The 69,364-nt window shown below is 41.9% G+C and overlaps 1 protein-coding gene across 1 annotated transcript; it reads left to right on the forward strand.

Moving 5' to 3' along the window:
- The first annotated feature begins 1,301 nt into the window (after positions 1-1,301).
- PPP1R7 (protein phosphatase 1 regulatory subunit 7) lies at positions 1,302-43,311 on the forward strand. Its single transcript, XM_063442414.1, has 10 exons — positions 1,302-1,385; positions 3,107-3,205; positions 5,255-5,310; positions 8,660-8,725; positions 10,658-10,788; positions 13,083-13,245; positions 25,234-25,350; positions 30,475-30,579; positions 31,917-32,003; positions 41,079-43,311. The coding sequence occupies exons 1-10, from the start codon at positions 1,343-1,345 to the stop codon at positions 41,253-41,255; spliced, it is 1,044 nt and encodes a 347-aa protein (XP_063298484.1). The 5' UTR covers positions 1,302-1,342; the 3' UTR covers positions 41,256-43,311.
- The last annotated feature ends 26,053 nt before the right edge of the window (positions 43,312-69,364 follow it).

The following is a 69,364-nucleotide window of genomic DNA, read 5'->3' on the forward strand; positions in this document are numbered from 1 at the left end:
GAAGTATAGCAGAGAGGAAGGCTGCTGCACAGATAATGGCCATATATAAGTATAAGGCTTTAGATCAGGGAGAACCAATGCAGGAAGATGAGTGTTGAAAAGATTCACATCATAAGATAAGTCTGGTCTGGTTCATGGTAACCTGAGGTATATGCAAACCAAGGTTAAGTGATGCCTCAAGTAATTGTGAAATATCAGAGGCATCAAAGGGGGGAATGTGATGTAATTCCAGTAAAATACAAGTTTAGCAGGCTAAGATTGCCACAAGGCATATGTATGTATATGTGTTTGTAGTATCAGTTAGTTAATAACACGTAGCTAAGATACTGTCATCACTGTACTGACCAGGTGCAGGAATGTAAGAACTGGAATTACGCGTCCCTCTCCTTTGTATCAGATGAGCCACGTGGTTAGACCGGATGGATGAGTTTAGACTCTATTTATTAAATAGGTTAAGGGTATGTGTGGGTGTAGTTAATTGTGGGAGGAGCTACAGTGCTATATAAGGAATGTACTCTATGTATTCAGTACTCAGACTTTGCTGTATTTTGGTGACGCTAGTCCCTCTGAGTCCCGATCGGTGATCCAATAAAGAATCTCTTCCTTCCTGAAGAAACCTGTGTCCATCTCTCTGTGCTTGGCTTCCGTCAGTTTCTCCGGTATCACTAGAGAGTAATAATAGCAACCACAGCATATTCTTCGGCATGGAGTCTATGCCAAAAAAATATATTTTAAATAAGATTTTCTTCTAATCTATACATTTGATTAAACTTAATGCTTTTTTCAAAGCGCATGAGTGGTTTGGGATGGGGTCCAATTTAAAGAGTCCGTCTTTATCTATTTGAATTTTTTTGTATTTATTTTTTTTAAATCTTATTTTATTTAGAAATTCTTTATTTTTCACAGGACAACAACTTGAGACTAGTAAGTCTCCAGTGCAAGAGCAGGGTTCCAGATTTGCATGTGTCTATTTGAAATGAACATTCAACTCTGGTCATCATGATGCTAATTATTCTTCTATCTTATAACATTAAGTTAATACAATATATTTGTATGGAAACAATAAAAAAAAAAAAAACAATAAACCAATACATGAACTCATGCACTAACACAGTTACAAATATGTTCTGCTTTAAGCATAAATGCCTAAACTCTCATGCGTTTTCCACAGCGAGACTACAAATCCCGACATGCTTAAAAAATTTAGCGCTTGTGCAATCAAGACTTCAAAAAAAGCATCCCGCTGATTGGCTACTTTTCTTCGGCAAGCTAGACAGGCTCTCGCTGCTGATTGGTTGAGATATTTTTTTTTGCTTCCGGACTCTGTAGGATCAAGAAAACAATGGCGGATGAAGTAAGCGAGGTGGACGTGCAAGACATGGACGGTAAGTGTCAACACTGGCTCTTGAGGATGTGGACTGGCTGTGTATAAAAAGCTGACACTAAGGATTGTATATGGACTGTAGCTCCCAGTCTGGGGAAGATGGAGGCAGGTGGTGGGTTTCAGCAGGTGATGGTTACCTGTGGGGGGTGCAGGACACACTGGGCTGCTATGGAGTATTTATTATGATGCTCAGTCAGTAGGTAGGTGGGCTGTTTGAGGATATATATATATGTATATATAGTCTTTAATTAATAGGGGTGCTAAAGGATGTCCCTATATGACAGGTGATAACATTCAGGTGTGATTGTCATGTCATGAGTGGGTGGTGGGAAGGATGTTTGGATCGGGTACCAGGGTCAAAAAGCGTCATGGGAGATGTAGCTCAAACTGAGCCAAAGATGTATTCTATCCAGCCCTGTGTTCGACTCCTAGGATGTTACTGACAGAGGGCAAATATATACCAAGGGTGTATCTATGATGGAGCCTGGTGATGTTGCCAACTCCCAGTTATTGATTGAGCAAGGTTGACGAGCAGGAAAAAAAATAACCTGTTGTTCTCAGCAATTTATATGAAAGTCGTGCCACATGTATGGGGTTGTTTTGAAAGTTTAGTTGATCAGCTTTTACTGAACTGGATTTTTAATTAAAAAAAAAAAAAAAAAAAGTCAGAGATTTGGTCTGGTTGCCCGAGCTACATGGAACAAAACACCATGCCAAAAACGTATTTTTCATTAATATTGGGAATGGTATAGTCATAAACCTGTATCGAGCAGAATTCAAACTTGTGCAATGACCAATTGTGTGCACACTATCAAAATATTTTAACATGTTTAAAGTTAAATGTGACTATTCAAATACTGCAGAAACATACATAGCAATCCAGTTGCAAAAACTGGTTTATAGACTGTAAGCTCGTTTGAGCAGGGCCCTCTTCAACTTATCGTTCCTGTAAGTTTTCTTGTAATTGTCCTATTTATAGTTAAATTCCCACTCTAATAATATTGTAAAGCGCTACAGATTCTGTTGGCGCTATATAAACGGCAATAATAAGAGAAGGGGAAAAAAATAATAAATACACATGTGGGCATAAACATGTATGATACATTCCCAAATGTATAAGAAATTATAAATAAATAAATTTTCCTAGTAAACAAAATACTTGCACATCCCAGTGTTTTGGTACTAATGCCATGGTCAAGGTAACTTTTCAAGTTGAATGATAAGTGATACCCAAAAGAAAAAAAACAGCAACCTGTTTTCATGTGGAAGATTAGGGAGGGAGCAGACTGTCAATATGCATTCATGGGATCTGTTCACTAAATGCTGGCTTTACTAATTTCTCTTTTCAAAATGTCATTATTCATATTTGCACCCTGTTTTTACTTGACATGTTTTTTTTATTTTGTTTTTTTTATTTAATATTAGTTTTATGTTCTGTTTGTATTTGGCTATTTTGCATGTGTTAGACTGTGGCATTCCTGTTCTGTATAACATGTATATGCAGAGTGAATGTGAAGTCTTTTGGGATATACACATCCAAATTCAAATGCATGTTTTAATACTGATCATTCTAATTTTTACTTTTATTTTTTGTGGCATTTTTACCTTTTTGATTTTCAACTGATTTGACATTCAGAGGGAAGGTTTTTTGTTTTTTTTATATGGTGTTTTGTTTATGGCCCAGGGATAGGACTGTGTAATATATTAGATGATCTGTTGCAGTTGACAGGAGAAGGGAATCAGATGAGTCAGCTGATGAGGAAATAAAGGAGAAACAAGATATTCCTGATGGAGGAGAGAAGAATGGAGAGGAAATCTCGGGTAACGTTCTTACTTGTATTTTATGATGAATTAATGCATTTAGATAAATTTTATATTACGTTTATTATAATCCTATTATATTTGCTTTGGGGGAAAAACATCCATTGATACCCTTTTTTTTTGGGATCAGTTTGATAGATATGAAAAGTGCTTACACATTATCAGTACCAGAGGCGTTACCTAGGTTACTTGTCACCTGGAGTGGAAATGTAAATCCTATATACACACAGACTTGAACACAAACACGTGAACCAGTATACGTACACAGACTCGTATACTCACTTAATTTTCATTTTATTTCTTTTGAAGAGGTGGGGAGGGGGGAATCACAGTTAGGTCTATCTAGTTTCCCATTTCTTACCTTAACAAGGAGAGCTGGATTGGAGCTTAATTGCTAGGATCCAGTTTCTATGTGCTGGTTTCCCAGCTCCCTTCTGCCCTGTACAGATGCCAGGGCTGGGATGATGTTGTATCCCAGCTCCATCACCAGTATAAGGTAAACCTTCTGTGCTTCACCTCCACAGGCAATGGGCCAGTCGGCAGGTGGATGTTCTGGCGAAAGGGTGATGAATAGTACACCCCTTGCCGCTTGTTACCTCAGGTTTGCAGCCTCCCAATAAGTATGCTACTGGTCAGTACCTTCAGTTGTCATACCATGATAGTTGCGGTGTCATTGGTATTTTAATTTATGGAGCGTTTTTTGTTTTTTTGCTGCAAAATCCAATATATCTATGCATTTGATTACTGTGTGTATACATTTGTTTTTTTTTCCTTATTTTTCTTATTTTAGTTTTATTGTTTTCTTTTGCATAATTTACCAGAGGTGTTCTGCCACTTATTCTCATACGCACATATTTGTGGTTGCTGGCAAAATTTGGATTATAACTGTATTCTGAAGGCAGAACATGTCGTGTGTAAACACACTACAGATTAGATTTCAAATTAGACTTTTTTTTTTTTTCTTCTTCTTTTCTTACAATCTCTCAGTATGATTCCAAGTATTACCTGAGTTCACTATAATGTAGAAGTTGTAATTGTTAATTATTATCAACGTATTGACTATCCTGACCCTTTAGTATACTTAGCTAGTGTATCTAATTGAATAATATTTAATACATGGTTTGTATAGAAAGTATAATTTTTAGCACTACAACACCACTGTTTATAATATCAATCAAAGAAGAGTTTTCAGCTACCTTTCAAAACTTTGGAACTCTGGAAAAAAACATTAAAGGACCACTATAGACCCCCAGACCACTTCAGCTTAATGAAGTGGTCTGGGTGCCAGGTCCACCTAGGATTAACCCTTTCTGCTGTAAACATAGCAGTTTCAGAGAAACTATGTTTACATTAGGGATAATCCAGCCTCTAGTGGCTGTCTCATTGACAGCAGCTAGAGGCGCTTCTCACTGTGATTTTCACAGTGAGAAGACGCCAGCGTCCATAGGAAAGCATTGAGGATGCTTTCCTTTGGACTGACTGCGCGCGTGGCTGTTGCCGCGCATTCAGCCGATGAATGGGAGAGGAGGAGGAGCGTTCCCCGCGCTGAGGGAGCCCGGCGCTGGAAAAAAGATAAGATTTAACCCCTTCCTCTCCATCCAGCCCGGCGGGAGGGGGACCCTGAGGGCACTATGTTTTCCTGGCACTATAGTGGTCCTTTAAGACTTAATATTCTAGAAACTATTATTTTAAATTCAGTAACCACAAATATGTTCCGAACACAGCTAACTTGTTATATCCCAGCTTAGACCAATTCAGCAGCACTGAACCGCAGTAATCAAATGTATACGCTTTCTGACTGCATGGATCTTGAATGTGTAACGTTTCTTATTTCATTTTTATTTGTGTTCTAGACAAAGAACAAAAACAGTAGTTTTTCAGATTTACACATGAATATTAAAACAATGTAGTACTTTATCTGATTCCGTAGTCCTTCATGTCGTCGTATCAGAAACTACTTGTTTCCTTTTTAGATATTGTAGAATTTTTGCAAAGTGTGGACATGTCTGTTTATTGCATTACTTGATTGTAATTCATTGTTTGTTTTAGGAGATTTGGAAACCCCAGTGGACATTGAAACCATCAACTTGGATCCAGAAGCTGAGGTAACGATAAGGAAATTAAATAAATATGTCAAACACCAAGATTTAAGAATTCGAAGCTTGTAAAAATCTACAGCTTGTCAGCACCTACCTTATTTAATGTAGAACTTTGTATAAGCCTTCTGTCTGACTTTTTTAATTAATGAAGATATCCCCTTTTATCCAGCTTTATTCTCACAGTTTTGCTGGCACGTTAAGGATTTGTAATGATAAAGTACTTCAGTATGCCTGCTGGAAGATGTCTAGTTGCAAAATAATTTAAATATTTAGCCCTTTCTTCTCCTTACATTTCTAACATGAAACTGACTGCCTAAAGGGCGAAAAATAGCCTTTTATAATGCATAAAAACAATAATAAACATGCAGTAGGAGTTCCTACATCTGCTGCAAAGTCTGTCTTCAGTTTCTACAATTGAGTTCTCAGCAAACCAGGAAGCGAGTCAGCCAATTATCATGCTCACTTAATGTTATGAACGCTTTCCTTTCTGGGCACATCAAGGTATTTTTCAGTATTTAGGCTTCTATATTATTACTAGTAGGAATGACATCCTTTACAGCAGTATTGTTGAAATATAGAGGTGCGGGAAGATTGGACAGACCTTGTGGTAATAGTATAGATATTACAATAGAAAAAGGTCATAGGCTTATGTAAGCATCTAATAACTGAATCTGTATACTCCCAGCTATGTGGCTTTGTCATCTCTACAAACACCTTCTAATTAAGTCCAAAAAAACTGTGCTGTAATGTGAACTTTGAAATATAGGCAGTAGACGTAAATGTCATAAAGTTTAGAAAATATCAGGTGAAAGCCCCTGTTACATAGTTACATAGTTACATAGCTGAAAAGAGACTTGCGTCCATCAAGTTCAGCCTTCCTCACATATGTTTTTTGCTGTTGATCCAAAAGAAGGCAAAAAAAACCCAGTTTGAAGCACTTCCAATTTTGCAACAAGCTAGGAAAAAAATTCCTTCTTGACCCCAGAATGGCAGTCAGATTTATCCTTGGATCAAGCAGTTATTACCCTACATTGAAAGATTATATCCTTGAATATTCTGTTTTTGCAAGTATGCATCTAGTAGCTGTTTGAACATCTGTATGGACTCTGATAAAACCACTTCTTCAGGCAGAGAATTCCACATCCTGATTGTTCTTACAGTAAAAAAACCTTTCCTTTGCCTTAGACGAAATCTTCTTTCTTCCAGTCTAAACGCATGGCCTCGTGTCCTATGTAAAGTCTGGTTTGTGAATAGATTTCCACACAATGGTTTGTATTGGCCTCGAATGTATTTGTATAATGTTATCATATCCCCTCTCAGGCGACGTTTTTCTAAACTAAATAGGTTTAAATTTGTTAACTTTTCTTCATAGCTGATATGTTCCATTCCTTTTATTAATTTTGTAGCACGCCTCTGCACTTTTTCTAGTGCCATAATATCCTTCTTTAGAACAGGTGCCCAAAATTGCACAGCATATTCAATGTGTGGTCTTACCAGTGATTTATAAAGAGGCAAAATGATCTTCTCGTCCCGAGAATGAATGCCCTTTTTCATGCATGACAATACCCTGCTGGCCTTGGCCACTGCTGATTGACATTGCACATTGTTGCATAGTTTGTTGTCTATAACAATTCCCAAGTCCTTTTTGTGTGTTGTTATCCCTAATTCGCTTCCATCAAGGGTATACGTTGCTTGTGTATTCTTTACGCCGAAGTGCATAACTTTGCATTTTTCAACATTAAATTTAATCTGCCATTTGAGTGCCCAGTCCTCCAGTCTATCTAAATCCCTCTGCAGCAAAGTAATATCTTGCTCACATTGTATTATTTTACAAAGTTTTGTGTCATCTGCAAACACTGAAACATGACTTTCAATGCTGTCTTCAAGATCATTTATAAACATGTTAAATAGAAGGGGTCCCAGAACAGACCCCTGAGGGACACCACTTGCCACCTCTGTCCAGCTTGAAAATTTACCATTAACGACAACTCTTTGTACTCTGTTTTTAAGCCAATGTTCTACCCAAGAACAAGCATTTTCATCTAGACCGATTTCCTTGAGTTTGAACACTAATCTTCTGTGTGGAACTGTATCAAATGCCTTGGCAAAGTCCAAATAGATCACATCCACTGCAACACCCTGATCTATACTTCTACTTACTTCTTCGTAGAATGCAATCAAGTTAGTTTGACACGACCTGTGCTTCATAAAACCGTGCTGATTTTTGCTGATAACCATGTTCTTCTCAAGGAATTCTTGAATATAATCCCTTAATAACCTTTCAAATATTTTACCAGCCACAGAAGTTAAGCTCGCAGGTCTATAATTTCCAGGCAAGGATTTTGAACCCTTTTTGAATATAGGAACCACATCTGCCTTCCTCCAATCCTCCGGAACAATTCCTGAAAGAAAAGAATCTTGGAAGATTAAAAACAGAGGTTCACTTATTTCTACACTTAGTTCCTTAAGTACACGTGGATGGATACCGTCAGGCCCTGGAGCTTTGTTTATATTAACTTTCTTTAGTTGCTGCAGCACCTTGTCTTGAGTTAACCAATTACAATTATTCTGCAAGTTTTTAGTAGCAATCATTTGCACATCTATTTCCATGGGTTCTTCCTTAATATATATAGAGGAGAAATATTTATTTAAAATTCCTGCCTTTTCCTTGTAATGTTGGTTAGATAATAACTACAAGACCTGTGAGGAGAATGTGTGTAAGAAGGAAGAGTAGTGATTAGGATAGGATAAAAATTAGCCAGAGGAGGGAGAATAGAAATTTAAGCAGGGCAAACTAAATGTAAAAAAAGCCACCCTAATCTGCACATTTTACACATTGGTTGCATGTTTCAAAAAGGGTGATCTAAGCAGCAAAACTACTACTGCTCAGTTTGGTGTGTTCTGCTGCCAAGGGTAACATACACAGGTTTTCTTCTAAAATCATTTGGGAGTGGCTTGACAAAAAAAGGATGGGAGGGATCCTCCACAGCTCCGTGAGACTGGCTTTCCTCTAGCTGACTTCATAACGCAAAATTTAGGCTGAGTTCACTGGGGGAATTTATATTAATATAAAATAAATGCACTGTCTTGTAATGCATTAAAATGTTAGCATGGACAATCAACTCCAAGCTATATTTACCATTTAATCATGTAGTTATTTTACATTTATTTATTTTTCTAATTTTCCTTACTTTTTACTTTGCCCCTCGGTTATGTGATTTTTTTTTTTGGTTTTTAAGTGTCCTCTGACTGTGCTAGACTATGCATTACCCCATTTTTTCACTAGTTATCTAATTTTGTCTTTTTTTTTTTTTCCTGTTATAATATTCTGTTTTCCTGTAATTTCTCTTGTTAGGATATTGACTTGAACCATTTACGGATAGGGAAGATTCAAGGCTTTGAGGTGCTGAGGAAGGTTAAGGTGAGTTAAAATTGAAATTTAAAAATATTTTATTTTTAACCTTATGGTGTTCCTTAATATGTTTACACTACTGCCACCATTCAAAAAAAATAATTGAAAACAAATCACTCTACATGTAATGCAGTGCCCAGGACATGCACCTTTATACAGCCAAGCATGGCAAGCACAATAGAAACCTTTATACTTTATCAGTCCTTTTATTATAGTGTTATAAACATTGATAAAGAGCTGAGGCCCAAAGCATTTGGATTGTGCTCTCTGCACTCCTCTTAATAAATGTGTTACCCTAGTGGGCCCTGAAATATCATTTTGTGCATCTGGACTACATTTATTTGTGTAAATGGACACCAGACACCAATGGATACTTTGTGTTTCCACTCTCCTAATAACAGCTCTGGAATGAATATTATTATTATTATTATTATAATTATTATTTTTACTATTTGATCACAGCAGTGACCTTCTCTTTCCTTATTTTGCACAATTTTTGTGATGAATTTTTGTCGAGTGCAATGACTCCTAGAAAATAATTTGAGACATGGGACACATGCGCAGCCATCACCACTCTTCACCAATTAGATTTTTCTTCATTGAGAAGTATTAAATGCATCGCTTCTCTTTGAGAATCTTTGGATGCATTTGGTGACTTCATCCTGTGAGTGATGACGTTGAACGTGAAAACCTTTGAAAATCTTCAGTGAGGAAATTATTCTAGCCTCTATCAATCTGAAAAAGACTGGCAGCATTTTCTCTTCACAGAAGTGGCATGGTTTTGCCTTGTCCGATAACAAAGGGTGGCGTTTTCACATCAAAATAAATTTGTTAAGCTGAAGTGGTTTTGGTCCTTAGAGTGTGTCTATAATACCCATGTCTCTAGTGTTACAGAAAATGTAACTGATTTATATCAGTTGATGCAATACCAGACAGGTCTAAAAACAAACAAAAAAACACTGTACTAGACTTACAGATGGCTAGAACAGCATTACTGTACAGATTAATCTATACAATATATACTTATGCAGGACCAGAATATACAACAGCACTTGAATGCAATGTTCTCCCTTTTTACATATGGTATACACTGACTGAGGAACAGCATGTGGCAACATTTATCAAATAGTGATGTGAGAAGTCAGAGAATACGATTTTTTTTTTTTTTTTTTTTTTGTACACTATTTGTACAACATTTCATTGTGTGTGCTATTCTACTTTGCAGTATTCCTATACAATTAAAAACATTAAATTATATATTGAAAAGACTTGTGTTATGTGTGTTTGGTCAGATGAACAGTAGATGGCGCCATGTGCAACATTATCACCAGGTGCCACATTCAGTATATAGGTAGCTTATACCCTGTATTTATGAATGAGTGTTGAAGAGCGTTGTGAAGAAATGCTATGACACATATCTACATCCTGTTCATACATTCCTTAGTAGAAAACCGATTTTTGTTCAGGTCAGGGGTTAGAAAACCTACAAGACATTGTAGAGTAGACTGCTAATATAGATCATGTGAATTTTAACAAATCAGTGCTATATTATGCATTGAGATGCAATAGAAAATTAAAGCTCCTTGCACCACTCAATACAAGGACCAGAAGTGGTTATGGTGCTTGGCCCAGCCTTCTAATGTCAGCATGATATGTAAGGAATATGAACTATAATGGCAATATCTCATGTTATATTCTGATCCATTTAAGAATGATTCTGAAATTTCACACATTATACAAACCACTCTGGAGTAGAATAGCACAAGATTCTGGGACTAGAACTGCCATCTTCCCTTTTAACCGAAATGTACTTTGTTCCCTTCTTTTCCTTTTTCTTTTCCTTTTGACTTGTCTGTGTGTGTTTTTTGTTTTTTTCCTTACAAATCTGCATCCACAGCCTTACCTCTAAGCTTCCCTCTCTCATTGATTTTACCCCTGTAGACCCTGTGCCTGCGTCAAAACCTAATAAAGTTGATTGAAAATTTGGAACTGTTGACAACATTGACAGAATTGGACCTATATGACAATCAGATCCGTAAAATCCAAAATCTGGATACCCTGAGCCAGCTTGAGTGAGTAAGCTCAGCAATAAAGATGTTACTTGCTCTTTAGGCTTCTAAATTGTCTGTCAGTATTTTTAGGGAAATAACCATTTACCGTATATACTCGAGTATAAGACGAGTTTTTCAGCACATTTTTTGTGCTGAAAAACCCCAACTCGTCTTATACTCGAGTCCCTGTCTGTATTATGGCAATTTACATTGCCATAATACAGACAGGGGGCTGGCAGCGAGCGCTTACCTCTCCTGCAGCTCCTGTCAGCTCCCTTCTCCTCCGTGCCGGTCCGGTCAGCACCTCTGTCAGCTCCCAGTGTAAGTCTTGCGAGAGCCGCGGGGTCATAGTGCGGCTCTCGCGAGACTTACACTGGGAGCTGACAGAGGTGCTGACCGGACCGGTGCGGAGGAGAAGGGAGCTGACAGGAGCTGCAGGAGAGGTAAGTGCTCCCTGCCAGCCCCTCTCTTCCCCCCACTGAACTACCAATGCCATTGGACCACCAGGGAGTGAGAGCCCCCTCCCTAGCCAGCTAGGAAGCAGGGAGGGGGGACGAAAAAATTAATATATATTAATAATAATAAAATAAAAAAATAATAATAAAAAATTAATGAAACAAAAAACAATATTAAAATAATTAAAAAATAACCCCCACCAAGGCTCTGAATCACACACACACTGCATTCTCATACACACACTGCATTCATTATATACACACACTGTAAATAAATATTCAATTAATATAATTTTTTTAGGATCGAATTTTATTTAGAAATTTACCAGTAGCTGCTGCATTTCCCACCCTAGTCTTATTCTCGAGTCAATAAGTTTTCCCAGTTTTTTGGGGTAAAATTAGGGGCCTCGGCTTATATTCGGGTCGGCTTATACTCGAGTACTTTATCTTATAAACTGTCCTGTATAAAGTACCCCAATGTTTAATATGCATCAGCAAAATATATCCCTAATATTAGATTGCTACTGCCAGAATCGAAGGAATTGATATTAATAAAATATTTTCTAAATATGTTTGCACGTTTTTGCAAGAACCACTTTTTCAGAAACTGTAGTGCTCTCCATGAAGAGAATTTATTTTCAGCTATTGTTACATTTATGAATAATCTTAATAATTAAAAATAAAAAATACATGTGAAGTCATAGAAAAATATAATTATGGACCAAATAATTCACTTTGCCTCATCATTTAAATGGATCAAGAAATAAATGCAAGTGTATTTAACAGCGCTTAAACACCTTTCAGCAAATTCACATGGTAATAGGAATAGACTGTAAGTTATTATTTATAGAAAAGGGGAATTCTACAACACCACGTATAATATCTATTCAATTATATTTTATTTCTAGAGGGACTATATTGCTTCTAAGAACTATATATGTAACAAAAAAAAAAAAAAAAAGCTCCTCTCAAACTATGGGTGTCTGGACCCTTCAATGATGCAACACACTGTCTATATTTCAAAAATCCCAATAAACCAATAGTGAGGAGAATGTTGATGTACACATGGATATTTTCCATGAAAAAAATGTTTAACCGACAAAAATATTTTTCCAAAATGTGCATTAATACCTGCAACTGATGTACACCATTGCTATCTTACGAATACTTGTCTGACTGCATCCGTAGCTACAAGCAATGTAGTGATAACCAGTGAATCCGTGCTAATAGTTACAATGCTGTGCAAATTTATGTTGTTCCTGATGAAATGTGAATATCCCTCAGTTACCTTTTGTGGGCAAAAACAAGAAGTACATGATTATAAACAGTGTAGGTTTCAATAAACAAATGTTCATCATTTATAGATGCATTGCTCCGTTAATTTCCTTTTATCATAAAGCAAAGTCAGTATTTGTCTAGCAATAATTTTTATTTTACATTTTCTTATCTTTGAATACAGTCAGGCTAATCGCTCCAAGGTCCTAGGCTTTCATTTAGATTAAATGTGAGAATTTAAGAACTGTACACCACAATGGCTTAAACGCCATAATCATTTTCTAAAAGAGAAATATTGAAGTGCTTTTATTTATTTTGATGTACGTTATTCCTTTCTGTCTTTACATGTGTTTTCTTTTTTTTTTTTTTTAATGCCTTTTAAGTGTTATGCTTACTGTTTTTCAAGATTATGCAACACTTTCCTTTTGTTGAAAGCAGAAATTGACCCTTCCCTATATTCAAAATGGGAATAATATGAGATATCATCCCTTATGTAACTTTTCAACTATTTGCGGTCATGTCATGGCTCCAAAGGAAAACTTTATTTGATTAGTTTTGTATCTGTACACATTATTCCCTCTGCAGAATTCTGGACTTGTCATTTAATCTCCTGAGGCGTATTGACGGTTTGGACACTCTGACTCAGCTTCGTCGCCTGTATCTGGTGAATAATAAGATCACCCGCATGGAGAACCTTGTCTACCTAACCCAGCTCCGTTTGTTGGAATTGGGTTCTAACCGTCTGCGGGTAAGCAGGTTGTGGGAATATATGATGTAATAGGGGTTACACATTTTTAAACTGCAAAGTTATACACAGTCAGTTTTACTTTTTGTTTAAGTGGTTTTTAATTATTATTCAACTTTTAATTTCCTCTGAAGGCAGATAAACTCTGACTCGTTATCTTCTTAATCTATTCATAATTTGTTGTACAATTTCCTTATCTCACATGAACAGACATTTGCTTTTTCACTAAAGACTGGATGATAAACATGACAAGTGCCAGCTTGCCGTGAAGTACTGCATCAAGATTAGTTTTAAAGGGAATCCATGGGGAAAATGTATTCTGCATTTTTAAGGCTTTTTATAAATCGTGCATGACTTGCGCCCTGAAAATGCACAGATTAAAGGGAATCTATAGTGTAGGAATAAAAATATTGTATTCCTAGCACTGTAGTTCCCTATAGTGCCCCCCTTGCTCGCACGACAACCCCACATACTGTGATGTAATTCCAGTAAAATACAAGTTTAGCAGGCTAAGATTGCCACAAGGCATATGTATGTATATGTGTTTGTAGTATCAGTTAGTTAATTACACGTAGCTAAGATACTGTTATCACTGTACTGACCAGGTGCAGGAATGTAAGAACTGGAATTACGCGTCCCTCTCCTTTGTATCAGATGAGCCACGTGGTTAGACCGGATGGATGAGTTTAGACTCTATTTATTAAATAGGTTAAGGGCATGTGTGGGTGTAGTTAATTGTGGGAGGAGCTACAGTGCTATATAAGGAATGTACTCTATGTATTCAGTACTCAGACTTTGCTGTATTTTGGTGACGCTAGTCCCTCTGAGTCCCGATCGGTGATCCAATAAAGAATCTCTTCCTTCCTGAAGAAACCTGTGTCCATCTCTCTGTGCTTGGCTTCCGTCAGTTTCTCCGGTATCATTTGGTGCATTGGCCGGGAAGCTCATCGTTCAACGGTAGCTGAGAGGCAGAGGCGTGAGACGGTCTATCTTTGCCCACGTTCTCTACGGCTGCACCCCTGAACTTCTGCGTGGACCTCCCTTCGTCTCGGCGCCACTGGTCTGTTGTCCAGGAGATCATCGGCCTCTACGTGAGAAGTGCTGGGGTGTCCCCGTCGATGAGTGTGAACTCAGGTTCAGGAACGAGGAGGTAAGACAACTGCTGTTTTAGACGGCAGGACCCACTAGGGGTATACCGATTGTGCGGTAGGCCCAAAGGGGTTTTGAATCTGTGTATCTGCCCCCTCTGTCGGAGGGAAGGAGCGAAGGCGCACCGCTCGATCGAACGCTCTTTAGTCAGACCGTTTGATTTGGTTAGTCAGGCGGGGTCCTGGTGTAAATAGCCCTAGCCGGACACCGGTGTCTTGTCTAGACTAGCGTTCTAGGGTGTATATTACGTTCGCTAGGTCGGAGGGACCGGGAGACTAAGCGGCGCCTGTGTAAATTCGGTTCGCTAGTTCTCATCCTATCTGGGCTAAGTGGGAAGGCGTGTAAATTTGGAACCCACTAGACTTTTGATAGTGCGACTAAGAGGCGCCTGTGTAAATTCGGTTCTCTAGCTCGCTATATATGTGGTGATTGGGCAGTGTGGCTAACCAAAACGGGTGTATATAGTTTTAGGTAGTCCATTCAAGGTACTGGCCAATAGTTTAGTTGGGAATTGTAAATGTGTTAACGATTGTTTTAGTAAAGTGTATATCTTGTTAGATAGCGCGAGCTCAGCCGTCTAGCGAGAGTGTTAATAGTGTGTTGCTGTATTATAGTGCACGGTACCATAACCCTGTATATTTACTGACATTATATAATAAGTACTAATCATTGTCGTCCATTGCATGTTTAACACCATAACCACTAATAATTGTATTGTGACCTTAACTTGTGCTTTGACCTATGCTAACCGTACTGTAACCGCTATTTGTAAAAGACGATGTTACTGGGGTGTGTTATAGACGGGTAATTCGTATATAGAGAATTATAGCGTGGGTGACTGTATAGTTACGCCAAAGGGCATAATATTGATTATATAGTGACTGGTGTAACAGCTGTGTGTGTACGGGAATTCCCTGAGTGTTTATTGTTATTGTGTACGTTTCACTTGGTAACCGTACCACGTGGTGCTGTTGCCAGAGGAAACGGGTGTGACTGTTGAATAGTACGCGTGTATAGTATTCGTTGTCGACGACGTTCCATTGTTAAGTATGGGTGCGTCGCAGTCAACGATTCCGGATCCCTTAGGATGTATGGTTAAGAATTTTAAAAAGGGATTCAAAGTTTGTGATTTTGGGGTAAAGATGTCTCCTGTACGTTTGGTCACTTTGTGTACTAGGGAGTGGCCTACTTTGGTTGCGGCATGGCCGCCACGTGGCAGTTTGGATCCAACTCTGGTACAGCGCTTACACGTGGCTGTATCGGGTAGGCCTGAACTTTACGGCCAGTTTCCTTATATTGACTGTTGGAGACAGGCCGTAAATGACTCGCCAAAATGGCTCCAGACATGCCACGAGGAGCAGTGTCGCCTCATGGTAGCTAGGACTTGCTCGTCCACTAGGACTGGTGTTAGGCCCATTTTGGACACGCCCCCTGAGTCCGAGATCCCTTTGCCGCCCCCTTACTTTCCGTTAAGAAGAAGTGACGCAAACGCAGGAAGTCCTGCACCCCTCCCCTCATTACCCTCATCCACTTCCGCTTCCTCCTCCAGTACAGGATCCACCCCCCCTCGTACTAAATCTCCCCTTCCGGAACCAGAATCCACCCCCATTAGAAACGAATATCCTGATTTGGCGCCACTTCAGACTTCCGGTCAAGCTTCATCTAGCTCGGCTCGAAGTGTTTTATTTACGACCTTTTCCCAAAACCGACCTCCCACATCCCCATACCCTATCTCTCCCCGACCGGAACCCATGACTGACGCCTCTCTACGTAGCCCCATCCAAACCCGACAGTTGACTGGTGCCCAACAATTAAAGCACTATCAGATGCCTCTTCGTCTGAATCCCGGGTCAGCTTATATCGATGCCGCAGGTCAAATGGCACACGCTGACCCAGTCTTCGTATATGTCCCATTTACCACAACCGATCTTTTAAACTGGAAGACCCATAATTCCTCGTATACTGAGAAACCACAAGCTATGACTGATCTGTTCACCTCAATAGTACAGACGCATAATCCGACATGGGCTGATTGCCAGCAGTTACTAATGACTTTATTTAACAATGAGGAAAGGACAAGAATAAATCAAGCAGCCATTAAAGCATTAGAGGATAGAGCCCGTGCTTTGAACCAAGCCAATCCAGCAGCATGGGCCGCGACACACTATCCCAACACCGATCCCGATTGGAACGTAAATGGTGCTGATATGGTTCAACTCAGAGCCTATAGAGACGCTATAATTGCTGGCATGAAAGCCGGAGGAAAGAAAGCCATTAACATGTCGAAGACAGTTGAGGTGATCCAGAAAAGCGATGAAGCGCCCAGTGTCTTTTATGACCGATTATTGGAGGCATACCGCTTGTATACCCCCTTTAATCCGGAAGACGCAGACAATTCCCGAATGGTTAACTCCGCCTTTGTCAGCCAAGCATACGGAGATATTAAGCGCAAGCTACAAAAGTTAGAAGGGTTTGCAGGTATGTCCATCACCCAACTAATGGAGGTAGCAAATAAGGTCTATATGAACAGGGATACAGAAAGTAAGAAAGAGGAAGAGCGCAAGATGCGTAAAAAGGCTGATATGCTAGCGGTAGCGATCGCAGGCGTAGATAAACGGGGCCCAGATAGAGGCAATAATAGATGGAGTAGGGAGCCTTTGAGTAGGGATCAATGCGCGTATTGCAAGGAAGAAGGGCATTGGAGGAACGAATGTCCGCAAAGAGAGCAGTACGAGAGAGACCAACCCAGGGCAGGCTACGGAAACTTTAGAGGTAGAGCGAGAGGTAGAGGAGGCCCCGGAGGGAGTAATGGTTATAGAGGGAGTAATGGGAACAGAGGAAGTGTTAGGGAAGACAGGTATATTCCAGCAGCGCAAAGGTCCCGCGATAGAGAAGGTAGGGACTTTGTAGGATTGGCTGACACTGTCATGGAGGACTATTGATACCGACCGGGCTCCATCCCCCTTGGTCGAGCGGAGCCTATGGTCGATGTATCAATAGGGGGGAAAAGGAGTGCGTTCATGATCGACACTGGTGCTGAACATTCAGTGGTGACTAATCTAGTTGCTCCTCCATCTGGAAGGACTATTACTGTGATAGGAGCAACTGGAAGAAGTGCTGAAAAACCGGTTCTTAAAAGTCGACTCTGTACATTGGGAGGCCACGTAGTAAAACACCAATTCCTTTATATGCCTGAATGTCCAGTCCAATTGCTGGGACGTGATATGCTATCAAAATTACAAGCGCAGATTACGTTCCTACCAAATGGAACAACATCCTTAAAGTTTAATGGACCTTCAGGTATTATGACTTTATCCGTACCAAAGGAAGAAGAGTGGCGACTTTATACAGTGTTGACTAGCCAAAACCCTAGGAGTGATGAGACATTGTTTAACATACCAGGAGTTTGGGCAGAGAACAACCCACCAGGACTGGCCCGCAATATTCCACCAATAAAAATTGAACTGAAACATGGGGTTTATCCAGTGAGCCTAAGACAATATCACATTCCGCAGAAGGCTAAGAAGAACATCCAATCCTATCTGGATAAGTTCATACGGTATGGTATCCTAAAATTCTGTACTTCCCCCTGGAACACCCCATTGCTGCCTGTTCAAAAGCCCGGTACAGATGAGTATCGACCTGTACAGGACTTAAGAGCAGTCAATGATGCGGTTGTTAGCATACATCCAGTTGTACCCAATCCATATAACCTGCTTGCTTTAATTCCGGGCGGGGCTACTTACTTCACAGTCTTAGATCTCAAAGATGCCTTCTTTTGCCTCCGAATTGCCGCAGAAAGCCAATGTATTTTCGCTTTCCAATGGGAGAACGCTGTAACGGGCTCAAAACGCCAAATGACTTGGACAAGACTGCCCCAAGGGTTTAAAAATTCACCTACCCTATTTGGTTCAGCTCTAAGTCAAGATCTACTGGATTTCGAGTCTATCCCAGGAGAGTGTGTATTGTTACAATATGTAGATGACTTGTTGATAGCAGCAGTTACAAAAGAAAAATGTCAGCAAGCAACGCACGATCTACTACATATTCTCTGGAAGGCAGGATACAAGGTGTCCAGGAAGAAGGCTCAGTTGTGTTTGCCAACTGTCAAGTATCTGGGATTCCATATCTCTGAAGGTCAAAGGATTATGGGGCCAGAGAGAAAAGAAGCTGTCTGCCAAATACCAATACCCAAGAATAGAAGACAAGTGCGAGAATTCTTGGGGGCAGCAGGCTTCTGTAGGATATGGATTCCCAGCTATGCGATACTGGCAAAACCTCTGTACGCAGCCATCAAAGGTACAGAGCACGACCCCTTCTTATGGACCCAAGAACAGCAAACGGCATTTGAAGATGTGAAGAAGGCTTTGATGAGTGCCCCAGCATTAGGTCTACCTGATCACACACGACCATTCTACTTATATGTACACGAGCAAAGAAGAATGGCTGTGGGAGTATTGACACAGTACTTGGGATCATGGCAAAGACCTGTTGCCTACATGTCTAAGCAACTGGATGCAGTGGCCAGCGGACTTCCACCTTGTCTAAGAGCCGTAGCTGCAGCCGCCCTGCTAGTAGCTGAAGCCGATAAACTCACTCTGGGTCAAGAACTTTATGTACGAGTCCCACATGCAGTACAGACGTTGTTGGATTACAAAGGAAATCATTGGTTTAGTAATAGCCGTATGACCAAGTATCAAGCAATGTTGTGTGAAAACCCAAGAGTGCATTTAGAGACTGTAAACACCTTAAATCCAGCTACCCTTTTGCCGCAACCTACTGAAAGTCAACATGATTGTTTGGAAGTAATGGATGAAGTATTTTCAAGTAGACCAGATCTTCGTGATTTTCCCATCCAGAACCCCGATGTTCAATATTACACCGACGGCAGTAGTTATGTGAAAGAAGGGATCCGCTATGCAGGATATGCAGTGACAACAATAGACAAGGTGATAGAAGCTCGGCCACTGGCGAAAGGAACATCAGCACAAAAGGCAGAATTAATAGCACTAACACGAGCGTTACAATTGGCTGAAGGTTTAAGAGTAAATATCTATACGGACTCTAAGTATGCGTTTTTAACCACTCATGCCCACGGAGCTTTGTATAAAGAAAGAGGACTACTGAATTCAGAAGGCAAAGAAATCAAGTACGCAGCTGAAATCCTACAACTATTGGAAGCAGTGTGGGAGCCGAAAGAAGTCGGTATCATACATTGTCGAGCGCATCTGAGAGGAGATGGTGATGTAACCAAGGGAAATCGGATGGCAGATAGTGCAGCTAAGCGTGCTGCTGAATCAGGAAGACAGGAGTATGTGGGGCATATAGCTGCTCTTATACCAACTCCACTGTCCCAATGGACTCCAGTTTATACAGCTCAAGAAGAGGAGTGGTTAAAGACTGAACCGGGAAAGTATTTGGAGAACAAGTGGTATCAGCTAGAAGATGGAAGAATAGTCATACCAGCATCACTAGCGGTAGAAATTGTCCAAAATTATCACAACGGGACACATTCTGGGAGAGACAGTACTGAAGAATCTCTCAGGAAACATTTCTACATACCAAGATTGTCCAACTTGACTCAGGCCATTGTACGCAGATGTGTAACGTGTGCTAAGAATAATGCAAGACAAGGACCAGTAAAGCCACCAGGAGTCCAGTTTATGGGGGGACTCCCCATGTCCGATCTACAAATAGACTTTACAGTAATGCCTAAATCGGGTGGACATCGTTACCTGTTGGTAATTGTGTGCACCTATTCAGGCTGGGTAGAAGCATGTCCTACTCGTACAGAGAAAGCAGGAGAAGTTGTAAGATTCCTGCTACGAGAAATAATACCCCGATATGGACTACCCTGTTCTATAGGATCGGACAATGGTCCAGCTTTTGTTCATCAGTGCCTACAACAACTGACTCATATGCTTGGTATAAAGTGGAGGCTTCATACTGCATATAGACCCCAGAGTTCTGGTAAGGTAGAGAGAATGAATAGAACTATAAAGAACCAGTTGGCTAAAATGTGTCAGGAAACCCAACTTAAGTGGAACGTTCTCTTACCCATAGCTTTATTGCGAATCCGCAGTACCCCTACCAGAAGGATGGGCCTCTCTCCTTTTGAAATCATGTATGGGCGACCACCTCCCGTACTTGGTAACTTAAGGGGGGACTTGAGTCAGTTGGGAGAAGGAATTACCCGGCAGCAGGTTGTAGAGTTGGGTAAGACTATGGAGGAGGTACAGAAATGGGTACAAGATAGATTACCTGTGAATATTTATCCCCCTGTTCATAGTTATCATCCAGGAGACCAAGTGTGGATTAAAGAGTGGAATAATGTACCGTTAGGGCCCAAGTGGAGAGGTCCTTATGTTGTTCTTTTGTCTACCCCTACAGCGATAAAAGTAGCCGAAGTAACTCCGTGGATACATCACTCCAGGGTTAAACTAGCAGCAGTCGATTCTTGGCAAATTACAGCAGATCCAGAGAATCCCTGCAAGATCCGGTTGAAACGCACTACTCAGTCGGAGTAACGAGGAATTATTGTGGATTACAAATTTTATTGTTACAGGTGTGAGTGAGAAGGCCATAATAAAGCCTGTCCGCTTACCAACACATAGTGTATAAGCCAGGAAAGTCTCGAAGGGACACCTGTGAAGACGAGCAGAACTCCATTCCCTGCAGCCCTCACATCCTGGAAGCTGAGGTTCCATCGCACGGACGAAGACTGAGGATGACGGCGAAAGATGTGCTTTTGATTGTGTTTATTTATATGTGTTTTTATATTCAGGAAGGTAGAGGTACCGACACTCCTAGCTGTGAGGTATGCATTAAGACTACGAGAACAGGTAACCATATTTCCCAAACCCTAATTTGGCATTCACAATACGAATGTAAAGGAGAGGTATCAAGATGTAGATACCTAAATATAGACTATAGTGTGTGCCATTTAGGAGTAGGAGAACCTAAGTGCTTCAGTCCAGAGTATCAACCTCGTACAATTTGGTTGACTCTCAGGAATGGAGATCCTCAGGGGACCCTAATTAATAAGACGGTGTTAGAATCCGTACATTCTTCGGGTGTTCTGCTATTTGATGCATGTAAGGCGATATCAAGTGGTAGAAAACCGTGGAATGTATGTTGGGGATCTTAGATGGGAGAGGACGTATGGGTCTAATGATAAATATATTTGTCCCAGTAGTAAAAATAAATATGTGAGTCCTAGATGCCCAAATAAAGACTATAACTTTTGTCCATATTGGTCTTGTGTGGGGTGGGCGACTTGGGGACAGACAGTAGATAAAGACATGATAGTGACTAAGTTGCCGACTAGCCCTTATTGTAAGTCTATGGAATGCAACCCAGTCCATATACTTATTAATAACCCCGACAAGTTCCTAGATAAGTATGGAAATTTATTTGGGTTTCAGATATACGGGACGGGTTTAGATCCTGGGACATTATTGTTTATAGGAATAGAGACTGATACGGTATCCTCCCAGACTCATCAAGTATACCATTCCTTTTATGAAGAGATGAGTATAGATAATAAGATCCCCCATAACGCTAAAAACCTGTTCATTGACCTAGCTGAAAGTATTGCCGGTAGTCTTAATGTTACCAACTGCTATGTGTGTGGAGGTACTAACATGGGAGACCAATGGCCTTGGGAAGCAAAGGAGGTAATGTCCGGTTCTGAGGCAGTTGACCAACTAATATCTACACAAGCCGATTATCATTTGAGTGTTAGAGGTAAATCTGAGTGGAGATTAAAGACCTCCATCATAGGTTATGTTTGCATAGCAAGGAAAGGAATAATGTATAATACTTCTGTAGGAGAATTAACTTGTCTAGGGCAAAAAGCTTATGATGATGATACTAAAAATACAACTTGGTGGTCGGCTTCAAATGTCTCAGAACCATCTAACCCGTTTGCTAGATATGCCAGTTTAAAGGATGTGTGGTTTGATTTATCCATCACATCTACCTGGAGAGCCCCAGCAAATTTGTACTGGATCTGTGGTAAGAAAGCCTATTCGGAGTTGCCACAGGACTGGGAAGGGGCATGTGTGTTGGGTATGCTCAAACCATCCTTCTTCTTGTTACCGATTGAAACAGGTGAGACTTTAGGTGTTAAAGTGTATGATGTGAATCATAGGAAGAAAAGGGGACCCTTAGAGATAGGCACCTGGGAAGATAATGAATGGCCTCCCCAGCGTATCATAGATTATTATGGGCCAGCCACGTGGGCAGAAGATGGTACCTTTGGTTATAGAACCCCAATTTATATGCTCAACCGTATTATAAGATTACAGGCGGTGGTTGAGATTATTACTAATGAGACCTCACAAGCACTCAATCTTCTAGCGAAGCATAATACCAGGATGAGGACAGCAGTGTACCAAAATAGATTAGCCTTGGATTACCTTTTGGCAGTAGAGGGAGGTGTATGTGGGAAGTTTAACCTGAGCAATTGCTGTCTTCAAATAGATGACGAAGGGCAAGCAATAGCTGAGCTTACTAGCCATATGGTTAAACTAGTGCATGTGCCTACTCAGGTATGGAAAGGGTACAATCCAAGTAGTTGGTTTGGTAGCTGGTATGAGTGGTTTGGAGGGCTTAAGGCAGTGGTAGGTGGAGTCCTACTGATTTTACTGTTGTGTCTACTCCTACCGTGTCTTATACCCTTAGTAGTTAGGTCTGTGCAAAGCCTGATAGGAAGTATAGCAGAGAGGAAGGCTGCTGCACAGATAATGGCGATATATAAGTATAAGGCTCTAGATCAAGGAGAACCAATGCAGGAAGATGAGTGTTAAAAGATTCACATCATAAGATAAGTCTGGTCTGGTTCATGGTAACCTGAGGTATATGCAAACCAAGGTTAAGTGATGCCTCAAGTAATTGTGAAATATCAGAGGCATCAAAGGGGGGAATGTGATGTAATTCCAGTAAAATACAAGTTTAGCAGGCTAAGATTGCCACAAGGCATATGTATGTATATGTGTTTGTAGTATCAGTTAGTTAATTACACGTAGCTAAGATACTGTTATCACTGTACTGACCAGGTGCAGGAATGTAAGAACTGGAATTACGCGTCCCTCTCCTTTGTATCAGATGAGCCACGTGGTTAGACCGGATGGATGAGTTTAGACTCTATTTATTAAATAGGTTAAGGGTATGTGTGGGTGTAGTTAATTGTGGGAGGAGCTACAGTGCTATATAAGGAATGTACTCTATGTATTCAGTACTCAGACTTTGCTGTATTTTGGTGACGCTAGTCCCTCTGAGTCCCGATCGGTGATCCAATAAAGAATCTCTTCCTTCCTGAAGAAACCTGTGTCCATCTCTCTGTGCTTGGCTTCCGTCAGTTTCTCCGGTATCAATACCACCACACCCCCTCCCCTGCTGCAGCACAGAACTCTTTTGTCACTTACCTGAATCCTTGGCGGGACCTAATGCGCATGCACCACAAGCGCATTAGGACAGCCCCATGGGAGAGCATTGTATAATGCTTTCCTATGGGGTTTTGGGTAACCTTGGCTCTCCTCATGCATAGCGTGAGGACATCCAGTGTCAGGCGACCAAAAGTCACCTATTGACCCTTAAGTCCCTCGACTCCACTAGAGGTGGAGTTAACACTGGTTATCAATAACTGCAATAATTACCTGAAGTGGTCTGGGTGCCTACAATGTGCCTTTTAAAGCTGCTGATAGCCGGTTCAAGCAGACCTTTCTGTCCAGAGGAAAAGGCACCTCCAATCTTTCTTGCTGTTTTAGTGGGACTGATTTGATACCCTCTTAAAGTGCTGTCTAACTCCCATAAAAGAGCCAATCCCAAATTTGCAACGTCACCCATCACTGTGCACTCTCTAGTATGATACATGAATCTGCCTACAAGCTGTTGGTATATTATGTAGAACCCCACACTTGTTGCGCTTGCTAACTGGTGCTGGAGATGTCTAACTGCAGTGGGCACCCACATATGGTGGGAATTGTCCCATAATAAATCCCTTCTGGAATAAAATTCACACCTTTTTTGTTTGGCAAGTTTGATGATCTGCCTCGTTTTCTTCCAGCACCCATGTTACTATACCACACGACATCACACACATCAGTGTAACAAGTCTATGACTATTTGTATATTGAATATTTCCAAGGGTCCCATTATATTGGAGGAAAACAATAGCCTCACCTCCTATGGTTGTAACATATGAAGGGACTACGTGTAATTGAGGAGTTGGTCTTTGGTGCTGATAGGCACATGCCCACCTACATGATAATCTGGACCCAGTGGATGTTGTCCACAGACACAGCTGAGTTTCAGGCGATACTGAAGTGAAAGCCTAATTGCTGCTCTTTGATATGGGATGATGGAGGGAGAAGCGGGAAGTGGAGACCTCTACAGGAGGGGAACGGGTTACACGAAATGTATTGGTATGTTCTATTATTGCGGTTTAACCCTAAAGCCTGTGTTCCATCACCAACTCTCCCTCTCTCTGCCCATCCTTTTTCTCAAAATTGGGAAACCGGAAGGCTATGGCAATAGCGAATTGTCAAAGAAAGGTCAGTTCACACTCTCAGCCAATCAGTGACTCCCCATTCATCAATCTGGCTTGGAAGGAAATGTACCTCTCTCAAGCCATATTTACTTTCCTTATCTTTGTAATTTCCGCATAGTTTTCAAAGCGAGCGCTGTGTAAAATAGCTGATGTATGCATTAATATTTATACCAAAAAAAGCATTTATGCAATTATACAGCATTGGGTTGACAAGACAGTTCAGATCTGTTGAAACAGTCTGTTTATGTGCATTTTTTTAATGTAATTTATTTTTTTTATTTTTTTTGCAGGTGATTGAAAATATAGAATCTCTACGCGATCTTGACAGTTTATTTCTTGGCAAAAACAAGATTACCAAACTCCAGAACTTGGAAACTCTGACTAACCTCACAGTATTGAGTGTGCAGGTAAACTTATTTAACTACATTGCAATGAGAATGTGTGATGTCTTGTTAACTATTTTTGTATTGTTTTATAATTTTTATTCATTATTTACCAGACTTTTCTGTTCCCTTTCTGAACAGGGCTATGAAACTTTATTGTACTTAAAAAATCTTAAACTGTCTTCAAAATCTTCACATTAACATTATATTACAGATAGTTTCTCCAGCACTCCATGCTGAAGTTGTTCTGTTAGTGGGTTTTTCTTTTTTGTTTTTTAATTCGTTTTTATTGAGGTACCAGAGAAAATGCAGCCATAATTAGATCGTTCTTCTCTAATCTCACCGGGATCATAAAAGCAAGAAATTAAAAAAAGCTAAAGTATGCCTGTCTCCAGGAGACACAAGACAATTGTAGATTATGCTAACGTAGTGTACCTCTAATCTTAATTTTAATAATGACAGGAGGCGAGTATTTTGCATAACTTTCTTTACTTTATGCCTCCAGCAGCACAAGTCAATCAGAAAAAACTTTAAACCAATCAGTAACAGGCATCACATCCATATATAAAGCCCTGACAGTCACATGATTTCCTCTTTCTTTGATGCGAAAACAGTCCATTATAATGTCAGGGAATTCAAATAACAGTCTTGAGTAACGTGTAGAACATAATTTGGAACATGACTTGAAAAAACCTTCCAGCTTTATCTTGATCTTTATCTTTATGATGGTTACTCTGAAAAGAACAGAAATAAGTGAAAGGTGGTGGAACCCAACTGATGTCCACATTTAAAAAAACAGTACTATATGCATCTATATTTATATTACGTTAAAAAATTGCAACATTAAACAACCATGGTTTACTTTAATAATCGCCACGGCTGTAACATCCGTCAACCATATAAGCATCCCATAAATATACTGAAATATCCAAAATCTTATAATTAGACTGAAAATGATAACCAGAAAAATTAGAATTTCCCAGAGTATAGGGAGGGAAACGGGGAGGGAAAATACTCGCCTCCTGTCATTATTAAAATTAAGATTAGAGGTACACTACGTTAGCATAATCTACAATTTTATCACATGACAGGAGGCTTCGTATTTTGCATTTTTAAAGCTGTGGTATGATCGAAAGGATGCGTGTGTGGTTGACGAAATAAATATACGGAAGTTGTCTCGCCGTGTCCAATTCGCCGCCTGTTAAAAATATAGAGGCCCCTCATGAAGGCCTGAGAAACAGCCATGCCTCGTACCGAATGAGTACCTAAAGCACGTCTCCTCCCCCGTTAACGATGACAACCAGTGAACCCATCTAGACGCAGTGTTCATGGTAACTGGCTTGTATGGTTGTTATAAACCCCACCGATGTCTTAATGTGTCAATCTAAGTGTTGTCGGGATCTCCATATTACCAAACACCGCTATAACTGCACAAAGACTGGGAAAAAAACGCCGGGAACAGGGTAAAACACGGAAGCGAAAAGGATTTAGTTCTACGAGACACCGTAGAGGTCCTTCCTTCAGGTGATACCGAAAAACCATATACGTCGAACTCCAGAATATCTGATATCCGACAAAAATCCAACATAATGTGATTATGACTGACGGCTGACGGAGGGATAGGTTCGTGTTATCTGACAGTGATACTTTAACTCATGGTTTTGGACCGTATGCTACCCCGCGGAAAAAACGGTCTATCAAAGGTTCTTGATCGACCGGAGTGTCGTGAATCGTACTATGCGCTGTCGAAATAACGGAACATATCCCGTTAATGGAGCGGTCGGATCGTTCCGATCGGCCCATCGTGAAAAATTATGAGTAAGATTCAATATCGAGGTAGATTGGGGTAATTAAAGGATCGTAGTCCCTTTCCATACCCCAGTGACTTCCAAGTGTTCCATGTGGATAAATCATTTCGGGGAATACCTGTTACTGATTGGTTTAAAGTTTTTTCTGATTGACTTGTGCTGCTGGAGGCATAAAGTAAAGAAAGTTATGCAAAATACGAAGCCTCCTGTCATGTGATAAAATCAGAAATAAAACCACTGGAGTACAATGAAATGTCAAAAGCAATAATTAATATTTTTCAAAATGTGAAAGACTTTTGTCTTCAATCTTATAGTTTTAATATATTATATGGACACAAAATATATATATAGTCTCGGCATCAGGTGACCGAGACACTCACTAACTAATTCTCAGACAACTCTATACCCGCCATGTCCCTCACCATTGTTTGGGAAGCCCACAAACCTGTTATTAGAGGGCATCTCATTGCCTTAGCCTCCAAAACGAAACTGCTTCATGAAACCAATCTTAAATCTCTGCTCCTTGAGAGCCAAACTTTCTTTCTCCCTTGACACAAAAACTTGACAAGTAAACGATCGGAGCTGCAACAATTGCTAAATACCCAGATTTTACGCAAGCCACTCCTAATCAAACATAGATTTTACTCACGGGGGAAATGTGGCCGGTTTTTGGCTAACATGCTGAGACTCCAGGGAAAGCACCTTTTATCCCCCGAATAAAAACGTCTTCGGGAGAGGTCTCTCACAAACTCCCTAACATCATGACAGCCTTCCACAAATTTTATACCGACCTTTATAACTTACAACAGGAACCACCTGAGAAGGAAGTGCTAAATTCCTTTCCACCAGAATTCGCCAAACTATTGCCTCAATAGACTTGGAATCTCTGGAAGCTCCCATATTAAGGGAAGAGGTCCAAACAGTGATTCATAACCTTTCTCCGAGGAAGAGCCCTGGCCCAGACTGCTTCTCAACCAAATACTACAAAACATTTCTACACACACTATTCACACCCTTTACTGAGGCCTTTTACTCACTGACCCGATCCATTACCTTACTAAACTCGACTCTGGAAGGACACATCACACTTATACTGAAGCTAGGCAAAGACTTAACGAGTTGTAGTAATTATTGCCCAATTTCACTGATCAATATAGAACTTGAAATTTTAAATATTCTAGAAAACAGACTAAGACCGCTCCTCCAGGGACTAATCCACCCTGACCAGGCAGGCTTCGTGCCAGAAAGGGAAGCAAAACATAACACCACCAAAATGCTGAACCTGATCCACGTGGCGAAATTACGCCATCCGCAGAGTCTTTTGCTTTCCATAGATGCAGAGGAGGCATCCGACAGGGTGGATCGGTCCCTACTCTTCAGAACCCTGACTGCACTATGATTTGGCCCACACTGGCTCCATTAGTTGCGGGCGATATACTCTTCCCCAAGCGCCAAAATTTAAATCAATGGGCAACTCTCTGACCCGATAGAAATACGAAATGGCAGGAGACATGGCTGCCCCCTTTCCCCCCTCCTTTTTATCGTTATAATGGTACCATTCCTTCAAGGTATTCGCATGAATATGGATATCCACGGCATTCAAACTGATAATCAAGAGTTTTTAAACTGGCGGCCTTTGCAGTTGACCTCCTATTCATAATCACCAAACTACTATCCTCTATGCCTGCTTTACTAGAGGAAATCTCTATTTACAATAGTTTGTCGAACTTCAAGGTTAATTTTTTGAAAAGTGAAGTCCTCCAATTATGTATAGACCCCCACACCAAAGGGTCTCTGGAATGGGACTATTCATTTTCCTGGGCCAAGACTGCAGTCAAATACCTGGGAGTTCACCTCCCCCATGACCTCACTAAAATATACTCTCTGAGCTTTCCAACTCTCCTGCAGACAATACAAGAGGACCCGGCCAAATGGAATAAACCATTGTTCAGCTGGCTTTGCCACATTCACATACTCAAAATGAACACTCTGGCCAAAATTCTGTACCTACTGCAAACGCTACCCATCGCCCTTGAAGACGATAACACGCCTCTTCAATATCTTCATTTGGTCTCCTAAACACCCCAGAATAGCTCTGAGCCCTCATGAGCCCTAAGCCACAGGGGGTACTGGGACTACCTAACATTGAGACACACCATAGTGCGATGATATTCACCAGGATATATGAATGGGCACAACCAACAAACCCAAAACATTAGGTATACCTGGAAAGCCTTTGATTCCGGAGTCCATTGTGCACTATACCGTGGGAGGGGAGGGACCCTCGTAGCCCCGCACTACACCTCTCACCCCGTTATACCTACCACATTGAAGGTCTGGCAACAGCTACAACCGCTACCTACCATTTCCAAACACCACTCGCCATTATACCCCCTGACTTATAACCTACAGTTCCATCCCATCCTTATCGCATCCTCTACCCAGACTGACCTAGAGACCGTATTACACTCAGACTGGAGGGCCAACCGAAAGGCTGGGGTGCCCTCGGTTGTGTAAATTTACCATCTTCTATGAGGGGTCACACTGAAATGACCTCTATATCCATTGATTTTTATATGGTTCAAACAGACTGAACACCTAGATAACGCTCGCACCACAATTACTCCATTCCTTGTTTTTATGATGTATTGATGTATGTATTGTCCTGTTTCTCTTATGATAGTGTAGAATGTTATATACAGATCTGTCACGCATGATACTGCAATGTAACCCAGAAGTGTAGATATAATATTAACTAAAGACACCCTTTGTTCTACTGAGGAAAAAAAAAATATATATATAGATATATATATATATATATATATATTTCTATTTCTGCTCAACAAGCTTACAATCTAAAGGAATACATTCATTATAGATTATAAGGTGGAGATCTCAATCTGCTCTGAATCTAGGCTTTTCTTAAAATAAAAATTACTGTAGCATTCTTAATTTTGGAGGGGAAGTTACAAGTAGAGAGAGAGTGAAAATTTTGTAGCTATATTGTACAAGAGTGGTGGGCAAGGATTGGTTACAAAGACATGGGGGAACTGCAGGACTAAAGAAATATCTTTTTAGTAGAGGGTGAGTGAGTTTTAACAGGTTACGCATAGAAAAGTGCGACTTCTCATATTGCTTGCCTTGTTTTTTTTTTTCTAATCCGTAAAGTACCGGGTTGAAAACTCAGGAGCTGCCATTACAGATACATAATTTGCTTTATATGTGAAATTGAGTAACACCACATGTATTCCTCCCCCCATCCCCCCCCCTTTTTTATTTTTTATTTTTTTTTTTCCTCGTCAGCTATATATCTCGTTTTCCATTTCTCTCTCCTTCCCAGAGTAACCGATTGACGAAAATCGAGGGCCTGAATTCTCTAGTGAACCTGCGTGAGTTGTACCTGAGTGATAATGGCATCCAGGTCCTGGAGGGGCTGGACAATAATGTGAGCTGCTGTTTGGGCAAGGGGTCAACTAAAACTTTGTGGAAATAATAGAGGAGGGATTTGGGGATTAAGAGTGGGGTTGGAGGTATGTAAATGTATATTACTTTACTATATTCAAAATGGGTTCAAAAGCTTTGCCTTGAAATTATAGACCTGTGAGCTTCACTTCTGTGGCTGGGATTGTATTTGAAGTGTTTTTCAGGAATTTGTTGGGAAGAACATTATTAGCAATAATCATGTGCAGCGCTACGGAATTTGCGAGCGCTATATAAACAATGTCAAACTAACTTAATTCCATTCTACAAAGAAGTAAGTAGAAATATAGATCAAAGTGTTGCAGTGGATGTACTATTCTTGGATTTTGCAATGGTGTTCTTGTTCTAGGTACTTAGGGGGAAAGAATGCACAAGCAACTTTGGCAGTAAATTATGGATAACCACACAAGAAGGCATTGGAAATCGTTAGAACACAAACTAGGCAACAATGTGCAATGTCAATCCGTAGTTTGTAGGGTAGTGTCATGTATAAAAAGGGGCATTAATTCTCAGGCTTAAAATATAGTTTTGTTTCTTTATAAATCACTGGTAAGACCACACCTCAAATAGGCTGTACAATTTTTGGGCACCTGTTCTAAAGAAGGATATTATGGCACTAGCAAAAGTGCAGAGGTGGACTGAAAAATTGATAAAAGGAAATGCAGCATTTTAGTTATCACGAAAGGTTAAAATAAAATGTTAATTTCTTTAGTTTGACAAAATGATGCCTCAGAAGGCTTTGATAGTATTATACAAATATATCCGGGGCCAACCATTGTCTGGAAATCTATTCATAAACCGGATAAAACAAGGACACAAGGTCATGCATTTAGACTGGAAAAAAGGAGATTTAGCCTAAGGCAATGAAAATGTTATTTTTCCTACTGTAAAAAAAAAAAAAAAAAAGGATGTGGAATTCTCTGCCTGAAAAGGTGGTTTTATTAGTCTATACAGATGTTTAGATAGCAACTGGATGAATACTTGTAAAACCATAATATACAGGGATATAATCTTTCATTTGTGGGGTAATAGCATATTTATCCAAGGAGACATCTGACTGCCATTTTGGGGTCAAGAAATAATTATTTCATAGTTTTGTTGCAAAATTGGAAAGTGCATCTATCTGTTTATTTTTGCCTTCTTTTGGATCATCGGCAAAAAACAGATGTGAGGAAGGCTGAACTTGATGGACATGTCTCTTTTCAGCCTATGTAACTTGGGTAGGGAATGTATTGGCTGCATATTTTCAGTTTTTCTGTAGATAAAATTACCAAGTTAATAACCATTTATTTCCTTTTTAAGAATAAACTGACAACACTGGATGTGGCTTCCAACAGAATTAAAAGAATTGAAAATATCAGGCACTTAACAGAACTCCAGGAATTTTGGGTAATGCTTCATATTCTTTACTTGGTTATGCTATAGACTGTAAGCTCACATTAGCAAGCTCCTCATCAACCTATTGTTCCTGTAACATTTTGGAATTGTCTCATGTATTGTTAAAGTCCCCCCTTTATAATATTCTATAGTTCTGTGGAATACATTGGTGCTAGAGAAATGCTGATGATAATGTAAGAGGTTATGTTTACCTATTGTCATATATATGTACTTTATTTATTTCATGTATTCAATGGAAAAATACTGTTTTATGTAGTAAATTTGGGACGAAGCATGTGGCCTAAAGGGACACTATAGTCACCAAAACAACTTTAGCTTAATGAATCATGCCTCTGAAATTTCACTGCTTAATTCCCTATTTTGGTTTGTATTTATGCAGCCCTAACCACATCTCCCAAAGCTGTATGGGAACAAAGGATGGTTTAATTTTCAATCAGAAAGGTTTTCAATCAAAAATTACTTTAAACAGAATTTGCAGAAAGGAAGTGTAAACTTTAGATGACTCTACATGACGTGTTTAGGAAGGCTGTGTAAGACACATGCAGGAACGTGTGACAAGGACTGTATAAACAATGCGATTTAACTTCTAAATGACAGAATTGAGCAGTGAGACTACACGGGCATGATCCATACACTAAAGCTGCTTCATTAAAGGATCACTATAGTGTCAGGAAAACAAACTAGTTTTCCTGACACTATATAAGCCTTAGGTCCCTCCCACCCTCAGGCCCCCCCTCCCGCTGGGCTGAAGGTGCTAAACCCCTTCAGCTACTTACTTTTATCCAGCGCCGGGCTCCCTCAGTGCTGGTGACCTCTGCTCCCAAGTGGAGCGGAATGCGCATGCGCGGCAAGAGCCGCACGCGCATTCAGACCGTCAATAGGAAAGCATTTCTCAATGCTTTCCTTTAGATGTTCTGCACGCTGGATGCGATTTTATTATTTATTTATTTAAATTTTTTTCCCCATCCAGCGTTGCAGAAGCACCTCTAGCGGCTGTCAAGAAGACAGCCACTAGAGGCTGGATTAACCCTGCAATGTAAACATAGCCGTTTCTCTGAAATGGCTATGTTTACATCTGAAGGGTTAAAACCTGGCACCCAGACCACTTCATTGAGCTGAAGTGGTCTCGGTGACTATAGTGTCCCTTTAAACTAGAGTTGTTGTTTTGGTGACTATAGTGTCCCTTTAATTTGCATAGGTTTTCAAACTAGAGACACCTCTTGGTACGATTCTGTCATTAGTGATTTGTTATAAAACTAAAGAAAAAAAATGTAAAGTGTGCGCTATACAAATAACAAAACACCACTATACTTATGCTTTAAAGATTGTGGAATCCAGTTACCATGTAGTAAGTATAGTGGTGATTTACTTATTTTTATTGATATTATTTTGATATTTATAGTGCGAGTGGACACTAGAAGTGTGGCACATACACAAAAGAAATGTATTGCTATTTATTGTTGGGTTGTGTTTTTTTTTTATTTATTTTTTTGGGTGGGGGAGGTTTCCATGATTTGTTTTTAGATTCTTCTATTTTTTTTTTTTTTTTTTTTTTTTTTGAAAGCTTTGTGTGTCACCAAATTTTATATTTAATAGCCTTGACCCAGATACAGGAAGACGTTTGTACAAAACTGTGATACAAGACTAGACAATACATTCTTGTCTGAAGCCATTTTATTACACTTTCTCCTTAAAGGATACTCCAAGCACCATGACCACTTCAGTGATTTAAAGTGGTCATATTACCTGGAGTCCTTTTGTGCAGCATTTTGCTACAGTACATTCCGTATACATGCAGCATATACATTCTCCACCACCGGCAGCATTATCAGGGCACCATTTGCCAGCCCAGAACAAGAGTTCTGTGTGGCAAATGTTACCCCATGCAAATTTGGTGTCTGACACCAGAATGCTTGCAATGCTGATGCCAGACAGCCAACTGCAGCGCAGCCTCTATTCACGTGCCTCCCATGTCCTCCCCTCAAAGAGGGACACCATATAGAAGGGGTTTCCCTGCTCGTACACCGTATTTTCTTAAAACACGGTATTGGATGTAGTAGACATTTTAAGCTCACCTAAATATAGTATTTCTTGCTTTTAAATGTCACACTTTACTTTATTTTCTATTTTTTTGTAACTGTAATTTTAACCCACTCCCAACACCAGTTGTGCGAGTACATCATGGGCGAACAAGAAATCTGATCAGCGTCGACTGATCCCCCCTCCCGCCCCCATTTATATTTTTTTCCTCTTCCTCCTCTTCCACAATCCACCACAATAACTCAACAACCTCAACCCGCTACCGTAGGCCCAGATGCGGACGAGGCCACAATCAGGCGACTGGTAGGGAAATATGGGACCTTGCCCGGAGGGACTCACCGCCAGACAGGGACAAGGGCAAAGTAGAGGAGGGTGACACAATTAGATGGGATCCCGACCCTGCGAAGAGGTCACCAAGACTGATGGGCATAACAGTAAGGCGGCTCAGTCCAACGGCGCATGACCACTTCGCACCTGGGGGACCCTAACGCTTTTATCTACAGCTGGAAACACAGAGGACTATGACAGTGGGCGCGCCAGAGAGCACCTGGCTGAGGCGGATCCACCACTCCCTACACGGGGAGGGAGGTGCCCGACGTTGACGCGAGGAACCTACCCCGCACGCTACGTCCATAGGGCATGGAGTTGAACCGAGTGGAGGCCTCGGGGGGAATACTTGTAGAAACGGACGGGCCCCCATCCCCCTGGTGTGCTGAGAGGAGGAATGCTCCAACAAAGAAGCATACCCACTATATATCACCCCTACAACCAAAGCACATGCCCACGCAATCTGGTGGCCACAGACTAGCTAAACTTCCCCGCAAAGACTGACCCAGTACTACTGACCACTACGAATATTAGGGACAGGACAAGGGGAAAGAGGACAGACCAAGACAGGAGGAAATAGAAAGAAACGAGGGGGGGAGGGGGCTAAGGAAAAATAAGACAAAACTACAAAAGACATAAAGGTTTGAGTTTGGAATACTTGTTATACCGCGTTAACTGCTAATGTTTAACCTGTACTGTTAACATGCTGCTCTAAAATAAAGAATGTCAAAAAAAAAAAAAAGAGAGAAATCTGATGCCACGACCCTTGCTCAGCCCAGCCCTATGATCACTATGAGAGCCAATCAGTTATCTTTTGACTTAAAAGGGCACTCCATGCACCTACACAACTTTTAGTCTCATAAATATGCTCTATTTTTACATGCTCAAATCTTTATGGTTTTTGCATAAGGTAAATGTTTTGCAGAATGCTGCACCATAAGCCTACTTCTTCAGCTACACCTCACTCCAGAAAAAGACTTCCTTTTTAAAGGACCACTCTAGGCACCCAGACCACTTCAGCTTAATGAAGTGGTATGGGTGCCAGGTCCAGCTAGGGTTAACTAATTTTTTTATAAACATAGCAGTTTCGGAGAAACTGCTATGTTTATCAATTAGTTAAGCCTTCCCCTTTTTCCTCTAGTGGCTGTCTCACTGACAGCCGCTAGAGGCGCTTGCGTGATTCTCACTGTGAAAATCACAGTGAGAGCACGCAAGCGTCCATAGGAAAGCATTATGAATGCTTTCCTATGCGACCGGCTGAATGCGCGCGCAGCTCTTGCCGCGCGTGCGCATTCAGCCGACGGGGAGGAACGGAGGCGGAGAGGAGAGCTCCCCGCCCAGCGCTGGAAAAAGGTAAGTTTTAACCCTTTTCCCCTTTCCAGAGCCGGGCGGGGGGGGGGGGGTCCCTGAGGGTGGGGGCGGGTCCCTGAGGGTGGGGGCACCCTCAGGGCACTCTAGTGCCAGGAAAACGAGTATGCTTTCCTGGCACTAGAGTGGTCCTTTAAATGTATGTGCATAGTCTCTGCCTTAACAGCACAGAGTGGGCAGCTTTTAATTCACAACCTGGCTGCAGACAGTCTTAGAAACTACAAACCGGCAGTGATATCCTTACCGTATGCCAACCAGGGTGTCCTCTTCTTCTAATGCAGGTTACTTTATTGTTTTTTCATTGCGGTCAGTAGCGGAGCTGTGTGTATACCTTTTGGTAAGGAAGCATTTTTCTCGAGTGATGCAGGCTTATGGCGCAGCATTCTGCAAAACATTATCGTTTTTGCTTAAAATAAATAAAGGATGTGAGAATGCAAAAAAAAAAAAATCTTATTAAAGAGGCCAAAACATTAAAGTAATATTGGTGCCTGGAGAGTCCCTTTACTCATGTCTGGTGTAATCAAGCTCAGTGTTTAAACATATTGAACGTGTCCATTCCTCTTCCTCACTCTGCCAGTATGACCAAGAGAGAGGGGAGGATAGAAGAGCTATAATTAACACCTTAGAGTTAAACAAAAATATACAGCTAAGATACAGTTGAATGAACATGAATATATATATATATATATATATATATATATATATATATATATATATATATATATATATATATACACACACACACACAATCCAGCGCATTCACTAAACCGCAATTTCAGGTCTCACAGAATATAATAGTTTTATTTAAAAACACATCACCTCGTCAAAAGATAATTGAGATTTAGTTACAGTATATGAAAAATATGCTTTAGGGGGCGTAGCCTGATCCTCGAACAGAATGGATGCTATTTTCACAAGCTCCTCACAAATCCGCCTATAATCTTCATTTTTAGGGAGCCATCGAGGTGTAAAACCACAAACCTATTCTTCCCGAAGGAACAGGCAACCGGCATATGCCTTTCTTGTATACCTCGACGGGCAGAAAACCACGCCGACGCTCTGGGGCCTACTTCGCACTTCCATATTCCAGGGCCTACACGCTTGACTGGGCAAATACCCTGGAAGAACTGTGCCCAACCCAGTTACCGACCACAAGCCATCCGCGCAGTGCAGACACGATGGGCCTACATTCCCAAAAAACGCAAACCAGCGGGAACAAGGACACCAGTGATATCGGTTCCCTGCTACAACACACCGCGGCCCAAAAAGCATCTCCCACTCCAGATCCGGAGGTCTGCTCCACGTGCTCTGACTTACCTGCGGAGACACCAGCTGCACTGACGATACCTACAACAGGATCAGAAGGGAACACACGGGATCTCTCCAGCAAGGAGGATATCAGCAGCATCATGCTTGAAATGCAGCAGATGTTCGCGGTAGATGTGGAGTTAGTGCGGACAGAAGTCCAGGCAATGACAGCCCGGGTACCGACATCAGAGGAGGACATCATGGACCTAAAGCAAGAGGTGCAGGGACTCAAAAACTCCATACTTCAGTTTCAAGCCTCACACACTTTGGCTCTCACTAGGCTGGATCTTACCGAAGACCGCAACCGGAGAGCAAATGTCAAGATAAGAGGTGTCCCTGACTACATCGTCCCAGCCGAACTACCCTGCTACCTACGACGCCTGATCTCCACAATTCTGCCACACACATAGGCCAAAAGGCTGTCATTTGGCAACTGCTTCAGGGTCAACAAGTCTATCCAGGCACCTGAGATGTAAGTGTCCGCTGCTACTTGATCTCTGACAAGAATTGAATAATGGCAGCAGTACAGAACAAAACTCTGTTTGACCTTCAGTCCTCCTGACTCGAATTCTTCCAGGATTTGACAAGCACACTGCAGTGGAGATGGTCATTAGGATCTATAACCCAACAGCTATGCAGCGCCGGAGTGGAATACAGATGGGGCACACAGAGGTCTCTGAATGTGGTCACCAACGGGGTCACGGCAAAACTTACCTCCCTCTCCGAGGCTGCTTCATTCCTGCACTCACTGGGACTCTCCCCACAGCCCTGGGATACAGTGGAACCCTCCACATCCTGTTTACACCACGCAGAGGAGAGAGACTGGGGGCAGCCACCTGAAAGGCTGTACAAAGGTGCCGCAGTGACCAAGTTATATAATGTTCAATTGAGTTTAAATGTGTTGCATATGTGCTTTTTCTCAAATATAATTATCAGACACATGTGGACCGTAAGGCAGGTACTCTCACCACAGACAGTAGCTTAAGTCATTAGCTCATATTGGTCCCCACACGTTACACTCTCTCCCACCACACAAGGCTCCCATTGGTTAAGAGTCAAACTCCGACATGTGTACAAAGAAAGTCCCGGGCACCCTCTTCCATCCCTAACCAGATATACCCCCCACGAGAGCTTAGTCCCCACAACACACAGTAGCAATAGACCCTGCCCCTCGGACACCGGACAGAAGTCTCACATCTTGGTCTGCTAGACAGACGTCCAAATACCCTCCCGACGCGACACGATTCCCTACAGGCATAGGCAACCTTCGGCACTCCGGATATTTTGGACTACACCTCCCATGATGCTTTGCTAGCATTATGGGTGTAAGAGCATTATGGGGGATGTAGTCCACAACATCTGGAGTGCCGAAGGTTGCCTACCCCTACCCTACAACGTGCTGACTCAACTCTACTAGGCCATCTAGACAAGGATATCGGCTGCCTGGACATCCTATGTGGGGCAGCAGTCTAGCTCACAAACTGAGACTATCTTCCCAACCGATTCCTCTAAACTTCTCATGGCTGACTTAATCCGATAGGTCTCAACCGTCCTGTAGTTTTAGCTCTGCCCTTACCAGGGTTGGTCCTCTTCCCTCTCAGGGGTTAGTTTAAACTTAGCTTGTTGACTAAGACTAAGAAAAAGAGATAAGGATCTCCTATTGTGACCTAGTGGTTTATCTAGGTAGAAAACCTCACACCTACAAGCAAACCATCATGCCTACCAATGTTTCAGGTTTTATGTTTATGGTTGTGACACGTAGGCTTTTGATTTAAACATGTGTACTCCCTTTATATCACAAAAAGTGCAATGTATGTGATACAGTGACAAAATATGTTTGCACCAGCTGTTGTAGCAGTGCAAATTGGCTTGTTTAATCTATGCACGAATAAAATAAAGAATTGTATAAAAAAAATAAAGGGTGTGTATGTATGTATGTATGTATGTATGTATGTGTATATATATGTGTGTGTGTGTGTGTGTATATATATATATATATTTTTTTTTTTTTTTTTTAATTCAAATCATGGAAATTCACATCTGTTGTGTACAGATTTTGTAATAGACCAGAAAAGTTTTTTGGTTTTTTTTTGCCTTTTTTCCCCACTCACTTATGTTTATTTTAAATATTCTAAATAAAGCATTACAGGAAGAGAATGAAATCACTATTGAACAAGTGCACAGCCACTCTTGCCAAATTGCATGTCTTGGTGGCGGGGCCAGGCCGCCGAGCAAGATGGTTGCATGTCAGACCAGCTCCTGAAAATTCAAACGAAACGAGCAAGAAACTCAGACTTTTGGCATAAAAACGGCGGTATACCTCATCGGGTGGAGAGTACCAAACCCAGGGTGAGGCTGGCCTGACTGGTTTCAGTCCCCTGGTGGAAGAACCTCACTGGCGCCAACGAGGCCTACTCCGGCGGTGAGTGGAGCAGGCGGCCGCTGCTCCGCTATCCTGCCCATCGGTGCTCAACCAAGGGCCAGACCAGTTGGGAAATGGCCCCGCTCCCCCCCCCTTGGGACCGGGGGGGTGATCCCGGTCCTCACCCCAGCATGCCCAGACCACCCAGGGAGCAACAGGGCCGCCCTGATCCAACACCAAGACGCAGCAGTCAAGATGGCGGAGGCCATAGGTGACGGCGCCAAAATCGGCAGCGAGGTCCAGAAGTGGCCCACTCTGCTCCCCCTGCAAAGAATATACCTGCGGGCCGACCTGGTAAGAGGCGACACTTTCAAGCTGTGGCCGTCAAGGTGCATCCAGCAGGAATCACTCGCGAGAGACCCACAACCAGAGCCACAGATTACTCACCGACACAGAAACTGGTCCACGCTGAGACACCCAAGCCACACACTGCCGGTCCGAGGGAACAACAACAACTCACATCACGGCAGCACAGACCGGCACAGGGGGCTCCCACTCATCCCCTAAGAGGCACTGGCTGATACCAAAGAGACTGGGACGTTATGGGCTGAGCGCTAGCTACTGCTCAGGTTCCTCTACTCTAACCGGACTCCCATGACTGTCTGCCGCCATTACCTTTTCCCTCTCGGTTTCCTAGCCTGCTCACACGGGGATATGCGGGGAGAGATGTCACTGATAGGTTCAGACTTGCTTGGATCTGAGCCAGTCCGGGCATAATTATTCCCATGTTACAGCGGAGAACTATTTATGATTTTACTGTCTGCATTCTATGTCTCATAACATGCATGTCTATATTAAGCTTTTTGCAGCACAGGAGGTCAGATAAGCATGCTATGTAGTACCATGAGCGAACCGAAAGCAAGCTAACATGCCAGCATGTACTGATCTTCTCAGTACACTCTCACCTCTACTTAAGCTCACCCGCAGCATTATTTTATTTTATGTCAATGATTGTTATTACGCAGCTAAGCATTTACAGCACAACTAACTGAGAGAAATGTACTCTCTTTTGCTAGCCTTAGCACTTAATGATTGTTAAACGTATGCTGATTCTGATAGCAGTCTATATGCCAGACAACCCTCAGTGAAACAAATCGTAACCCTACATACACCGGTGTTTATGCTCCATTTGCTAAAAATGCCAGTATTAGCGACAAATATAGCGGGAACACCACATGCTTAAGCTCATTAATCTACCATTATCATTATAAAAAATTGTGCATGCATTACAGTTGCCATATGTGAAATGTATGTTGAATTTGCGCACGTGACTGCTATTGTGGCACCACGGCTCATCTGTGAATTCTTGCACACAAAAATAAAGAATTTCAAATTGCATGTCTTTTGTGCTTTATACAGGGCATATCCAGCACTTATAGGAAGAGGTGGTGACCGATAGGGTTTATCCGTTATTACTATGGTTATATGGGAATTCTTCACGTTTTATGAAGAAATACTTGAACGCGTTCATTGCCATCGCGTTAGTGGGTATAATTTGGGTACTAGGCCATTGCTTTTGTTACAGTACATCTTTAAGTGTATTAATTAGCATTGTGAGATTTTCATTTAATCAAATAAATTGCTGTCTCCCATTTCCTCAGATGAATGATAACTTGGTGGAGAACTGGGGTGATTTAGAAGAGCTGAGTGGAGCACTAGCACTGCAGACCGTATATCTGGAAAGGAACCCTCTGCAGAAAGATGCCCAGTACAGACGTAAAATCATGCTGGCCTTGCCATCTGTTCGCCAGATTGATGCAACCTTTGTGCGCTTCTGAGTTGGTCTCTTGAGTTCCTCTTTACTGCTTACTGTAGCTGCTCAGTACCAGTTCCAAATGTATGCATAAGACTTACAGACCTTCTTGTATTTCATTGCCATCTGCTATTTTGTTGTATTTATACTCCTCTAATCGAGCACTACACTTCCTTGCATGATCCACATGCCATCTCTATACTCCCTCAATCAGTAGTAAGATGCTGGTACTGGCATTCCTTTCTCATAACATACCCATGTGCTTCTCTAGGCAGAGGAGATGTAATACATAAAGACACTCAGCTTCCCTACTATCTAAAACCATTAGAATATGGCCAGTGATGATGAGGCATCTTATGTTATGGAGTACCTCATTGCAGTAATGCTTAAATTGACATTGAGCTGTTGTTTCCATAAAACCTTAGCTGAATGAACTTTTATTGTTTTTATCACTTGATAACCTCCCATGTCTTGTACACACCAGAACCTGTAATATTTTATGTTGGTCTAAAGCATTCTCAACGCATGTTTGAAAAAGGAAAAAAAAATGAAACCATGGCTCTTATATCCCATCATTGCTTCATAAACCTAGATGATGGAGAGTTTGTGTAAATGCTGTTTAGAAGCTGAAATGCTGCCTTGCGTCATTTGATAAACATGTTTCTTTTCCACAGGGGCCCATGCTGGGCAACACCTTTCCAGGTCCCAAACACATTCATAAATGGCCTCCAGTATACTTGGTCTTTTCCTACCTGTGCTTCATGTCAGATGTAGTCCAACAACTGCTGCAAGTCTGTTGTTTCCTAGTTATGTGTGTTTGTGTGTCTTGATGATCACTAAGCTAAATCTCTCCTTCTGAGATTTAGCCTATGTTACACTGCATAGAAAAAGTACCTCCTGACTTTCTGTAAAGCAGAAACGTTTAAACCAATACACTTACTGTATCCTCAGCAGGACTTTTAATTCTCCAAGTGCTTATCGTGAGAGAAGCTGTTGTCTGATAAGCATGGAGCTTCTTCTCTCAGTATGATAAACCTAGTAAGGAACCTTAGCACAGTAATAGTTGAATCCAATATAAGGTTGAGTTGGATTAGGGTAGTACAGGTTTCGTCTGACGATGCAACATGAGATTAACATTCCAACAAAGCTGCTCTGTTGTATTCCTCTACTGCTGCATAAAAAAAAACTAACTTCTTCTAGTGTGCCTTCCCAAATTTGTACAATTACAATTGGCTTTAATCGGTTGCAGTTCCTTTACTTCCATTGTACTGCCAGAGCCTCCTAAAATGTAAAATTATCCACCTCTATCTTGCGCCAAGAATGCCTTAACTAAATACTGAATATTTTAATCTAGCACCATCAGACCTCCAAAATATTTAAGCACAGGAAATAAAATATACACACAATCTCTCTGGTCACAGACTGTTGCATTTCTAATACATTATTTTAATGCCTCACTTTTCACTTATTTATTTATCCTCTGCTAGTAAGTAGTGAAATGTAACTAGCTTGTTCTATTTTTTATATTTTATTTTTTGACATTTTTAACAAACAAACAACGGATCAAATATTTAATATGGACAGGTGCAAATGCCTGTACCCAATGTTGAGTAAAATGAACATTTCCTAACATATCCTTGGTAGTTTTCACTTTTATGAATCTAGCTTTGTGTTGCGCAGTCTGTAGCTCTCTGGATTTTGGTAAACTACAAATCCCAACATGCTCTACCCGAACACCATGGAGAACCACAATTTGTACCTCTACTAAGCTATCACACTGGTTCAAATACTGTTAACTTTTGCTTACAAAACCAAATGTCATCTCTTCCATCACAAACTTTATGTATTTATTAGTCAACCCTAAAATTCTTTGCAAATGAAATTTGAAGTATTAATGTATTATTCTTATACAGTTAAAATGTTGTAGGGGTTTTTGTTTGATGTTCAACAAATGCAAGCAGGGGAAAACTATAACTTCTAAAAGAATATTTGTTGGTTTTCTGTTTTTGTTTTTCCCCCCTCTCTTTGTTTAAACCATTACATATATGAAATGTGTAACATTAAAGTGCATCAAGTTTGAACGTTTTACAATGTCATTTTAGTAAATAAAATAAATTCATAAATAAGACTTCAACGTTAAGGAAAAAATAACGAGGGAAAGAAAGAGAGGAAACCACACGAGAGGTATCCATAAGCCCATATGCCTAAAAATACATTTAAAATGGTCAATGCCAGTCTCGGATACTCAAAAGAGTTGGAAACAATGGTTGCTAGTTTATCCATAAGCTTATTGTTAGCTAGCGTATGCTGTGCTCATTGGGAGTTATCTGGATCTCCACTTTTCTGCTAGTGTCCTTCTTATGATCCGGAGTATTATCTACTGCAAGTTTAATGGTGTTTTTTAATTATTTATTATAAAATTTTATTTAAAGTTGGGTCACATCACTAATTCTAAAAAAAAAAACATGATTGGGAAGTGCATAAATTTTGGACTGTTCGTATGCCTTGAGTACAGAATTGACCATCACAGGTCAAGACAGGAGGAGTACCTGGTGTATTGGATGGTGGGAAATCTCCTGATGACATTGTTTTTATTAGATGTTCTCTTAACTCGATAAAATATTTTAGAAAAAATAATGTATACAGTGAGGGAAATGTGAGTGTGATAAAACACCTGAGTGGAAAACCCCTTATATCTAAATCATACAGAAATGCAATACATACAGTAGGTGAATCACACTCCTTGAAGCATCTACAAAAGATATAAGACAATATAGTGTAATACAGTCAGATATGTAAAATAAAATTAAAAAGGGAATCAAGTACTCACAAACCAGGAGCCAAATATAAACATATGGCTCTCATGGGAACAGCACTGGGACCATTGTATAGGATGTCCCTCTCCTTCTTAAGAATCTTCTTATGATGGATCTGGTGCAGTGTGATGAAAGGTAACTTGCCACACTTACTTCATAGGTAAAGTATTTATTGATTCAATAATAAAATAACAAAAAAGAAGAGCAAGCTGCAGCAAACAATAAGTCCACAGTCTTACTTTAATCCAATATTTGGAAATGTCTATGAAAATCCGAAACGCGTTTCGCCCCGTACCAGGGGCTCCCTCAGTCGGCAGTAAATGTTTTATCTTCCTCGGCGTCTTTTTATATCCGTTGAGATGGGTATTTCCGGGTTCCGCTAGCTTGTGTGGAACGCATCTGTCATTGAGTTCTAGGCGCTCTCGAGTTTCACTTCCGGGATGTGAAATATCACGTGGCTGTAATTACAACAGCTGTAATTGGAACGCACAACGTATGACGTGTGCGTTCGATATGGGAAGGTCTTATCAGTCCGATGTAACCATATGTTACATAAAGTCCCACAGCACGGATACATGGATATTCAAAACTATACATATTGAATCATAAGATATAAGTACCTTATAATATAAAAATTAAAAGCAACAGCACTTTAGTATTGATAGAAAAGATTTTGATATTTTTAGTAAAAAAAAAATTTAATAAAAGTTATGCATAAGCTTTTTAAAAACTGTACTTATAATATCTTATGATTAATCTTCTTTATTTCAATATGTATAGTTTTGAATATCCATGTATCCGTGCTGTGAGACTTTATGTAACATATGGTTACATCGGACTGATAAGACTAAGGCATGATAAAAGGGAAAATACATAGAATGAGAATCCATTGTAAGGGTACTTAACTACTTGGGGTGTAGGGGTTAACTGGGTTCAGAGCCAGAGATTACCTGTGGATGAGAGTAGAGGGATGCCAGATTAGTTTACGTTAGTCCAGGTATGTGGAAGAATTGAAGATGCAGAGTTAGTTTCCTTGGTAAACTCCTAGGATTCAGGGCACTTCTAGGAAGTTCGCACTTGATGGATAGTGGCACACAGATGGCATGTGGCCTGTGCTCCCTATGGTCGTATGCTCGTATATTTGCGTGTGTATATATATTCAAATGTCTGATGGGAATACAATTTCAAAGCTCTGTTCTAAAAACAAAAACATTTTAAGAACTTCATTATCTGTTACAGCCCTGGCATCAATGAACAAGCGGAGAGCACACCCCCTGACAAAGGATTGCGGACAATATAGTTCCATAAGTGCGTGATGCAATGTAAATTGATAGATAAAATTACCATATTGTAATCTCTGGACTTCAAAAAAATATATGCAAAGAATATTTTATCAACGGTTATGTTGTTGGCCATGAAATAGTGGTTCTATCATGATTGAAAAAATATATATTTTTATTTTATAGAGCGGGAGAGGTTAAACATTAAAGGAAAAACTATAGTGCTAGTAAAACTGTTATTTTCCTAGCACTATAGTGCCCCACCCATGGTGCAGATGGGATTAAAAATCCCTACTGTCACCTTATTCCAGCACCGATGTCCCTTGGCGCTGGTTCAGGCTCCGTCAGGGGTGGGGGGGGTCTAATGTGCATGTGCGGCACGCACAGCACTTGCATTAGGACCTCCTCCATAGGAAAGCATTGTATAGTGCTTTCCTATGGTGTTTTGTGTGATGTTGGATGTCTTCATGCAGTGTGAAGATGTCCAGCTTCAGTTATTCGACCAAGTCTCCTGACCACCCCGAAGTCCCTCTAGTGGCTGCCTGATAGTCTAGAGGTGAAGTTAACCTTCTAATGTAATTATTGCAGTTTATCAAAAACTGCCATCATTACAATTGTAGGGTTATGGGACCTGGGAAAGTGCACCTAGACCACTTCAATTAGCAAAAGTGGTCGGGTGCCTATAGTGCCCCATTAAACACACTCAATATGTTGTAGAACTAGATCCAAAGAAAACACTTCAGAAGTTTTCAGTCTACAATTTGCAAAATTCATTTTAATTGTAATTTCTCTTTAATGAAATTTGGCTTGCAAGGGGGGATATGTAGGTAGTGCAGCACTGTAAATCCTTTGATAGCTGTTGTACCATCCCATGATGGCAAACCCTTAGTGCTTCTTCTTGTGGGGTACAGTACTCAAGTGGGAAGCAGAGTGCCTAGTAACTGGTACATCAAGCATTAGTAATCACCGATAAACAAACAATCATTTAGTAGCCTGGGGGTGTTGTTTTTTTATGAACACAAAATAGGGACAATAAAATACCTCCCCATTGGTGTGTAACCGAGATACTTATTGTTGGTTTAATGTTAGTAGCGGTCAATAGAGTGCAAAGAAAGGCCCCTGACAAAGGTGCAATATGCTGCAATGAAACGTGGGCAACCTGTCTTATTTTGTGCATGTTTTTATTTTGGGTATTAGATTATTTTTTAGCACGTTATGATGCCGTTGTTAGAGCCCCTGGTGTAATTTGGATTTGTGCTGCCCTACACAGGACAAAACTCGGGCACCCCTTCCTGTCAAGGCCGCACGCACTTTCACTGACACACTTTAACGGATGCATGCACTGACATACACTCATGGAAAGATAGTCATTGGCACACACACACTGTTTAACCAACACACACTTTCACTGACAGACACACTCACGGACAGGCACGCACTCCGATACACTGACATACAAAGACACACACACACACTCACTGATTTGACAAACTGAAAGACACAAACTGACAGACACTCACTGACAGACACACACACTCACTCACAGACACATGCACAAACACTCGCAGACATACACATACATTAACTGACTAGATAGAAGTGGTTTTAACTGCAATTAGTCCCTCTGTATTTACGGTATATACATAGAAAGTATTGATTCTATCCATCCTTAGCACAAGCACTAGCTGTATAAATACAAGGTTCTTATACAACTACTTACCTTTTGATAGCCCCCTTTGTAGGCTCAAACAGTTGAATTACCATTTAGGTTTTCATTAGAATGAGACAATTTATGTGAGCCTCTCTTTTGAGCTATCCTACCCTCTTTATTTCATCTGAGTGCTAATTTAGGCAATAGTACCAACTTTTTTTGTTTTCTTAAAAGATCCCCCAGAAGCATGGATTTTGCTAAAATGTGGCATTTAGTGAATACTCTATGTGCAGTGGTTATTCTGCTATTAGCAGTTTATAAAAAGAAAGGAAAAAAAACAAAACGGTTTCTCACCTGCACCCACAGAATGCACTTTTTCTAACACTGTAATAATGCAAAATGTACATTTTCGCCATTGTTGATATTAAGTCTCTTCCACCAACATGACAGGTATTGAGTAAAAGTATTTGTTAGCCCTTTTTTTTTATTCTATGTTTGCAGTTATATTTGCCTAAAACCAACCAAACAAGCAAACAAAATTAAATAATAAAATATTAAAGATAGTAAAAATGTGATTGCCTATATCGAATACATCTGCCTAAATCGACAATCTGTAGAACTGTTCATGTTGCTATATGGTCCTATGGGTCAATGGGCTTTCATAACTTTTCTATAGAAGTGGATTCCATCATGACGTATTCGTGAGAGGGTTTTTTTTTGCCATTGGCCGCAATTTTTTTTTTTTTTAATTCTTTATTTATTCCAATACAAGACATCACAAGTGGTATATGTACAGCAACATACGATTATGAATAAACAAGCATGTACACAGTGATCATGGCATTTTACAATAGCAAAAAGGGTGAACAAGCAAGGTCACACAAATCCCATAACCAGAGACCACTAGTTGTATTTACGTCTCAAATTTTCAAGGTAGGTCACAACTCTATGTATGCTTGAATATCCCGTCTGGTTTGTAATAGTATATAAAACAGTAAACAGATAACATATGATATATGACGACCGCTCACGTGTTGCAGAGAGAAGAAAAAAAGAGAAAACGACGTAGCGTAGTACACTAGCTTACTTTTATTCCCATGTCGCTATCGTCATACGTGTGTATTTCCACTATGTACGGTCGGACCATAAGAATAAGGAACTAAGAGATGAAAGAAAAATAAAAAATAGAGGAAGTGCCTCAAAAGTCCCAGGTCACATAGAAGGGGGTAGAAGGAGGGGGGGGGGGAGGAGTCTGAGGAGAGCCGCCCGATAAAAAGGCGTCTTGGGGAATGTGCTTCCCTTTCATCACTGTCCCCCATAGGAGTCTATAATATCCCTCCCTGCGAGCCAGGTCCAGGTAATATAGTTTACCTCCTTTCTCGGATGTCCCGAGAGGTATGTTTGGATGTTCTAATTCTAAGACTGTTAAAGCGAGATTGTTATAAGCTAAGTAGTGGTGTTTCAGTAGATAGGCAAAAATATAGCACTTTTCTCTGTTTGTTGTGAGACAGATGGGTGGACAGGGTAGTGTCCTGAGTTTTATAAGAGCATGAGAGAGCATTTGCTTTGCTCACAGGTAGGTGTTACCCAGTGGTCGCAGGGAGGTATGAAACTAAGCAGGCTAAACTAGTTGACATGTGACTTAAAAAAAATAATGTGTATAATGGAAGGCAGATGGTTAGTATGCATAGTCTGCCCTCTTGACTGTAATATGTCGTGAAGCATTAGTTTGCTAGTGTGAGGCAATACAGCCCTGTCAGGTAATGCGGAGGTCTGTCTGGGTCCTGGCCTGGATAAGCCGTAAGCAATTAAGAAATATAGGGGACATAGATTGCATGGGAAGGTTCGTTCCTTCCGGCAGCAGTTATAAGCCTGATAGGCAGATAGAATGATAGGGAGTAGTAAAAAGGTGAAACAAGACCCAGTTTAAAGGAGAGCATATCTGAGCGTGTCCCTCCTGCGCTGGTGCGCCTTGTCGCTACTCTATACCCTTGCTGACTTGCATGATAGGGGATAGCGTCCCTTTACAAGACGTTCATGCTTGTGAAACGTATGGTATGCGATTGTGGGGTGCTAAGCACAGATTAAAGGAACACTATAGTCACCTAAATTACTTTAGCTAAATAAAGCAGTTTTAGTGTATAGATCATTCCCCTGCAATTTCACTGCTCAATTCACTGTCATTTAGGAGTTAAATCACTTTGTTTCTGTTTATGCAGCCCCAGCCACACCTCCCCTGGCTATGATTGACAGAGCCTGCATGAACAAAAAAAACTGGTTTCACTTTCAAACAGATGTAATTTACCTTAAATAATTGTATCTCAATCTCTAAATTGAACTTTATTCACATACAGGAGGCTCTTGCAGGGTCTAGCAAGCTGTTAACATAGCAGGGGACAAGAAAATCTTAATTAAACAGAACTTGCAATAAAGAAAGCCTAAATAGGGCTCTCTTTACAGGAAGTGTTTATAGAAGGCTGTGCAAGTCACATGCAGGGAGGTGTGACTAGGGTTCATAAACAAAGGGATTTAACTCCTAAATGGCAGAGGATTGAGCAGGGAGGCTGCAGGAGCATGTTCTATACACCACAACTGCTTCATTAAGCTAAAGTTGTTCAGGTGACTATAGTGTCCCTTTAAGCATGCTAAGGGAGGTTAAGAGGGCACTACAGGAATTTTTACACGTTTTGTTCCAAAATTCAAGCCTATCCTTTCTATCTAACCAAGGAGATGGGACGTCGATTCAGACCTCCCAGGTGCAAGAGAGTGCCCTTAAACCTATATAGCTTATATATAGGAGACATAATGAGGAATAAGGAGGAAATGTCAGCTGATGTGACTGGAAAAGGAGGCATTCTAGGCTGCTAATACACACCACTGTTGAAATATGGGTATTCCGCCCAAACCTTATATAACGTGTATTAATTAGCATGTGGTACCCTGTAAATCGCAAGCATGAGGCCCAATGGGGAGTTGCCTGCTCAATCAACTTATTTCACCACGGCATTTAGGGTACTTGCACGTCTTTAAAGTTTAACAGACAGACAAAAGTATGAGGCTGGTCAAACATGACTAACTGTTTAGGTAGAAAACAAGGCTGAGAATGGCCAGCTTGACTTGTAAAGTATAGGTAAACATGAGATTTCAAAATGCAAGTTACAGGCCAATTGAAGGGTGAGACATCATCTGTAATAGTGCTCAAGAGAGGAGACCACTGGTAGTAACGCTGGACAGTATGGTCTTGCATCTCAGTGTGCGAGTAAAATATGAGGAACCAAAATAATATTAATAAAGATAAAAATAAAGATTTGCCATAACATAGGAGAAGGAAGTAATGCGGCTTCTGCCTGTGCAGGTGACTACGCTGTGCAAGCGTTAGGCCCGATGCCAGGCTCAACCTATTCCAGTGGTTGTCCAGAGCAAGGTGTCCCTAAGTAAACAGGCAGAGCTGGCATATGGCTAAACTAAGCGTGTAGGTCTAGGCTACTATTCGAATGGCATGTAAGGGTACTGGCTTGGCAATAACGATAAAGCTATATTGGTAAACATAGCCAATAACAGTTAGTATAATGCTATTCATAGGTAGTGGCACAGGAAACACGTTAGAGGTATTGTAATTATTATTTTAATTACTTTGTATTATCACTTGTTTCTGACATGTATAAAACTTTGATTGCGATTCGTTTTCACTTATTATTAAATACACTTAGATGTATATGTGCATTGTTTAACATGTGGTGTTAGCTTGACAAAGACCTTGTAGCAGGTCGAAACGTTGCTCTGCCATTTTGAGCCAGTAAATCTGCCTGTGGCTTAAACACTGTCAGTTCATGGAACTTTATTATTTTCTACTGTTATACCATTATTGGATTTGCTGGTCCTGCTTCAGTGCACCTGGTGTCAAGTGGAATGCAGTGCATTTATTTTCCTTTTGCTACATCGAATGAAGTATGGCATCATGTTTCTTGGCACAATGGTGGGATACTCATGCAGAGCCAACAGGTATCGGGATACTTATATGGACATAATGATGGTTTCCAGCAGATGCATGCATCCTAGTCGGCCTCCCCCTTTAATTTGGCGCAGACATTACCTACTTACATTTGAGGCTAACATGGAAAGGCCAGAAAAATAGGATATTTAGCAGTATTTACCATTTTCTTTTTTGGTTACCACTAGGAAGGAAGGCACATTTATATGTCATTGTTTAACTTCATTCATTCCTCAATTCATGCCTTAGACTCAAGCAGAGAGAACAGACTTCCCATTGATAATGATCACGATAAGAAAAATACATACATTCAGCAAGTACAACCAACTATACTTTTTAGAATATTAAAATGTGTCATGTGAGTTAGCCATGTGCAGCAGGTAGTTTATCAGCGACCATTATTAATGTGCGTGAGGAAGCCATTTAACCATGTTTCTGTGCACGAGATAAGATCTTCTCTGCATCACAAAGGGTTTATCTAGCAAGACAGTTGTGAAATCTACAGATAACATATGGGTATGAATGTTGCTTTTTTTGCACATTTGGGACATTTAACACGGCGAATGAGCTGAAAAGACAGAGCACCATTGAAGCTCAGCCGAGTTTTACCATCCACTGTATGAAGGTAAGCATTGTATTGTTTTGTTTATATAGTATAAGCATATATCTGAGCTCACTGTGAATATGCTATCCCACTGTGGAAATCGTAATTAAAGATGTATTTTCCAGTTCTGTCTGCTAAGGCTGGCCATGTTACAGACTGGAAGCCTGGTCAAAGCCTATTGTGTGTGGCTGTGATTGGGAAATATATTCTACCGTATTTACTCAAATCTAATGTGCACCTCAATTTTTGAAACCTGGAAGCTGAAACTGTTTTGCTGGCGAATGTAATGCGCATTTATACAAGAAGATACTACTATACAACATTGTGCTACAATGAAAATGTTTATTGCTGTATATCATAGCTCAATTCAATTCACTAGTTTTAATTCAGCAGTAAATGTCTAATTTTGCCCTGAATGTAATGCGCCATCGAATCTAATGCGCATTCAAATTTTGGAAACTTTATTTTCCAGAATAGGTGTCCATTAGATTCGAGTAAGTACGGTATATATATTTATACGGTATATACAATAGTATAGATGTAGATACATTATATACCACAGACCTGACAGCTTGTATCACTGAAGTTTGTAATCTTAACAGCAAACAAACTGAAGAGTGAGTAACTGTCTTGGGACTCCAGATTCAACCTAGATATATATATATATATATATATATATATACACTTTCAGTTTGGCTACTTAGCATTCCTGAATAACATGAATTCTCAATTTAATGAATAGCTACGTAAGTGTGCTACCAACTGTGTATCGAGCTGTAGGATACCGAAAATAAAAAATGTTAAACTGTTTTAGTTCATTACAACTTTGTATTTGTTGATCGAGGGTTCATTATAGCTGAACTGAAGGCAAGGCCGTCTTGGAATTTTTCCATTTTGGCTATTTTGACCTTAAATTGGAAATTCACTTTGGATTCAATTTGAATCCTTAAAGGGATACTCTAGGCATCAATACAACTTTAATGCATTTGATAGATTTGGGCCTCATTAATAGCTGTATTTTTTGCTTTCTCAAATCACTCAAGTCTTTATAGTTTTTTGCACAAAAAAAGAAATGTTTTGCAGAATTTTACACTATAAATAGGACTACGTAGCCACGCCCCCTCATACCAGAAATACTTCCTTATCAAACGTATGTACAATTTCTCGGTAATCAACAGCACTGAGGGAGCAACTTTTCATTCACAACCTGGCTGCAGACAGAGAAAGTATAAACAGGCCGTGATATCCTTACTATGTCTCCCTAGGGGACCTCTCCTTCTAATGCAGGTTGTTTTAGTGGTCAGATCATTCAGTGCTGTCAAGCAGGTGAGCTGTGTGCATGCACACCTTTAATAGGAAAGTCTTATTTCTGGAGTAAGGTGGTAAAAAGGCAGGCTCGTGGTGCAACATTCTGCAAAACCTTTATTTTATACAAAAACTATAACAGTTTGAACATGCAAAAAAGTACAGTACATTAATTAGGCAGACCACATCAAATGCATTATAGCAGTAATGGTGCCTGGAGGGTCCCTTTAGTAAATATGAATGCAATCGTTTTTTCTCCAGTGCGCTTCATCATCCAGGAAAGTACTGTTCATTGTGAGGTAAATAAATATCTAGAGCAGAGGCATAAAAAGGGTAGATCATGGGATGTTATAAAACCACAGCTTCCATGATGCTTTGTCATTGTAAAGGCACGCAAAGCATCATGGGAGTTGTAGTTCTTCAACATCTGGGGACTGGGGTCTACCTTTTGGGCACCCCGATCTACAGACTCTCACTCAGTAACACTGCTGGATGCCGTTCAGTGCAGCTTCAACATTCAGTCTCCTCCTGTGTTTCCATCCCAAAAATAAAGATTAAAGAGAGTTCCAAAACACAGATCAGAGTTTATTTTTAATTACACTAGGAATTGTCAGAAATTCAAAATGTATTTCAATTTCTGTGTGGAAATATTATCCTAGTCAGCAATGTTGCCAATTTTCCTATTTTGTCCTAAATTTTAAATTGACTTTGACATCCTGTAAATGTACAGTTTAGTGAATACCTCTGTATGTAACCTTTTACGTGAATATTTATACAGAGTTATTCATTCAATTTGTGAATTTTCAGGAATGTAAAGTGAATTTCAGATTTAATGCCAATGTGAAATTCTCTGTGAATTCCCAGTAATTCACCTGTTAATCAATGACCCGGCTTGGTATGGACTGTAACTAGGAATTCATTATCTTGTCCATTAAAAATATTCTTATTGAACTTTTTGGAACCAGTTTGTTTTTAATTACTCCAGGACCAAGACGCATCTTAAAACAAACTATTTCAAAATGGCTTCTGTGTCCATGTGCTTGTTATACACAATAAACATGAAACATGTTGCAGGCTGATAAATGTATGATGTCAGAGATTTCTCAATGTGTCATTTCCCTTACACTTCAGAAATAATTACCTGCATTTCAAAATGTTATAATGTTTACAATATCCGGCAGCCAAATGATCCCACACTGTCCTCACATTCTGCCCACCGAACTCGACATTTTTACATTAAAAACAAATATGTTGAGACAGGATAGGGCTGGTTAAGATGCCGAATGCTGCATTTGTTTGTTTGTTTGTATTTGCAAAAACTATAAAAAATTAATTGAGCATACAAAAATGCAACTATAAATTCAGACTAACACACGCAAACATTGTGTTAGTAATTGAACTTGAGTGAACAAAAGTCTACAAAAATATTTAAATATTATGAATTTAATAAATAATTTTAATACATTAGTAATATAAATGGTTTCAATTATAGGGGTCCATTGGACTCTCTATGGCAGGCATAGGCAACCGTCGGCACTCCAGATGTTTTGGACTACACCTCCCATGATGCTTTGCCAGCATTATGGATGTCAGAGCATTATGGAGATGTAGTCCGCAACATTTGGAATGCCGAAGGTTGCCCCTGCTCTATGGAATTAACATGAACTATAAAAAAAGGTGCTAGTAATAGTTTTGTGTAATGATAGATTCTATTAGAAATGGCAATTGTCTTCCTTCAAATTCAGTCCACATCTGTCTAATTTGAGCATTTGGTCCCATATTTCGATCTTTTAGTTTCATATCTGGAGCGTTCTGCTCAAGCAATGCTCCCAGATTGTCCTGGATGATTTTTGCTATTCGGGTTGGAATCAGTTCAGTTTTTAGTAAATATAGCCCTTTGAAGACACACTCTAAACACTATAACCACTGCCGCCCCCATGAAGAACCAGTTCATTGGCTACACCGCCAGGCATAGCTCAGTGAAAGGCTTAGTATGAGACAGCAGGAAGTACCACCCAACAGATTCCATGTAAAAAGTAAAACACTTTGTTTACTTACTGTGCCACTGCACTCCTAGCACCATAACCACTGCAGCTCGCTGTGCTAATAATGGTACTTTGAGTGTTTCTTTAAGAAATCGGAATTCTGTTGGGAAGGGTTTTTAATTACTGACCATCAGTATGTGAAATACTTAGGTCCCAGTATAAAATCAATTAGCCATGGCATTTATCATCGGATCCCAGTCATAGTAATTATTTCATAGGAGCACAAGAATCCCATATACCAGCAAGCATCATCTTTAATTCACAGATCTGAAAGCAGCATTTGAGCTGGTATCACTGAGGATGCAAGATCTTTAAGGAATCCTGATTCATATGGTTTCTATAAACTGCAGGTCAGTACTTAACGGCCTTCTGCGACAAGAAAGTGGTATATATCCAGGAGAACTTGGCCGTCTGGCAGGCTTTGTTGTATAACAAACGTTATTATGACTTTATAGAAACCTGCACTGAGCATGTCATTTCACTGAGGCGGGTCTTACTCACTCCAGAAGTAATTCTCAAAACTAAAAGATCAGGAACAAACAGGCAGTTAAACTTTTTAATTTAAAACAGATGACATGGAGGGGGCGTGGCTTGATCTGCACCAAGAGCAGTCGCATGCAAGCGTAACTCCGGCGCTTAAACCTATTCAACACCGTCAATCAGTGCTTACCTGACAGCGGCATGTGGAAGTGGTCCAAGAAGCTAAATACCCTTGCTGGTGAAGGTAGCCGGAACATCGGGGAGCTGTTTCACTCGCGGCCCAAGCTAAAGATGGTGGCACGACCAGACCTGCCTGACTCATCCTTCTTCGAGGAACTACTTGATGCTCCTGATCCAATCCCAGAGGCAGAAAAGCCTGCAGCACCACACTGACAGAGGCCAGAGGGGTTCCAGCCACAAAGGGAGATATTCTGGACCTCATGGTCAACATAAGAGCCTTCTTCCGAGCAGATGTGGCGGTAGTGCAAGAGGAGCTGCTGGCGGTCACAGACTGAGTAAAGGTAAAAGAACAAGATGCGCCAGGTAGCTCCCGCAGAACAGGTCAAACACCTCCAAATTACATGCCAGGGTCAAGGATGAACACACTGGATGACGCACGTCGGCAAAACAACCTCAAAATCAGAGGAATAGCCGAATTCATCACAGATGGTGAGTTGCCACACTTCCTTCGATGTTTGATCTTGGCAGTGTTGCCAGCCCGGCAAAATTAAAATATGGCAGTGGATTGCTCTTCACGACTCCCAAAATCCACCAGGGCGCCAGCGGCAGCCCCTCGGGATGTCCTACTCTGCTTTCAAGCATACAGAGACATGCTGGCGGTCTTGGAGGCGCTTAAGACAAAGGTCCTCTTTCAGTTTGAGGACATGCTCCTTACTTTTTTGCAGGACTTATGCAAGTCCATATTGGACTGGAGACACTTGGTCCGCCGGGTAACACAGGCACTCAGAGAGGCCGAAGTGAAATATACGGTAGATGGGACTGTCACATACCGTCATTGCCACCAAGGAGGGCAATGCCTACCAGCTCACAAATGCAGAAGCCTCTAAAGTCCTTCTTTACGGAGTTGGGTCTCGCTTCAAACACGGCCCCTAACCCTGCGGCGAGCCACTCCTGCAACGTACAAAATGTTGTCCCCTTTGTGCCTCGCATGGGACCGGGCATTAACTGATGGAGACAAGAATCACCTTCTCCTTTTTGATGACCCATGATGGAGCTCCACATAGTCATCACAATTGCACGAACTGCAGTCCACACAATACCACAAGTGCACACAAATTATAGATATCTTCAGAAGTTTGATATATGTACCCAGGAATTTGTTTATTTCTTCATATAACTTTTTATTGTTTTGCAAGATACGGGGTACAGAAAAGAGAGGGGGGGGTACGAGGTTACATGTCTCAGCAAGTTATACAATATGCGAACGTGTTATACAGAAATTAAATACAAATTATGCATTGCTATACAATTTGGGATGACACAGTGGGGTGGTAATAGGGAAGCTAAGGCCTACAAGGCAAAGAGGGGTAGAGGGATAGGTAGGGTTAAACAGTGGTGGGTCAGCGTCTTTACATCTCTTGGTATGGCCATATGCATTGGTATTAACCTGATAAGTTATCTACCGGATTTGTCACCCCCAACCTCCTGGGTAACACCTCGGCTCAAGTGTGTGTTGGGGTCATCCCAGACGACCGTTGGGGTCCGTCGGTATTGTTATCTATCGTACCTCTGAACATTTGTTATGGGTTTTGTTTGGTCAATACTCTAGCATACATTGTCCGCCATGGTTGCCATGCGGTTTCGAACCGTTGTGTGTCTGCACTTTGGTGCGTTGTTATGCTCTCATAGATCTGATACTGTTGGATCTTGTCCCATAACTGAGACTTGGATGGGCAGGCTTGTGATTTCCAGTTAATTGCTATAAGATTCCTAGCAGCTAGTAGTATGAGAGCACTTATTTGCTTGTGTTCCCTAGGAATCCTGGTTGGGAATATAAGCAGGAGGTACATTTGGGGATTCGGAGTTAGGCTCCCTACGCCCAGCGACTCCAGCAAACTCCGGACTTCTGTCCAGAGGGGCTGAATCACTGGGCATGACCACCATATATGGAAAAATGATCCAATCTCCTTGGAGCACCTCCAACACGTTGGCAGCACAGTAGGGTAAATTTTGTGTAGTCTTAGTGGCGTCATGTACCATCTGTAGAGCAGTTTTCTATGTGCTTCAATGTGTGTGTAGCATTTAGTGAGTTTAGAGAGACCATTGAGAGCCTGAACCCAATCCTCAGTGGATAAATTGAGGGAGCAATCTTCCTCCCATTGCTTTTTACACTGGGGAGTTTGGTGGGGGACCACTTCTTCCCACATTTTATAGCAGAGGGAAATAGACTTGGGTTTGCCTGGTACGGCCCAGCATCTTTCTATAATTCCCTCAGTTGAAGGGATTTTCTCACGGGTATTGTCGTGCTTATGTACATGAGTCAGTATGGTACCTTTAAGTCTGAGGAATGTGAATAGTTCCTCCGGTGGTAGGTGCCATTTCGCTTGTATGTCAGCGAACTGCATAACCTCCCTGTCCTCCAGCAAGTGTTGTATGTTGGTGATACCAGCTTTAACCCACCTAGTTAGAGGTAGGTGCGGTGATGTGGCTTTTAAAGCCGATAGTGGTGCCCTGACGTGATACAAGGTTTTACATCCTAGCGAGGACATGAACGTGTCCCAGATGCTGAGTGTGAGAGTGGTGGTTGGGTACAGGGCTAGTCCGGGGGTTCTCAGGTGTTTGGGTGTCCACAGGGTGTCAACCATGTTCCCTCCCTGAACCTGTTTGTTCTCCATATCTACCCAGCTCAACTCTCCTTTAGGGGAGTGTAGTAGGATCCCGGCTGTTAGCGCCGACGCTTTGTAGTATTGGGCTATATTCGGTAACCCCACACCCCCTTGTTTGACTTGTGTGTACAGGAGTTTGGCAGGGATCCTAGGTCTGTTATTGTCCCAGATAAAGGCATTACATGTGTTTTGTAGGGTCTTGAGTATGGGTTGTGCTATCTTTAGGGGAAGCATGCAAAAGATGTATAGGATTTTGGGTAATATGGTCATTTTGAAGGCGTTAATCCTTCCCAACCAAGAGATATGTGTATGTTTCCATTTCAGTGTCTCCGTTTTGCACATGTTGGGGAGAGTCGAAAAATTTAAGCGGGCAGTTTTGTCAACCGAAGGCGCAATTTTAACCCCCAAATATGTAAGAGAGGATGACCTCCAATCAAATTGGTGCTTGTCTTTTAGAGCTGTTATGCGGCCTGAAGGCAGGCTAACTGGTAATGCTTGGGTCTTGTCCTGATTTAATTTATAGTGGGAAACCAGGCCAAAGTCTCTAAGGGTATGTACCAGGTGGGGCAGTGAATGTTCCGGGTCAGCTAACGTCACCAGAACATCATCGGCGAATAGAGCCAATTTATGTTCCTGGCCTAGTACATGTATTCCTTTGATGCTTTGATGACTGCGGATCTTTTGGGCCAAAGGTTCTAGTGACAGGATATATAGGAGGGGGGATAGAGGGCAGCCCTGGCGTGTCCCATTGGTGATATGGAATTTGTCCGAGATGAAGCCTCCACTAGAAACCTTGGCAGCTGGCGTGCTATACAGTGCATTGATACTTGTGATCATTTCTGGTGGGAACCCATATTCTTCTAAGACCCTAGACATGTATGTCCAATTAAGGCGATCGAAGGCCTTCTCCGCGTCCAGCGCAAGGAGAAGGCCCTCGGTGTTGTTCCTGTCCATACATGCCAACGTGTTTAGAATGCGTCGGGTGTTATCCGAGCCTTGCCGGCCGCGGACGAACCCTGATTGGTCGTTATGCACTAGTTGCGTGAGGAAGGGGGCTATTCTATTGCTAAGTATTTTGGCGTATATTTTGGCATCGCCATTCAGCAATGATATGGGTCTGAAATTTTTGCACTGTGTAGGTGGCTTCCCGGGTTTAGGGAGTGTGGAGATGTGGGCCAGGAGAATTTCTTCTGGTAAGGCACCTTTGTTGCTACTCTGCCTATATAATTTTAGCAGATGAGGTGAGAGGACAGCTGCAAACAGCTTATAGTACGTATTTGTGAGTCCGTCAGGTCCTGGTGACTTGCCCGTGGGCAACGCCTTAATCACTGCCGAGATTTCGTCCAGTGATATAGGCTTCTGCAAGGCCTCTATTGCGGTTGGGGTCAGGGAGGGTAGGTGTAGGTCCGATAGGAAGCTGTCTATGTCTGTTTTTGTCGGGACTATAGTTGTTCCTTCATGTTGAAGGTTATATAGTTGACCATAGTACTTTGCAAAGGCATTTACTATCCCCTTTGGGTCAATGATTTTGTGGTTGTTGCTATCTTGTAGGTAGGCAATTCTGGAGGCGACAGTTTTTTGTTTTAGTTGTGCTGCTAATTTGGCTCCCGCCCTATTCCCTGCTGCGAAGAATTTGTGTTTTGATTTTTGTAAGAGGTAGGTAGTTTTAGCCAGTTCAAAATCCCTCAACTGAGATTGGAGAGCCAATAGTTGTCTCTGTAGTGTGTTATTGGGTGATTGTTTGTTCTCGTGTGTGAGAGTTTTAATCTCATTGACTATAGTCAAGTATTGCGCTTGGCGTGCTTTTTTGGTGTGGCTAGCGTGCTTGATAAAGCTTCCTCTAATGACCGCTTTATGAGCTAGCCAGACGTAGTCTGAGTTAATGTCCTGCTGATCGTTGTCTGTGAAATAGTTCTTGAGGTCTGTTGTTATTTGTTTGACTATGTGTGGCTGTGTTAGCAATTTGTTGTCTAGCCTCCAAGACGTTTGGCCGGTATTAGGGAATCTCTCTTTGAGTGTTAATGTGATAGGAGCGTGGTCTGACCACGTGATGTCTCCAATTTCTGTGTCCAGTATTTTTGTGAGGGAGGTGGTCTTTATTAAGAACCTGTCTATCCTGGAGTAGCTGTTATGCACCGCAGTATAGCAGGTGTAATCAGTTTCAGTGGGGTGTGTGATTCGCCAAGGGTCTACAAAGTCATGTGTTGCTAAGACATCTTGAATGTTACGTGACTGTGTGAGCCGCCTCTTTGAGGTGGTCGTTGCCACTGTTTTCGAGGCTGATGAGTCTCTAAAGCTATCTAGAAGAAAATTGGTGTCGCCTCCAAGTATTACCTCCCCAAATTTATACAGATTCAATAATGCAAACATTCTAGACATAAACTCCTCTTGGTTATCGTTAGGCCCATATATGTTCATTAAGGTGAAGGGGTTGTTGTTGAGATGGCATTGTATTATCAGGTATCTACCTTTTTTATCAGTGATTTTTCGGATCAGTTCAAAAGTGGTTTGTTTGCCAATTAAAATGGACACTCCCCTCTTTTTTGTGGAATAGCAGGAGTGATGGTCTATAGGAAACCAGGGTGAATTGAATCTGGGGCGAGATCCCCACTTAAAGTGGGTTTCTTGAAAGAAAGCGACGTGCGCCTTCTGATTTTTGGCCTCTAACAGTGCCAATCTCCTCTTATTGGGTGTATTTAGCCCTTTTACATTAAGAGAAAGTACCTTGAGGGACATGTCACTAGTGGTAACTCGAGGCTCGTTGTCTACCTGAGCTTTTTGTCAGCGTCGTCGGAGTGTGTGGGCGACACTGGTGGGGGGGGGGGGGGGAGGGTTAGGTAGCACTATATGACAGAAAAACGTGAACTATATTACGTTAGAATTTGGTAATCACACAGTAACTCGTGTAGGTGTGATTTATAGGCCCCCAGGACAAATTGAAGAGTTAGATAATCTACTAGTTGAAGAAATAGCTAAAATGACAATGAAGGGGGAAGTTATCATCATGGGTGACTTTAATCTTCCTGATGTGAATTGGAAAACAAAAATAGCTACTTGTGCCAGGAGCACACATATTCTAAACTCCCTACTGGGATTGTCTCTAAAACAAGTCGTTGAGGAGCCAACTCGTAAAGAGGCCATACTAGATTTAGTGTTAACAAATGGAGATTTGGTATCAGATATTACTGTAGGTGAAAGTTTAGGATCCAGTGATCATCAGTCAGTGTGGTTTAATATAAGAACAGTGACTGAGTCACACCACACAAAAACAAAAGTTTTAGACTTTAGAAAAACAGACTTTTCTAAAATTAGAATATGTGTAAAGGAGTCATTATCAGACTGGAGCAATTTATATGGAGTCCAAAATAAATGGGATTATTTAAAAGTTGCACTACTGAAGGCAACAGAAAATTGCATTAGGCTTGTCAGTAAAAGCAAAAAATTCAAGAAACCACTGTGGTACTCCGCAGATGTGGCCAAAATAGTAAAAAACAAAAAGTTAGCATTTAGTAATTATAAAAAAAAACAGAGTGAGGAAGACAGAATGACCTATAAGATTAGGCAGAAAGAGGCTAAGCAAGTTATAAGAGCTTCCAAATCCCACACAGAAGAGAAAATAGCACAGTCAGTAAAAAAGGGGGACAAAACTTTTTTTAGATACATAAATGAGAAAAGAAAAGTAAAACAAGGATTAGTTAGATTAAAAACAAAAGAAGGAAGGTATGTAGATGAGGATAAAGGTCTAGCTGACTGCCTCAATGAATATTTTTGTTCAGTATTTACAGATGAAAATGAAGGAAAGGGACCTCTGTTAACAAAAAGGATAAATGAGTCATTTATTACACGTGAGTTTACAGAGGAAGAGGTTCTATTTCAACTGTCAAAAGTAAAGACAAATAAGTCAATGGGACCTGATGGAATACACCCAAAGCTATTAAAAGAGCTTAGTGGTGTACTAGCAAAACCATTAACAGATTTATTTAACCAATCATTGATAACAGGAGTAGTCCCAGAAGATTGGAAGTTAGCGAATGTTGTGCCCATTCACAAGAAAGGTAATAGGGAGGAGTCGGGCAACTATAGGCCAGTAAGCCTTACTTCAGTAGTGGGGAAAGTGATGGAAACCATGTTAAAGGATAGGATTGTTGAACATCTAAAAACACATGGATTTCAAGACCAGAGACAACATGGGTTTACTTCAGGGAGATCATGCCAAACTAATCTTATTGATTTTTTTGATTGGGTAACTAAAATTATAGATCAGGGTGGTGCAGTAGACATTGCTTACCTAGATTTCAGTAAGGCTTTTGACACTGTTGCACATAGAAGGCTTATCAATAAACTACAATCTTTGAGTTTGGATTCGAATATTGTTGAATGGGTAAGGCAGTGGCTGAGTGACAGGCAACAGAGGGTTGTAGTCAATGGAGTATATTCGAAGCTTGGGCTTGTCACCAGTGGGGTACCTCAGGGATCTGTACTTGGACCCATTCTCTTTAATATTTTTATTAGTGATATTGCAGAAGGTCTTGATGGTAAGGTGTGTCTTTTTGTGGATGATACTAAGATATGTAACAGGGTTGATGTTCCAGGAGGGATAAGCCAAATGGAAAATGATTTAGGTAAACTAGAAAAATGGTCAGAGTTGTGGCAACTGACATTTAATGTGGATAAGTGCAAGATAATGCATCTTGGACGTAAAAACCCAAGGGTAGAGTACAAAATATTTGATAGAGTCCTAACCTCAACATCTGAGGAAAGGGATTTAGGGGTGATTATTTCTGATGACTTAAAGGTAGGCAGACAATGTAATAGAGCAGCAGGAAATGCTAGCAGAATGCTTGGTTGTATAGGGAGAGGTATTAGCAGTAGAAAGAGGGAAGTGCTCATGCCATTGTACAGAACACTGGTGAGACCTCACTTGGAGTACTGTACACAGTACTGGAGACCCTATCTTCAGAAGGATATTGATACCTTAGAGAGAGTTCAAAGAAGGGCTACTAAACTGGTTCATGGATTGCAGGATAAAACTTACCAGGAAAGGTTGAAGGATCTTAACATGTATAGCTTGGAGGAAAGACGAGACAGGGGGGATATGATAGAAACATTTAAATACATAAAGGGAATCAACACAGTAAAGGAGGAGACTATATTTAAAAGAAGAAAAACTACCACAACAAGAGGACATAGTCTTAAATTAGAGGGACAAAGGTTTAAAAATAATACCAGGAAGTATTACTTTACTGAGAGGGTAGTGGATGCATGGAATAGCCTTCCAGCTGAAGTGGTAGAGGTTAACACAGTAAAGGAGTTTAAGCATGCGTGGGATAGGCATAAGGCTATCCTAACTATAAGATAAGGCCAGGGACTAATGAAAGTATTTAGAAAACTGGGCAGACTAGATGGGCCAAATGGTTCTTATCTGCCGTCACATTCTATGTTTCTATGTTTCTATATACAAGCCCGATAGCCAGGTGGCTAGTGCAGAAATCTGCTGACGGGTAATAAAGTGGCTTAGTACTTAAGCCTTGTGGGGTACCGTGGGCGCTGTCGTTGCGTTACTAATGGGGTGTGCACACGTGGGGAAAAGCTAAAATAAAGATAACTCAAATTAGTGGGTGTGCTCCACTGGTAACACTCTGTATCAGAAATCTCAATACTTAAAGAAAGCGAAATATTCAATATTGTAACAATATATAACTAATAGTTGTAACAGTCATACATGATCAGCCGCCTCGTGAGGACTCTCGGCTGTACGACACCATGAAAGTGAAGACAGGTATGAGGGTGCACAGGGGGATTTGCGTGTGTAGTCTCTGTTAACATATACATATCTGTGGTTTATCAGCGATGGGCAGGAACGGTGCGCCCCAAGGTGTCGTCTTGTCGCTGGTATATTTCTGGAATGTTCATGTTGTGCCAAGGGAGCGAGTTGTGGCCTTTTGTTTGCTTTCGGGGTGGCGATGTCGTCGGGGATCTGGAGATGCCCGGTGGTGGTGGTACAGGAATGTCCCATTCTTTGAGTAGTCTCGCGCCGTCACGTGGCGTGGAGATTATCTTGTCGGTTCCATTCCTTTTAAGTAGTAATTTCGTAGGGAATCCCCATTTGTAAGGGATATTAGCCGATCGTAAAGCAAGGGTTATTGGTGCAAATGCTCTTCTCTTGAACATAGTTGCTGCTGATAGATCAATGAACAACTTGATGTCTGCAAACTGTTTAGGCAGCGGTGGGTGCTTTCTGGAGGCCTGCATGAGTTGGTCTTTCACTGTAAAGTAGTGAACTCTGGTGATTACGTCCCTTGGTGTGGAGGAAGGCAGGTGTTTAGGCTTAGGCAGTCTGTGCGTGCGGTCTAGCCGGAGGTCTGAGGCCTCTAACTCTGGGATGAGTGCCTTAAACATGTCCTGTACAAATTGAGGCAGGTCTTGTGGGCCTACTTCTTCAGGCACCCCCCTCAGTCTTATGTTGTTTCTTCTGTCTCTATCTTCATTGTCTGCTATTTTCCCTTCCAGGTATTGTACCTTTTGCTGCAGTGCAGTGTGTGCTTCTGCTAAGTCGTTGTGGGCTTCCCTTAGCCCTTCTGTCGCCTCCTCTAAATGCGCCGTCCTGTCCCCTAGGGCCTGGATGTCTGCCCTGATGTCCGCCGCCATTTTAGAGAAATCGGAGCGGAGATTGGACTGCAGTGACTGCAGCATGTGGCTCACGGAGGCATCCGTGGCCGGTTGGGTACAGGGGGGGTCCGTTGGGTCTTGACTCTCACCCGGTTCGCAGTCTGTAGCTGTGGGGCTGTGGTCGTCGGCGCCATCTTGGCTGACACTGCGACCCGTTGTGAGGTGCGAGTGAAGAGTTTTCTGCTTCATTTTTTTCGCTGATTTAGTAGTCATGACTTCCCCTGAGCTCTCCTCGGCGTTTCAGTCGTGGTTTTGGTGGTGTAATGCTGTGTTACACGCTGTGTTAGTCCACGGAATGGCGGAGCACTCAGATTATGCGACTGCTTTCATGCGGAGTTAGGCCACGCCCCCGAATTTGTTTATTTCAAGATTTTTTTTTATTTTTCTTTATTTGTTTTTCTCATCGCTCTATTGTTTCTGTTTAGGTTTCTTACACTAAGCTGCATCTCGGAGTTACCAACGCACGCACGCTCCCCTCCAGTGTCCAGGGGATATTGGACCTCTTTATTAATCCATCTTACCCCAGATGTGCTATACACGGTCACTCCCTATCTTTGCCTGAATTAGTACCCCAGACCTCAGTGGTACTATCCTGCATTACACACCTACAGTTGAATAGGTGACAACCAACAGCCCTTACCAGGGTATAGTGGCCTTCTCAGGCCTTTAACCCCTTAAGGACCAAACTTCTGGAATAAAAGGGAATCATGACGTGTCACACATGTCATGTGTCCTCAAGGGGTAAAGCGTATTTTAACATCCCACCGAAACTGGGTCAGCGGCTACTGCTGTCATAGCCACCTCTGGAACACTACGAAAGGCCTAGCTTCTCATACGCAAGCAGTTATACCTTTCTCTTCGTAGACTTTATACCACGTTCATTGTTACATTACATGACAGGTGTATAGTCGCCATTTGGGCAGTCGGAATCCAGGACAAACCACCCCCATATCCTAACCCAATAACACACAGACACTAAGTAATATGGGGAAATTTGTCCACAGCTTTATTAACCAATAATTAATAATAATATTAATAATAATAATAATAATAATAATAATAATAACGATAATAAATTAACAGATAAACATGGGTCATTGCCCCCCATACTCCGCCCCCTCGCATCCTGTTCCTTCGGCTACCATACAAAAGGCAATGACCCCCATATAATAACACATATACATATTTATAACATACACCAACATTCCAAAGTGCCAACCATCCATTAACCACGGCAGGGGTATACCCGGATACCCCTGCCCCACCAGGTTCTGAGCCACCTCCAGGACTCGAAACCTCTCAACCACCGATGACCACAATCTGTTTATTCCACCTCACGTTCATCCAGGGGAGCCTATTTCCTCTCCTTCAGCTCCCCGTCCCGCCACAAGCTCAGACCTTGACCCCTTAAGCTGTCTGAGCTCCGCCACCCCGAAGAAACAGACCCATCCGTATACCATCCTGCCAACCCAAGTTGAGCAGGTCCAAACCCACATCCGAGAGGTGAACACCATCCGAGCGGTAGTATCCTGGCAACCCTTCCTCCAGCTCAAGGTGCCTTACCACCACACCCCCTACCTTTCGGACAAAGCTTGCCATCAAGCTATTCACTTTCTTTCTGCACCTATCCATAGCCACCGGATCCCGAGCGTGCCGCCACCGGCGCCGCGGGACAATCTCCGACCAGACCAACATGACCCCCGGAAGCAGGCCCCTCAACTTATTGATGTCCTGCTTCATCCACTTCACCAGCCGGCGTTGCGGCGTAAGGCCCAGGTCATTACCCCCAATATGCAGGACCAGCAAGTCTGGCGTGTATCCTGCAGCCAGCATCCCAAACAGTGTACCACAAACATCCCCCCAGCAAAATCCCCGATACCCAAACCAACGAACTGCCAACTGGCCTCTCGGAAAACCCAGCTGCTGGCCTCGCGCTCGAGCTGCGGCCCTCCTCTCGGACCAGAAGACAAACGAATGGCCCACGATCCATGCCTCACGCCCTGGGGGGGAAAAACGAATGATGAGGGAAGTCCGACAGAGACCCCCACCCCAGCCCAAACAACACAGTGAACCATTTCAATATAGCCAGTTACAAGTCTATTTTTTTTTTTTTTTTTTTGCATAAAACGGTCCCCAAGTCCATTACTCCAACAGACCCAACCGGACATAGGAACGGAATCTTACCGATTCCCACCTCCCGATCCGCTTCACCACCTCGTCCCCCAATCCCAACCGAGCCGCCTCCGTGGCCGCCCCAATACGGAACGAGTGCGTTCCAAATCGTTCAGCACGAAGCCCTAATTTGTCCAAGCCCAACCGAAAAACTTTCGTGAACTGGAACCGAGAAAGGGACGATCCGTCGGCATGCACCAACAAGGAACCCCCCATCGCTGGCCTCCGCGCCAGGTACTCCGCCGTAGCAGCCAACGGGCACAAAGCCGAGCCCGGCAAGGCCCCCAGTGCCACGTCCCGGCCCACGCCGCGGACGTCCGTTTTGGATCTGCCAAGGTGCACCACCACCTTCTCATCCAAGACACGAACCCCCGAAAATTGCAGGCCCCCCTGCACCATCTTATTAGCGCTCACCAATTCCCCAATTCGGAATGCCCCAAAAAACGCCAAAATAAACGCCACCTTGAACAGCGAAGCCTCGAACCCATCAAAACAGATCTCAGGCAATAGACCCACCAAATCCCCCAGTAGCTGAACCGACACCGGGCGCCTGGTATCCGGCGACCTGCGTCCCTTGCGATAACCCTTCAGGGCTTGCCTGATGACGAAGGTCTTGGTAAAGTCCTCCTTCCCATGCCACCTAAACCAAAATGCCATCGCCGCCATAGACCTGTCCACCATGGCAGGCGACGCCCCTTTTGCCAGCAACTGACAGGTGTACCACAGGAAAGCATCCCGCAGGGCATCCCCGTCGTCCATGGCCAACCCGTCCAGCGACCGCTCCCACAAGCCCCAAACCTTACTGTACGAGGCCCAAGTGGCCGGTGCCAGAGAAGCCTTCACAAGTCCTCCAAGCAGGATGCTCCCAGCTGCCAAATCTCGTCCGGGCAAGCCTGCCCTTCCTTCGATGCCCCCGGCGCCACCAGCCAGAATCGGGACCACTGAAAACGAGACAGAGCATCAGCCACCTCATTCAAATAGCCGGGAACATGGCGCGCGCGAAAAACAACATTCCGAGACATACACAGCAATACCAGTCGCCTAAGCAGCTTAACCACCGGCCTCGAGGCCGCAGACTGACGATTCACCGCGTGAACCACTGCCATGTTATCCGAGAAAAAGACCACTTGCCGATCGCGCAGCCCGTCGCCCCACAGTGCCATCGCAACGACCAACGGGAACAACTCAAGGAAAGCCAAGTTGCGCATAAGAGGGCTCGAACCCCAAGAGTCCGGCCACCTCTCCGCACACCAGCAGCCACCAAAATATGCCCCAAAGCCCACACTGCCCGATGCATCCGTGAAAAGCTCAAGCTCGGCCGACGACTGGCCCTCCTGTCGGAACAACACCGTCCCATTAAAGTCCCGCAAGAAGGCATCCCAGATGCCCAAGTCCGCTCTCATGGCCGCCGACACCCGGATGAAATGGTGCGGGGACCGAACCCCCGCGGTAGCGGCCGACAAACTGCCACTGAAGACCCTTCCCATTGGAATGACCCGACACGCAAAATTGAGCAGCCCAATCAAAGACTGGAGCTGCCGCAGAGTAACCTTGCGCGCCCCGGCCACAGCAGCCACCGCCCCTCGAAGCCTGTCCAGCTTATCCCGGGGCAGCCGACATTCGCCCAACCCAGAGTCAATCTCCAGACCCAGGAAACTCAGACACGTGGTCGGGCCTTCAGTTTTATCCGCCGCCAGCGGAACCCCGAAGTGGCCCGCCACCCACTCAACCGTCCGCAGCAGGCGCAGGCAATCCAAGGAATCAGCCGGCCCCACACACAGAAAATCATCCAGAGATAATGCACAATAAAACGATTCCCCGCTTCCACCCGTACCACCCATTCGAGAAAAGTGCTAAATTTCTCAAAATAGGAGCACGAAATGGAACAACCCATGGGCAGGCACAAGTCCACGAAGTAGGCCCCTTCGAAGAAACACCCCAGTAGGTGATGACAGTCCCGGTGGACCGGCAGCAGCCGAAACGCGGCCTCAATGTCCACTTTCGCCATCAGAGCCCCACGCCCGGCCCGCCGGACCAGATCGACCGCCCGGTCGAAAGATGCATATGACACCGAGCACAAGTCCTTATGAATACCGTCATTCACCGACTCCCCTTTCGGGTACGAGAGATGGTGAATGAGTCTAAATTTACCCGGCTCCTTCTTGGGAACCACCCCAAGTGGGGAAATCCGCAGGCCTTCCAGCGGAGGCACTGCGAACGGGCCCGCCATGCGGCCCAGCCCGACTTCTTTGCCCAGCTTCTCCCTAACCACGTC

Source organism: Pelobates fuscus, chromosome 2 (assembly GCF_036172605.1).
Source record: "Pelobates fuscus isolate aPelFus1 chromosome 2, aPelFus1.pri, whole genome shotgun sequence".
In the NCBI taxonomy this organism is placed as follows: domain Eukaryota; kingdom Metazoa; phylum Chordata; class Amphibia; order Anura; family Pelobatidae; genus Pelobates; species Pelobates fuscus.

Excerpts from the sequence above, each read along its gene's own strand:
- PPP1R7 (XM_063442414.1), top strand. The coding sequence starts at position 1,343 with ATGGCGGATGAAGTAAGCGAGGTGGACGTGCAAGACATGGACG. Across the intron at positions 1,386-3,106 it reads GGACGTGCAAGACATGGACG|TTGACAGGAGAAGGGAATCA; the intron begins GTAAGTGTCAAC and ends GATCTGTTGCAG. Across the intron at positions 25,351-30,474 it reads TCACAGTATTGAGTGTGCAG|AGTAACCGATTGACGAAAAT; the intron begins GTAAACTTATTT and ends TCTCCTTCCCAG.